At 36.3% G+C, this 72,089-nt stretch overlaps 2 protein-coding genes across 3 annotated transcripts in view; one reads left to right on the top strand and one right to left on the bottom strand.

The window, feature by feature from the left end:
• The window catches only part of LOC115212783 (EF-hand domain-containing protein D2), a 72,208-nt gene extending 71,558 nt beyond the window's left edge, over positions 1–650 (top strand). For both annotated transcript variants that reach the window (XM_029781472.2, XM_029781471.2), the window contains exon 4: positions 1–650. This exon is cut by the window's left edge and continues 676 nt beyond it. The gene's annotated coding sequence lies outside the window, so the exon portion shown is untranslated.
• A 22,637-nt stretch (positions 651–23,287) lies between these two features.
• Positions 23,288–69,357, bottom strand: LOC115213435 (AP-5 complex subunit mu-1). The gene is made up of 14 exons (XM_029782411.2): positions 68,996–69,357; positions 63,964–64,090; positions 60,832–60,927; positions 60,003–60,073; positions 58,859–58,934; positions 57,949–58,080; positions 53,701–53,781; positions 51,543–51,729; positions 42,126–42,262; positions 40,151–40,254; positions 32,153–32,235; positions 29,393–29,520; positions 25,378–25,474; positions 23,288–23,480 (listed from the first exon to the last, which is right to left on the bottom strand). The coding sequence occupies exons 1-14, from the start codon at positions 69,064–69,066 to the stop codon at positions 23,404–23,406; spliced, it is 1,467 nt and encodes a 488-aa protein (XP_029638271.1). The 5' UTR covers positions 69,067–69,357; the 3' UTR covers positions 23,288–23,403.
• Between the last annotated feature and the right edge of the window lie 2,732 nt (positions 69,358–72,089).

Here is a 72,089-nt window from a genome sequence, read left to right as displayed (position 1 = left end):
ATAGCATAGATATTTCAGTAATTTATGATGTTAAATATTTTAATTGTGTTTTTTCTTTTTTTTTTAACTCTGTAATGCAGTTCAACAAAGAAAGAAAAAAGAACAAAGCTATTAATGAAAGAAATACTCTTAATCTGTTTTTTTTTTTAATATTTAAAATGCAGATTAATTTAACAAGCCAATCATATTTTTAAAGGTGTTTTTTATTTTCTTTTAAATCTGTTCAATACATGTATCTATATGCTTATTCTCATAATGTTCCAGTTTAAGAATAACTCTTCAATTATTGTTCACCTTCACACTCTTTGTTGTGTATGGCAAATACTGTCAAATTGAAGTAAGACTCACTCACCATATGTCGAATCCGTGAAATTGTTTTGTATACTGGTTAGACTTCCTTTCTCTTCACTTAAGTTGCTAATGCCATCGAGCAAGGCATGAACATTGTGCAATCACATTTCCCCCATTCCTAATGAATGTAAGACCTCGTGCATCTGTGAGAAATCAGTAATATCTGTTATCAATAGTTCAGAGTATTTTAGTTTTTCATATACTTTCAACATCACTTTGGACCAATTAACTCTGAAAACCCAATAAGTATCATATCAATCCAGTATGGTGCTTTGTTGAGTAAATCCTTTTAACCACTATTTGTTCATAAGTGATTTGTATTTTATCTCCTAGATATTAAAGCCATTCCTTTTGAATGTTGTAAAAAGAAAAAATATTTAACACTATAAAGTGGTTTTTTTCCCTAAATTAATAGATTTTTACATTATGCTGAGCATCCAGCTAGAATTCTTTTCTGAAATCTTGTTACAAGCAAATATTTATTGATAAAAATTTAGAAAAAAATAACCTTGCTTGCATAAATTATTTTTTAAACCATTCACTACCAGCAGATAAAAAGAACTTTATTAATTCTAATTTAGTAGAAAATAATTGTAGTTTTGGGTAAAGTTTAAAAATTTGAATATAGAATAAATTACATTTTTAAAACATTCTTCTTTACATCTAGAAATGTTTTATCACCTTTCAAAAAAAAAAAAAGTTCCATTTGAAAATAGATTTTAAAAATATCTGCTTCTGGTATGTGTTTCTCTGATCTTTTTTTTTTTTATATAAAATGTCTTCAATTTCTCATTTTTAATTTATATAAATACTGATTGTTTGTTTGTCTTTGTTTTAGATATATTTATATATTTTCTACATCTTCATGTTAAAATATCATTTAGAAAACTCTTTGTTATGAAGATTTTCATGTACTGAAGTATAAGAAGCACAGGAAATGATAAAAACAATGTTTTAGTAAAAGATTTTAAGTTTGGAAAATGTCTAGTTCTATATTTAAAAAAAAAATCTGGCCATTTTATGTTTACATTCTCAAATGACATTGTTTCTAACTATTCTACACACTGTATTATGTTTGTTAAATATGCTCAATCTATATTAGTGGAAGTGACAGCATTAAAAGCTCAAGAAATGCTTAGATGGGAACAAATAAACGTGAGACATTTGTAGCAATCTTGTGATTAGTTATCCTGTAGCAATCCTGTAGTGATATCTATGTAAAGCATTTGATATAATAGCTAATAGAAGGAAAATCTCATGCAAAAAACAACAAAAATAAAATCCTGAAACTCTGTTTATGATTTGATGATGCATTACTCTAATTACTAATTATTGGCATGTAGCTATGAGTCATACTGATTGTGAAAATATTATAGATCAGCATTATTATAGCTAAATGCTAAACTAAAAGGTTTAAGCTTTTTATTGATTGGTAAGTAGATTAAGCTCAACTGTTAAAGGTAACATTTTCATATGATTGAATGAGAAGATATATTTCATAAGTAGCAGGTTAAAAATAAAATATTTAAAATAGTGTTCACAAGCAGAGTTTTAGTTCAAATTTATGATATGGTTTATCATCATCATCATCATTATTATTATTATTATTATAGACGTCGCACAGTATACAATATCATGAGGTTGTTGATTGAAGATATAGTATTTACCAGGGGTTTGTACTGTTTGTCAAGTCACAACAAGGACCTCAGACAGACTACTTTACGCAATATTATTATTATAAAGGGCAGTGAGCTGGTAGAATTGTTAGTATACTAGACAAAATGCTTAGCAACATTTCATTGATCTTTGTTTTAAGTTCAAATTCCGCTCAAGTAAATATCAGTTGATAAAATAAGCATCAGTCAATGTAATCAACTAGCTTCCTCTCCCTCACCTAAATTTCAGGCCTTGTGCCTATAGTAGAAAATTATTATTATTATTTTAAACTTTACTCTGAATATGTATAAGATTATATTTATAAGATGAACAGATGTGTTTTCTATTTAGAAACGACAAAAGATGTATTAAAGTTTTATTTCACATCACTGCAGCTAAATACAATTAAATATTGCCAAAATCTATATTCGATATTATAAGAATATTTTTTTTCTCTTTTTCTATAAATGTTAAAATATGAGCCCCAAAAGGTCATCATTGATCAATTTCTTGTGATATTTAGTGCTTTGATTAATAAGTGGTTGCCAAAATAAAGAAATGTTTTTATGCAGTATTCATAAACAAACAGGTGGAAATTGGTCAGACCAAAATAAGGAATAGGAAGGAAGAAAATAAGGGATCTTAGAACAATTCAATTTATTTTTATTTACATTTATAACAACTTATAATGATATGCACTATATTTTAACTAAATAGGGTTTAAAATTTGGTAAATGCTTTTTCATGTATCAGGCTCATAGGAGAATAAAATCTCAGCACTATAAGCTTAGAATAATTATATAAAGTTCCTGTTACAGTAGTAAGTTGTACCTGTTTGCAGGATATATTAACAGCTAGGTAGACTGAGCCAGAAATAGTTACATTTTAGCCATGGATTTGGTGCTGCATTAGGATCTGATCCATTGACTCATTTGTCAGCATTTTGACAGTCATGTTTACTCAGAAAGCTGTGGATGGGATATGTAACATGGATTATTAAAGAGACATAATTCTTTGCTGGAAGCAATACAAAATTGTAGCTGTTTTTATTATTTATAAGTGAAAATGTTGCCAAATGAAGCTTCAGATAATCAATGAGCTTTCACAGGAACAGTTGTAGTAGTTTATCATGAGGATTTTGATTTGATAGTTTAGGTACAAAAGCCAAAAAACAAAAACAAAACAAATATTTCATGACATTCAGAGTAAAAGCTGATTGGTTGGAGCACTGCCAGTTTTATGTTAATTTATCCCAGGCAGCACAAGGTACTCACCCCTTGACCCATAACAAACAGCTAGCGGGTTGACTGAAATCATCCTCTAAGACATGTCCCTCTATACCCCCACCCAAACCAAACAAGACTCACAGCTAGAGTACCCCAAGAGGTTCACTCAAACACGCACTGCAGTGGTTCAGGCAAAAAAAAAAAAAGATAGAAATCTCAGCCGTCACCATTTTGAGAAAGTCACTAACTCCATCAAACTGGACATTTTTTATCCAGTACTGCAACTCATACCAGGCCATCTTCCAAACTGTGAAGTACATTTCTGTATATCATAGTCTGCAAGCTCTCCTCTCTCAAACTGCGACTGATCCTTTTGGTCCCTTACCAGAAGGCTCCTTGCCATCTTTGTGGAATCCTCTTTTTGTCCATTTCTTGAACATCTGTAGCCCACTTTGCTTACAGTTCTATGCTACATACATCATTCAAATTTCCTACCAAACTATTCTCTTCCACTTCATCAGGTTTGCCACTATGCATTAAGTATTGAAACTACCTCTGGTCACTTCATATTAACAATGTCATCAACACCGACAGCGTCCAGTAACCTCTAACAATGATCCTCTGAGCTAACCCCTACCTTGACAAAATCATTCACACACCCCCTCTCTCTCTCCACACATCTCAGTCTTTGGCAATGCAGTGTGTTTCACTCCTAGCAAGGGCAACTCTACTGTCTCTGTCAACCTCTGTCCTATGGCATTCACTTCTAACATTTCAAAGGTGATGGAGACAGCCATTAACAATAACAACCTTCTCTAACATCTTGAATCTCTCTCTCTCTTTTTAATGACGTTTAACACTACATTCATTGAAGCCTCACCCACTTGGTACAAACCCTCCAATGTCTGTCAACGATGGTGCAAGAATCTCTTCTTTTGGATCAGTGGCTTCCTATCAGATTACAGCATTATGGTATATGCTGATGAAGCTCTCTCTCTCTCTCTCTCTAACCATCACTCTATTCAACTCTCTATGTCCCAGGACTTGTTTTCGCCCTCAATGCTCTTGCGGTACATCAACAGCTAACTTGTCATCACCTCCAACAATACCCACTTACACATTCAACCTAAGCATCTCATGTTAAACCAGCACAAACTTCAGGAACAGCAGCTTCAAAAAGATCTTCCAATAAAATCATATCAGTCTTGTTTCCTTCAACAAAAACATCAAAGAAAGATCTAGTCATTACACATATCAAGAAAATATCACACCTCACTCCTACTAAACATGAAAAGCATGCAGCTAGAACCTTCAAAATTGCTTCAATACTAGGCTTCACCATCACTGAGGATTTCTGTCCAGGCGTATGTGTATACTCAACAGAGCAAAACTGGTCTTCCTTTTCATCTCCTAACTACCACAAAGCTCTGGTGAAACCCACAGTGGTGTAGTAATGCTGCCACATGTGGGACATTGCTACTGCCATACACATGAAGATTCCACAATAAAGCCACTTGACTGATTGATGTAAAATCACTCGCAAACACACTCTAACCTCTGATCTATGGATGTCCTGCCTCTTCTGTCTTTTCTATCACTTCTACCCTAGTCTCTGTTCCTTTGGTCTCATACCACCTCCATTTAGACATTCCTAACCTACTTGTCTCTCATTTTCTCTGCACCCATTTTGTACCCATTCACCTGGGCCCTATGTTAATCACTACCCTGAATACTCCCCCCCTTACATCACCCACCCCTTGAATTCCATCGCTGCAGCAGTCAATTTGCAATCGTTCAAGAGGAACGTTAACAGTATCATTCTCACTAGTCTCTGAGGTGGACATGGGTAACAGTTCTTTCCGCCAGACCAAACCAGTATTAAAAAAAAATAAATAAATCATGAACAACGAAGAAAAACCAAAGACAATATTGTCAACCTTACTCTCATCTAATTTATCATTCTTCCAAACCTAATGATCCTTGCCATTCTTTCTTCTGCATCAAGAGATCCTACATAAATGGTCCTTCCACTTTAAAATAGCTAATGAAAAAATGTTTTGAATAATAACATTTCATGAAATAAAACAAATAGCTTTCTGAAGAATTTTCTACAGAAGTACACCATTGCTACTTACTAAAAAGATTATTGTTGATTAAAATAAAGAAACCAGTATAAATGAAAAAACAAAACAAAAAAAAACTAAAAACAAAAAATAAGAAAAATTTTTTAAATTACTATACTTGTTACAGTCATCTTGAAATAGGAATGTTTTAATGGAAAAAAAGAATGTATTTCAGCTAAAAAATTAATTTTAATTTTACAATCTTTCTTAATGTTGCTATCAAGACTTTTTATGTGTATAAATATATTAACTTTATCTTTGTGCCTGAACAAGTGAAACCATTTCAGTATCTTTCATTAATCGAACTCGACGAGATGACATCAATGTTCCTCTATGTTGTCTGCTTATGCATCCATGCATATGGTATGCAACATGCATCTAAAGAAAATTAAACTACATGTAAAAAAAAAAACAAAAAAAAAAACAAAATGAAAAAAAAAAAACCCCCCGTTTGTTTGGAACATTGCAGAATCCTCTAAAGGCCTCAAGATGATGATAAATGGCTAGTTAACCGAATTACATTGCTAAAATATTAATTCAGCAGTAAATTTATGATGCCATAAAAATATCCTAAAATCATCTTGATATTTTCTGGTTTACATCTAAAGAATCCTGCATACGGATGTATTTTTTCATTTTGTTCTGTTTGTTTTTTATTCTTTTTTCCACCCTCTTCTCTGTAGAACTTTTTCATGTCATAACATTTCAAACATTTTTTGCATACATAGACTATCAAAATTTAGACAGAATGTTGATGGAGATCTCGAAGAAAATAGTATGAAAGAAATTTAGAAAATTGTGTAAATTTTGTGCCAAACAAAAAATAAATAAGTAAAAATTCTAAATGTGACCATGGATATCTAAATGATTTGGAAAAATTGTTTATAAATAATATACTTCATAAAATAAAGCCTATCCTAACACTAAGGGTGACTTAAAAATGCCAAGCTTGTTTTCTTCTTGTTTGAGAACGTTAAAAAAGTAAAAAAAAAAAAGCTGTGATAAATAATAAACAACAAAATAAAGAAGGAAATTGCTTTCAAAATTTAGAGATATTACTTGGTTATGAAAGCAACCCTGACAACACCAGAAATCAAGAAAACATTACAGAGATGAGATCAATTTTGGTTATAAAAGAAAAAACGTCAACTTACTGCTGCTACAGAGAATACATGAAGCTCTAATACAACCATTGTCTTATCTTTATATTACTTCTATCTCAACAAAATTTTGGTATAAGAAAATGTCAGCATAGAATGTTGGCATAAAAATTCTACTTGCATTGAATAATAGCAGACTCATACACAAATATCTATATACCTATGCGTATCTGTGTATGCATGTGCAGATGATATATATATATGTACAAAGGTATCTGCATGTAAATGTATATATATGTATATATATATATATATATATATATATATATATATATATTATATATATATATATATATATATATATATATATATATATAGATAGATAGATAGATAGATAGATTAAGTTACAATATATGGATTCAATTAATCTGGTGGTACTCATTAAAAAAGTTCCTTAATGTGTCATTCTAGAAAAAATAGAATTTATAGAACAATACAAAAGAAAAACATGGGTGTATAAAATTATGAATAGAGAAAGAAATATATTATAAAATATATTTTACCATTGGATATTCATATTTAACATGAATATCCAATGCTAAAATAGATTTTATCATAGTATATTTATCTATTTATAATTTTATATATATACATCATCATCCAGTGCTTTAAATCCTGATTTTGTCCCCGTTAACAGAGTTGGCCAGATCTACCTCAATGTGATAGCAACTGAGGTAGGCAGGTGCAGCCCACCCCAACCTTTGGGCTGGCTGGTGCCCATTCTCCTTTGCTATCATGAGGCTTTTTGGAGCTGGATTTTCTACCCCCAACATCAGTTTCTAGACATGAGTGGTCCCAAAGCCTCTACCATGATTTTTAAGAAATTTGATAAAAAACTAGCTCAGGGACGCTACTCCCTGAGACCCCTTCTGGAGCCCCCCTATATATGTGTGTGCGTGTATATATATTTATAGGTTACGTTTGAAATTAAAGTTTAGATAGGAGACTTTAAAATGTAGTACATTCACCACATATGGCTACCTGGCATCATCCGTAGTACTGCACATTAGTTGCAGGATCTACGTAAGGAATTCCTCAGTGCATGTTTAGTATATTTTAATTATCCCTTCAGAGTGTATTGAGTGCTTTTATGTGACACCAGCATGGGTACTTTTTATGTGATACTGGTGTATATATTGTGTGTGTGTTTGTATGTATATCACTGTGTGGTTAAGAAGTTTGTTTTGCAACCACATGGTTCCAGCCTCAGTACCCAAGTGTTTTCTACTATAATCCCTGAGCCAACAAAACCCTTATGAGTAAATCCAGCAGAGAGAAACTTAAAGAAGCCTGTCTTAAATACAAATATTTGTTCATACATGCATCCATATATATACAATGTATGTGTGTATTTGTGTCTCCTTCTCTTTGACATTGCATGATAGTTGCGTGTCACCATGCATATAAGCAGTGAGAGTCATTGTCATTCTTTCAGCAAAATATGTCCATCCTTGTGGAATTATTACTTTGTTTGGAAAAAGCCGGGGAATGGCAACAGAAAGGGGATCTGGACACTGAAAATATGCATTTATGAATTCCATCTAATCCACATAAGCATGAACCAGCAGACATTAAAATGGTGTGACATACAAACATACATACATACATACATACATACATATATATATATATATATATATATATAGTTAATCCAAACAAGAAAACAAAAAAAACAACAACGCGAGGACGTGGAACAAATATAGTATTATTGGACGCTCAGGAAAGAAGGAAAGAAGTATATATATCTATATATGTATATGCGTATATATATATGTATATATATAAATCATGGTTTATAATCATTCAAAAAAAAAGTTAAAAAATGAGGATATAGCATTTAATGAAAATTTTAAAAAATTTAAAAAGGCTAATTTAACCTCTGATTGAATATATGTATATATATATATCACACACACACACATATATATATATAATATATATATCATATATATATATAACATCAGTGTCCCCCCATCACTGCTTGACAATTGGTGGTGGTATGCTTAGGTATCCATAACTTAGCTGTTCAGCAAAAGTGTCCAATAAAATTAGTACTGGGCTTAAAAGAAGAAAGAAAAGTACTGTAGTTGAAATTTTTGACTGAAAAATAGAATATTCAAGGAGGTGCCCCAGCATGGCTGCAGTCTGATGACTGAAATGAATAAAAGAAGATATATATATATATGTATATATATACAAACTCACACACATGCAAATATATATACATATACACACACACATATATGTATACACATATATATATATGTACATATATACATACACACATATATACATATACATACACACATTTATATATGTGCTTACATATATATATGTATATATATATACACACACACACACATATACATACACACACACACACACACACATATATATATATATATATATATATATATATATATATATTATATATATATATATATATATATATATATACTTATATATGTATGTATACATATATGTATATATATAATATATATACATATATAAATATGTATGTATACAAATGTATGTATGTATGTATGTATGTGAATATATGCACTTGTGACTGCACAAATGAAAATAATGTGGGATTGTACTTGCTGTAGGATTTAGTCAAATCTCACAGCAAGAGTTGTTCTACATTTGTGAGCACACACATGTGATATAAATAATGTACATGATGTTTTGTGTGTGTGTGTGTGTGTGTGTTAGTTTATTTTCTTATTTTATAAATGTCATTGTCATTTCAGGCAGTGTCATCCATTTCCAATATTCTGCAAAAACATTTCTGGCCATGGAGAAATATTACCTGGCTTGGAAACTGGTGAGGGTTGGTGACAGGAAGGGCATCCATCCAGCCATAGAAAATCTGTCTCAATAAACTCTGACCAACTGATGCAAGCATGGAAAAGTGGACGTTAAATGATGATGATGAAGATGATGGTGGTGGTGATGGTAGTGGTGGTGATGGTAGTGGTGGTGGTGGTGACGACGATGATGTCTATGACAATGCATAAAATGCACCCACACTAACACATACAGCACAGTTGATGCTGGGTTATATCATTATAACGTGCATGCGTAAACATTTGAGTGGGTTGCTGTGTATGGTGTATAATCTTTGTTTTCTGTGATCTTGTGATACAAATCCAAACAAAGCCATTCTTCTTTTTTTTTTTGCACTGTGTTATTTGTTTTACTTGAATCAACAGTTTGTTGCTATCATTAAATTTTTACTAGATATTTCATCTTTAAAAATAGTCATATAAATCTGATCATGTGAGTTACTCTTTACTCTTTTTACTTCTTTCAGTCATTTGACTGCAGCCATGCTGGAGCACCACCTTTAGTCAAGCAAATCGACCCCAGGACATATTCTTTGTAAGCCTAGTGCTTATTCTATCGGTCTCTTTTGCCGAATCGCTAGATTACGGGGACGTAAACACACCAGCATCTGTTGTCAAGCAATGTTGGTGGAGACAGACACACATACATACATATATATATATACGACGGGCTTCTTTTCAGTTTCCATCTACCAAATCCACTCACTAGGCTTTGGTCGACCTGAGGCTATAGTAGAAGACACTTGCCCGAGGTGTCACGCAGTGGGACTGAACCCAGAACCATGTGGTTCATAAGCAAGCTACTTACCACACAGCCACTTGCTAACTATTTCATTAGCTGCATAGGATATCTATGCTGAATTCGTTCTATCCAAGCTCAATCCTATTAATCTCAACCATCACAGGCTAATTTGAGTTTCCTTCCTTAATCTTCTGGATAATAACCAATGTGCTTGCTTTATGCAGCCTGCAAAGTTGGTAGAATGCCAGAGTAAGGAGAACAAGAATAGGGTGACCTCATTATATTTTACATTAGATTTACTTAGCATAGCGTATGCATTTGTAAAGACTAATTGAGCTCCACTTGTGCAAAGCGCTAGTTCTGACATTAATATATATTCCACTTGGGAATTATGGGTAATTTTCCAAGCCCAAAATAGTTGATGCTGGATTAATTTGTCATATATGTTTGCTTCGTGTTGGTTTTAAATATATAAGTCAACAAAAATATCAGTTGCTCTCTTAATAAATATAAACATAAGGAATAAATTCTTGTTTACAAGTATCAGCCTAGATCCATATTTCACTAGGAGTGTAAGATTTACTAAACTAGAATAAGAAATACCAAGAAAGATATTTTTCTTCTTGTATCCACAGAGCAGTTGCAAAAGGATTGGTGGCATTGTCGTGTGAATGTCATTTATTGAACTCTTTCATGTTACCAATATCCAAGGTACCATGCAGGGACTGCTCCTGAAACCATTTGATTGGGAAGCACATTTCCTAACCACATAACCAATGATGAACCTAATGGTTAAATACATAACATACATTGGAAAGCATCTTACAGGTGTACATACATTTTGGTTCATAAGTATTTCATTTACATACTTTTGAAAAAAAAATGCTGATGTATTGAAATATTTGTGCAACTGAAATATATTCATTGATAAATAAATATATACGCTGGCAGTGCCCCAGCATGGCCACAGCTCATGAGCTGAAACTAGATAAAATAAAATAAAATAAAATTAAAAAATAAAATAAATCATCATCATCATCACCACCACCACCACCACCACCATCATCATCATCATCATCATCATTATTATTGCCTTTGCACAGCTTCTAATGCTGGAGATGTACTATGGTGTCAGCTGTTCACTACTTGTGAACTAAGGTAACACCCATTATTTTTCGAGCACCTTCCAGAGTATTCGAGTGGTTCTAAGCAATGCTGTTTTCTGCAAGTGCTCCACCCTTATTGCAGCCCCTATTTGTTCCATGTACTTCTCAAGATTTTTACTCACTGTTCCCAGGGCTCCAACATTTATTGGTACTACTACCACCTTTTTCATCAACCACAACTACCTAACCTCCCAAGCTAACCTGTCATATCTATCAACTTTTCTTTCATCCTTATCACATACCTTGTTGTCAGCTGGGCATGCTATATCTATGATCCATCATAGTTTGTTTTCTTTCTCAATTAAGACTATATCTGGCTTCCTATTCTCTATTTCATGGTTGTACTGAATCATAAAATCACACAGGATCTTTGCATTATCATTTTTGATGATGCCTTCGAGTTTGTGGTTGTACCAATTTTTTGCTATGTCAAGTCCATCAATGGACAAACCTTGCTATATTGTCGTGACATCTCTTATATTCCTTCTAGGCTAGTCGTGTACATTGGCTGGTAATATGCCGTACGGTTTCACCATTTTGTCCACAAATTCTGCACTTATCACTTTCTGATGTGTTGTCTATTACTCTTAACTCTTTTACTCTTTTACTTGTTTCAGTCATTTGACTGCAGCCATGCTGGAGCACCACCTTTTTAGTCGAGCAAATTGACACCAGGACTTAATTTTTGTAAGCCTAGTACTTATTCTATTGGTCTCTTATGCTGAACTGCTAAGTTACAGGGATGTAAACACACCAGCATCAGTTGTCAAGCGATGTTGGGGGGACAAACACAGACACACAAACATATACACACACATACATATATATATATATATATATATATATATATACATATATACGACGGGCTTCTTTCAGTTTCCATCTACCAAATCCACTCACAAGGCTTTGGTTGGCCTGAGGCTATAGTAGAAGACACTTGCCCAACGTGCCATGCAGTGGGACTGAACCCGGAACTATGTGGTTGGTAAGCAAGCTACTTACTACACAGCCACTCCTGTGCATATTCTGTATTTATTATTATTATTATTATTATTATTAGTAGTAGTAGTAGTAGTAGTAGTAGTAGTAGTATTACTGAGTAAGAGAGCAATGCATGTCATCAAACTAACACTGGAGTACAAATATACGAAGCCCAATATACCAATCACAACAACCCATTTGATAAGGAAACGCCAGGCATATGCATCACAATCATATGTGCATGATATGGTGATCTAATATCAAGACAGACAACATGTGACCTTGCAGGTGGGACCCAGTTAGAATTTTCTTCAGGTTGAGTAGCCTATCATGCTCAAAAGGTCTCTGAATAAGGGTTGTTTAAGGATGATGAATGAAACACCATGTTTCCAGAGGTGAATTATTCAAATTCCAAAGAATTCCTCTCAAAACATCGTTATGACAGAATCATTAGCTCACTGGGCAAAATGCTAAGCAGCAGTTTGTCAATCCTTATGTTCTGAGTTCAAATTCTGCCATGGTTGACTTTGCCTTTCATCTTTTTGGAGTCAATAAAATAAGTACCAGTTGAGCATTGTGATGGATGTAATCAACTTAAATCCTTCCCCAAAACTGCTGGCTTTATGCCCAAATCTGAAATTATTATTATTATTATTATTATTATTATTATTATTATTGAGTGAGAAAGCAGCACATACCACCAAAGTGATGCTGGTGTACAAATATATGAAGCCCAATATACCCATCATGACTACCTGTCTGATAAGGGTACACCAGGCACATGCATCACAACCATATGTGCGCAACATGGTGACCTCTATTATTATCATTCGACATTTGATAGTTTCAGGCAAATTTCTACGGCATCACCTGCTACACCTCTGGGTTACTGAAATGCATGCATTATTATTATTACTATTATTATTATTATTATTATTATTATTATTATTGAGTCCTTCTGTTTAGTTGTAGTCTTCTCAAATGTCTTTCACGGACTATAAATATATTTTATATATATATGTGCGTATGTGTGTATGACACACCCCAAATGTCTATATATTCTGGCATACATAATTGAAACTTGCAAGCCCCAGTTTTAGTCATCTAGAAATTGAATATGTCAACAATGCACTAAGTAATTATTACCTCAAAGCATAAATTGCATCATATTTTTAGGATATTCTAAAAATAACTTTCCAAAGCAGATTTATTAGCAGGAATCTAAATATCAACCCAGGAACAAAAGAAAAAAAAGAAAGGAAAGAAAAAGAGTAAAGAAGAAAAAGCTATTTGTAAAGTATTAAGGGAGCTATTTTTAGAGAGTTACTTTACCAAATTCTTCAACCACCTGGAAGTTCTATGAGTGAGATTCCAAAACCATAACCATTTTGGTATGGGTGTCTTAATGCTACATAATATAAGTTGCTGTGTAGATAGGAATCAATGGTTAATATACTATCATTGGTACTGTGTTATGTTTGCAAGCAGAAGATTTGAGAACATTTATATCAAAGGTGTGAGCCCATTGCCTGCAGCTAAAATTTTACCTGTATTCAAATTTAAAGCTGCCTATTAATAGAACCTCATAAAAACTTATATGGAAAGAAGTATTGAAACCATTAGATACTCATACACACAATAAAAGTGAAGGCACATGGCCTAGTGGTTTGAGCAGCGGACTTGCGGTCAAGGGATCGTGGGTTCAAATCTCAGACAGGGTGATGTGTGTGTTTATGAGCGAAACACCTATGCTCCACGCGGCTCCAACAGAAGGTAATGGCGAACTTCTGCTGACTCTTTCGCCACAACTTTCTTTCACTCTTTCCTCCTGCATCTTGCAGCTCACCTGCGATGGACCGGTGTCCCATCCAGGTGGGGAACCTATACGCCAAGGAAACTGGGAAACCGGTCCTTATGAGCCAGGCATGGCTTGAGAAGGAACAATATATATAATAATAATACACACAATGAAGGGGTGTGTGGGTAAATTCATATCAGTTTTATATCTATGGATTTGTAAAACTAATTATCCTTATTATTGTTGTCATTATTGTCATCGTTATTATTACCATTGTCATCATTGTTGTTTAATGTCCACTCTTCCATGCGTGTATGAATCAGACAGAATTTGTTGAGGCAAAATTTCTAGTCAAGATGCTCTCCCTGTTGCTAACCTTCACTCGCTTCCACTGCTTGGAGAAGTTTGCATGGAAGAATGAAAACAAACAATAACACTTGTGTGACAGTGATACATGTTTAAACTTGTTTAACCCTTTAGTGTTCACATTATTCTGCCAAAATTAATACTTCTTTATCCACATTGTTTTGAATTAATCATGCATCATCTTGTAGCTAGGAGATTTTGATGAGGTAGCTGTTCATTTTTAAGATGATATTGTAAGGCTGGTGTGAGAGACCAGATCTGGCCAGTTTGAACATAAAACAGGCAGAATACTTTTGGCCGGATATGGCCGGTTTAAATGCTAAAGGGTTAAAGGGGAAATCTTCAAGGAATCCCCACTCATATGTTCTATGACTACCATGGAGAAAGTTATCTACAATCTACTGGTTTCCTATCTAAGGAAAGATTTTTTTGTAACTTGAAGATTTCAGTGATGTGATTGTTTGTTATTAGAATGACATTATACAGGGTAAGTGTCAGGAGCTGAAGTAAGTTACAAGATAATACATGACTAATTCAAAACAACAACAACAACAACCACCACCACCACCAACAACAACAACAACAACACCCCCACCATCATCATCCCCACCACCATCTTCACCATCAATTTAACATCTTTTTTTCTATGCTGGCATGGGTTAGATATTTGAAAAACCTATCAGCATTAGCTGCTGCAACCAGGATTCTAACCTGGATTACCATGGTCGTAATGTGAGGTCCTAACCACGAGACGATCACAGCCATCAGCCTCTATATTGTATAATACAATGTGATTAAATTAGCTTTATATTTGACAGAATAATCTGAATGCTAAAGGGTTAATTAATTGTTGATGTTGTTGTTATTGAGTAATCACATTTGATCAACACCCTGGCTACGGTTATTTTATACTCCATGTAAGGCACACTGCCCTAAATAACTTTTAAGTATAAAATAAAAACATGTGATTCCTACTTGAGCTGGTACAGAAACTCCTACACTCGTTTACATTTTTGTAGTTGTTGTTATTACAGATGTTAAAGAAAAGTTTCCTGTAACCTTTCTTTTGCATTAATATCCTGAAATCCTTAATATTTTGAATTATTTTCTCTAATTAATCCCTGAACTTAACTGACATTCTGTTTTCCAATATAAATTCCTTATTAAGCAAACTTTCAGAATAACTGCATCCTCCCTACCATTTTTCTCCTTCTGCTTTCTGTCACTACAACACAGAAATGGTATTTTGGCATTAGTACAAAGACATTTTTTCATTGATATCTTTGTTAGTATCTAAAATATCCTGTTTGTTTTCTGTTTTCTCTTTGGAATCTTCATATTCTATCACTGTTCCTGTTGACTGTAATTTATCCTTTAATTTCTTTTCTTATTCATCATTTGATTTCCTTTTTTTTTTTGCGATGTTTTTTATTGAAAAACCTGGAGAAAGGGGTCATGTCCTTTGCTTTTGCAGGCCCTCTAAGACCAGTGAAATCAATTCATGATTCTCTTGGATAATTGCAAGTTGATAGCTGCAGGAAAAACATGGGCAGATAGAATAGTTGTGTGTGAAGAGTGGTCAGTGCAAGTCCTGAGCACATAGTAGTATTTCTTATCTACTGACCAAACAGTAGTGCTTGTTAGGGGTTAACATTTTTGAGACCACCTTCGATCTAACAATACAAATTCCCTGTTATTAATTGATTTAAATTAAAACCTTTCCTCAAAATCTTATTTTATTTATGTTCTAAACACCAGCTTAATAATCTTTTCTACTATAGGCACAGGGCTTGGATTTGATGGAGAGAGGGCCAGTCGATTAGATCAACTCCAGTATGCAACAAGTACTTAATTTATTGACCCTTAAGGGCTGAAAGGCAAAGTTGACCTCGAAGGAATTTGAACTCAGAACATAGCAGCAGATGAAATACTGCTAAGCATTCACCCAGCATGCTTATGATTCTGCCAGCTTGCTACCTTACACCAGCTTAATAATGAAAAAGTTATCTTACTAATATTTTATTTTCAAAATTAATTGAAATAAAGGCAGTGTATTCCAAGAGAAATATAGTAAGGAAAGGATTAATGTTGTAGTAATAGATGTGGTTATAATAAATGCTTTGATGATTCAATGACTAATCATCATCATTTGGTGGGCTTCAACAACCAATCCCAACCCATGATTGACTTCCATACCGTTCAATCATTCATCGCAACTCCAAGTTTGTTGATGGCAATTCCTGAGTTGCATGCAATGACATCTAGAGAAGTGAGTTTTCTCACAGAGACTCTTTACGTCAGCCTCCACAAGAGGAGGGATGAAACAATCTTCTTGTCTGCTTGATAATAGTGACCAGAATGCGTTTTCATATTTTCATATTTTCAACATGGCTGTGTTATAAAGAAGTTCACATCACAATCTTCTGGTTTCAAAGACACAAGCATGGCTGGAAATATAAGCAGTCTACATCATGGTGTAGTGAAATTGACTCCAATATGATGCGATTGTATATCTTAACTTCATAGTCACCTTGTTTTGGATTCAATCCTGCTGCATGTCACTTTACATAAGTGTTTTCTACAATAGCCTTGAGTTGATCATAACCATACAACTGCAAAAACCATGAGGTTGAGAAGCAACCATCTAACCACACAACCATTTCTGTGCCTATTTATATTCATAGCTTATCTTTCTGTCTACTCTGAGTAGCTAATTAGCAAGTCATCATTTCTTTTTCTTTTGAAGGTAATATTACAAATTAGAAATGCATTTGTGCAAAAAGAAACAAAAAATCCTTCAAGATCTAACATCTCCCACTTTCATTGTTCCATAATCTGTTTATATATTAGCACTAAAAACAGAAAAAAACCCCAACCCATTTTGTTTCTTTGCTTTGATATGATAACTGGGTTATCTTTGAAGTGCTTCTCATCAACTGCCTCAGTAAACATGTCAGTCTGCTAACCTTAACTAATGTACAATAAAATATTCTTTTCTACTGTAGGCACAAGGCCTGAATTTTGGGGGAGGGGGGCAGTCGATTAGATCAACCCCAGTATGCAACTGGTACTTAATTTATTGACCCTGAAAGGATGAAAGGCAAATTTGAACTCAGAATGTAAAGGCAGACGAAATACCTATTTCTTTACTACCCACAAGCGGCTAAACACAGAGGAGACAAACAAAGACAGACAGACGGATGAAGTTGATTATATCGACCCCAGTGCATAACTGGTACTTATTTAATCGACCCCAAAAAGATGAAAGGCAAAGTCGACCATGGCGGAATATGAACTCAGAACATAGCGGCAGACGAAATACCGCTAAGCATTTTGCCAAGTGTGCTAACGTTTCTTATTTCTTTATTGCCCACAAGGTGCTAAACATAGAGGAGACAAACAACGTTTCTGCCAACATCACCACAACCATCACAACCACCACCACCACCACCACCTTCATGATGGTAATGTTCATGTCTGCTTTTCCCCCATGCTGTCATGGGTTGGACAAGATTTCTTGAGGCAGTACTCTATGGATGGACACCCACTCTGGTGTACTGATGCTAGCATGTTGAAAATGCTGAGAAATGAGATGTACTGTACAGTATTGTTTTGCATCTATTTTCTGTGCTGGTATGTGTTATATGGGTCAATATGATTTGAGTCAGTTCCTTTTTGGAGCTACTATTTTCTTTAGTATGGCAATAAGACCAAGCCTCAAGTGTCTGTTTTCCATTTTGACATGATTTTTACTGCTACTTATGTGGGATGTAAACAAACATCACTGCTGGTGTCTCAGTGAAGGGATGCAAAGTCAACATACACACACACACACACACACATACATACATACATACATACATACATACATATAAACACACACGCAGGCTTCTATAGGCTTTCTGTTATCCATATTTCACTCACAAGGTATTGTCCAATGTGCCACATAGTGAAATTGAATCCAGCCGTTTAGAATGGTGTCAGAATGTGATTTGAGGAATATTTGGTTGCTATTTCTAGCAGGCAGGATGACCACATAGAGAGTCCATTTGTTGCCTCATCAGGATAATGAGGGCTAAAGGCTAATTTAGGGCACACTATTAGTGGCATATCAATACAGTGATGGGGACAGAACAGTGGGAACAAAACTAATCCAAGAAGTATTATTGCTTCATATCTTCATATTCTATCTGGTAAGGAACCAAATTCAAAAGAACTTATAATTCCCGCTTCCTCTTGGTAAACCATTTTGGCAGTGTAGCTTTCCATTTCATATCCTGTAAACAATATAAGGCATTAAATTGCCATTGGTGTAATATTTCTGGTACTTCCTCTGTTCTAAAAAAGAAATAAAAATCCTCTGGGAAGCAATTACAATTATTGCACAAGAACTGGTTCCATGTGCGATAGAAATTTCATGAGCTGATCATTGCAGAAATATTGTGGAGTCAGGTTCTTGCATCACAACTAGATTCCTTATGGTGCAGCAAGTCTTCATTGAATGTATAGAAGATTGGTACTGACTAGGAAGGTGGGGGAGGGGTTGAATATATGAAAGAAGAAGAAGAAGAAGAAGAAGAAGAAGAAGAAGAAGAAATGGAATGTGAAGGGTAAAGAAAAAATATATAAAGAAGGGGAAAGACCAGAAGGGAAGGAGAAATAGGGATAAAACAACAAGAAGATGAACGAAGAAAGAAGAGATAGGAATAAAAGGAAGAAGAAGAGAAATGAGACAAGAAGAAGAAATAGAAAAGAGTGAGAAGATGAGAAATAATAAGAAAGAAGAGATAGTAAAACAGAAAGAAAATGAAAAAGAAAAAAGTAAAGAAGAAAAAGAGCTGGTCTCCAACACTTTTTTCTGCAAAATAGGGGTAGCTTATCCTGTTCAGGCTATATTATTAGCATTGTCCTGCGTTTGAGGATTTAAAATCACTTCTTTAACTTTCTAAGACATCTCAACGCTTCTAAAGCAAACTTTGTTTGTTTACGTTCATCATAATTTGAATATAAAAAAAATTAAAACTGAAGTGAACTACAGCCAGTGTATATGTTTTTTTGGCAATATGACCCTACCAAAATACACCAAAAGTAATAATAGAGAAACAGAAAGAGAATGAACAAGGCAGACAAAGAAAGAAATTTGTATAAATTATATGAAATTACAGTAATATGTCTGTAGTCTGGCTATGAAGTTAGGTTCTGTGGTTATACTACATGGCTTTTTGACACCTCAGAATGTGGAATGAACAAACTGGCTTCATTATCTTTATAGCTCATCAAGATTTACTTAGTGTTTCCTCCTGAGTTGTGAAACATTAGTAGCAGAGAGTTCTTATCAGAAATTCTCTGCAACAAACACACAGAATGCACACGAGACAAAATATTCATTTATATATATTTGTAGAAGGCTAATGACTCAACATTAATAACTACTAAAGCAGTGCTCTGCAACAAGTATGCCATGAGACAATGCTAGGTGTGCCGCAGTGTAAACTGAATATGATTTTTTTCCCTATACTTTTGGTTATGTTTTTTGGTTCAGGTGTGGTGCTGAATTTTGAAAAAAATATGTGTTGCAAGTGAAAAAGGTTGCAGTGTACTGTAATAAAGCACTGAATTTAAAAGAATGGCTCATGAATGAATGAATGAATGAATGACTGACTGACTGACTGGATGGACGGATGGATGGACGGACGGATGGACACACAGACAGATAGATAGATAGAAAGACAGAAAGACAGACAGATAGATAGAAATAGATAGAGAGGGAGAGAGATAGAGATAGAGAGATATAGATAGACAGAGATAGATAGAGATAAAGATATATATATATATAGATATATATATATCATCATCATCATCATCATCATCATTTAGCGTCCGTTCTCCATGCTAGCATGGGTTGGACGGTTCAACTGGGGTCTGTGAAGCTGGAAGGCTTCATCAGGCCCAGTCAGATCTGGCAGTGTTTCTACGGCTGGATGCCCTTCCTAACGCCAACCACTCCGTGAGTGTAGTGGGTGCTTTTTACGTGCCACCTGCACAGGTGCCAGACAGAGCTGGCAAACGGCCACGAACGGATGGTGCTTTTACGTGTCACCGGCACGGGGCCAGGCAAGGCTGGCAACGGACACGAACAGATGGTGCCTTTACGTGCCACCAACACGGGGGCCAGACATATATATATGAATGAATGAATGAATGAATGAATGAATGAATGACTGACTGACTGACTGGATGGATGGATGGATGGACGGATGGACGGACGGACGGATGGACAGACAGACAGACAGATAGATAGAAAGACAGAAAGACAGACAGATAGATAGAAATAGATAGAGAGAGAGAGGGAGAGAGATAGAGATAGAGAGATAGAGATAGACAGAGATGGATAGAGATAAAGATATATATATATATATATATATATATATATATATATAATAGATAGAGATAGAAATAGATAGATAATTAGATAGCTCTAGATAGGAATAGAAATAGATAGATAGATAGAGAGAGAGGGAGATAAATATAGATAGATAGATAGATAGATAGATAGATAGGCACAAGTGTAATTTATTTGTTGAGAAGTCTGCTTCCTAACCATGTGGTGCCAGGTTTATTCCCAGAGTGGAAGCTTGAACATCAATCTTCTACTATAGTTCTTGGAAAATCAAAGCCTTGTGAGTATATTTGGTAGGCAGTAACTAAAAGAAGCCTGTCGTATAAGTATGTATATGTATATGCAAGTGTGTGCTTATATGTTTGTGTGTACCTTTGTCTAGGCATCACATGGTGGTTGTAGAGAAGCATCATTGTCATATGATTAATGTTGTTTGTTTCAGTCTCCTGTGAGTATGTCTGGCCACGGGAGATACTACCTAGCATGGAAACAGTTATGAGTTAGTGACAGGAACGGCATCAGTTGTAGAAAAAAAATCTGTCCATCATAAGCGTAGGAGTGGCTGTATGGTAAGTAGCTTGCTTACAAACCACATGGTTCCAGGTTCAGTCTCACAAATGAGGCTAGTATAGAATTAAGGGAATTTATGCAAGTCGATGGAGAGTTTAAATCAGCGTTTCTCAACCTCTTTACTCTTGCATAACCCTTAAAATAAATTACATGTCTCAAGGAACCCCTGCATAAAAAATTAAAAAAATTATATACCATATCTTTCTCATATTTTTTTCATCGTAGTAAATATCAAATATATATGGTTGTTATATTTTTTTGATAACATAATAGGTTAGATAGGATGATGTCTATATTACAGTATTACAATAACCAATATATATTGTGCATGTATAGTAATATTATGATCATGAAATTAGCATTAGCTTATCTCACTCTTTCTTGCAGAACCCCCAGGAACCTTTTGCAAAATCCTAAGGTTCCAGGGAACCCTGGTTGAGAAACACTGATTTAAAGTATCATAGACAGACAGGAACAGGTGTCTTACTGTACATGGTTACCCCAGTTGGTAAAGATAGAAGGTGGTGAGATCAAGTGAAGAATCTCTGAATTTTATCTAAAATCAGAAAAGAGATCTATATTTATTTGAGCTCAATGCAATCTTGATTACCTATTTAAAAATCAGCAATATATTTTACCCTCATATGTTTTTGTTTTTGGGCCTTATGGGGGAAAAGTGGCTGAGCTCCTTTCGAGTGTTGGGCCTCATGGAGGCAATGACCAAGACCTTTGGCATGATGTTGTGCTTGAGAAGATCCATCAAAAGCCAAGCAAAATCGCAGTCATGGCAGACACCAGTGTCATGCAAATGGCACCCATTACGCTCCTGGGATGGTTGGCATTAAGAAAGGCATCCAGCCATAGAAAACCATACCAAATCAGACTGGAGCCTAGGGCAGCCTTTCAGCATGCCAGCCCAGTCAAACTGTCTAACCCATGCCTGCTTGGACAATGGATGTTAAATGATGATGGTGATGCTACCTGTCCCACTTTGTATTAAATTTCTTACATTATACATCTTCCCTGTTTATTTAATAAATATCCTTGTGATATATAACTTCCATGTTTTTAACTTCCTATTTGGACATTCTTTTCTCTAATGGATTGCATTTTAGACACTTTGCCTATTTTAAGTAAGCATTCAATTATACGTGTTCTTAAAGACAGAACACTATTCTTAGTCCTTAGTATATTCTATGTTGTATGACACATTAGTCCATCCATGCCTACCATGTCTACCTCTGGGCTGCAAAGGTGGTTTTTCTTTTACAGATACTTTTTGTAGCAAGGTTGTTTAGTGCAAACTGTCCTCTTTTATTTGGGAATTCGGTGGAATTTGAACTTAGAATGTAAAGACAGACGAAATATTGCGAAGCATTTCGCCTGGCGTGCTAACATTTATTTCTTTATTGCCCACAGGGGGCCAAACATAGAGGGGACAAACAAGGACAGACACAGGGATTAAGTTGATTACATCGACCCCAGTACATGACTGGTACTTAATTTATCGATCCCGAAAGGATGAAAGACAAAGTCGATCTTGGTGGAATTTGAACTCAGAACGTAACGGCAGATGAAATACCACTAAGCATTTCGCCTGACATGCTAACGTTTCTGCCAGCATGCTGCCTTGCTTTTGAAATAAATATTTTTTTCTACTCTAGGCATAAGGCCCAAAATTTTTGGGGAGGGGAGGGCAGTCGATTAGATCGACCTTAATATGCAACTGGTACTCAATTTATCTACCCCCGAAAGGAAGAAAGGCAAAGCTAATCTCAGCGGAATTTGAACTCCGAATGTAAAGACAGACAAAATACTGCTAAGCATTTCCACCCGGTGTGCTAATGTTTCTGCCAGCTTGCTGCCTTGCTTTTGAAATAAATTTTAAGAAAACAAACAGTTCTTACTATATATTTTATTATAAGATTTGAACAAGTAAAAGAATTTACAAAAAGGAAAAAAAAACCAACAACAACAATAATAATAACCAATAAATTACACTTTCTTCTGTGTTATCAGCTTTGTGGTGTTATTGTAAGAGAATTACCATGTATATTCCAGAATTTATAATGAGATGATACATATTCATGAACTGGAATAAAATTGTAAATGATTGATTAATTAAAAAATAAATGAATAAAAACAGAAAATTAAAAGAAACAATAAATATATGATATACTCTTTTACCCACTCTCTTCTACTTGTTTCAGTCATTTGACTGTGGCCATGCTGGAGCACCACATTTAGTCGAGCAAATTGACCCCAGGACTTATTCTTTGTAAGCCTAGTACTTATTCTATCGGTCTCTTTTGCAGAACCGCAAAATTATGGGGATGTAACACACCAGTATCAGTTGTCAAGCGATGTTGGGGGAACAAACACAGACACACAAACGTATACACACATACATTTATATATATATATATACATATATACGATGGGCTTCTTTCAGTTTCTGTCTACCAAATCCACTCACACGGCTTTGGTTAGCCCAAGGCTATAGAAGACACTTGCCCAAGGTGCCACGTAGTGAAATAGATGACAGTGGAGGATATGTTATCAAATTTTATTCTAAATATTATTGCAACAATGAAACAATATCACTGTGTATTTAAAAACCGCATGGCACTTGGGCAAGTATCTTCTACTATAACCTTGAGTTGACCAAAGCCTTGTGAGTGGATATGGTAGACAGAAACTGAAAGAAGCCCATCATATGTATATGTGTGTGTGTGTGCCCCACCATCGCTTGACAACCGATGTTGGTGTGTTTACGTCCCTGTAACTTATTGGTTCAGCAAAAGGTACTGATAGGAATAAGGTCTAGGGTTGATTTGTTCAACTAAAGGCAGTGCTCCGAAACAAGTAAAAGAAGAAGAAACGCCGCCGACGGCACCGCCGCCGCCGAATATGTTTTTATACAAAATTAACATATTAGAATTATAGTAAACAGATTTTTCTTAAATTTTAGGCTCTTCAACAGATTATCTATTCAATCACAAACTAAGAGTGATTACTAATCCCTGTTCTTGTGAGTATGCCCAGCATTTTGCCACTCTCTCTCTCTCTCTCTCCTTCTCCTGCACTTTCTTCAGGTTGGGTAACCATGTATTTCCTTTGCAGTAGCGAACCTATTTCTGTCTTCAGTCCTGATCTCTCTCTCTGGCCGGGCAACCTTGTACCCCCTCTAAAGCAAGACACCTGTTTCTATCTCACAATAACCTTTCATCATCTGACACAAGAGCACCTCCTCCAATGCCCCCTCCCCTCTCAAAAGAAATTTTTTTTGTCTTGCAAGTACTTTGTGACCCTGTCAGTGCAGGTGCCACTTAAAAGCACCCAGTCCACACTGTAAAGTGGTTGGTGTTCAGAAGGGCATCCAGCTGCAAAAACCTTGCCAAAACTGACCTTGCCTGCGCTTGAGCCACGCAAAAAGCACTAAGTCTATTCTGCTGAGTGGTTGATTTTAGGAGTGGCATCCAGCTGTAAAAATCGTACCAAAACGATCACAGAAGTCTGGTGCAGCCTTCCGCCTGACTGGCTCTTGTGAAACCGTCCCACCCATACCAGCATGGAAGGCGGATGTTAAACGATGGCAATGATGATGAAACTAAAGCCTGGAGTACACCTAGTAACAGATGATCTTGAAGTGATACAACCTGATCCCTCAACCACTGTTTCCTATCACTAATGGAATTAATTCTTTAGTACTTAAACCAGTTTAGCCCTATACATTCTCCTCGTTTTATGTTCAAACTAGCCAGATCAAGCTTCTCACTCTTACCCTACAATGTCATTCTAAAAATAAACAATCACATCATTGACGATGATGATGATGAAATCTCAAAGCTATGAGATAAGGCATGATTAATTCAAAACAATGTGAATAAATAAACATAATATTTGCCAGAATAAGGTAAATGCTAAAGGATTAAATAAACAGAAATTCAATAAATTTCAGAGGTAAACAGAAATAAATGATAAATTACCTGTATTTAGTTTACATTTCAATTTTCCTTTCACTTGTACAGATTTTGAATCCACATGACATCCTGACTGTGTAAAATCATTAATCCGAAATGTGAGCTGACAAAGAGATTAATGGAAATTTGCTTTAATTTTGCAAAATAAATGTGAAAATATAAATTTATAGAATAGAATAAATGAATGGATGGAGAGAAAGATAAACATGAGATGAATGTCTTAGTAGCAGTGTGAAGATATAAAAGGATGGTGACTTGAATTCAATACCTTGACCACCCATGGACATTGATATCATTTTAATGTTCACTTTTCCATATTTGCAGGGGTCAGGTGGAGTTTATTGAGGCAGATTTTCTATGGCCAGATGCTCTTCCTGCCACCAACCCTCACCTCTTTCCAAGGAAAATAATATTTCCCCATGGTTAGACATGTTTCTGCAGGATATTGGAAATTAATGGTACTGCTTGTGTGACAGTGACACTCATTTACAACTATCATATCGTTGTCATTTTGCAAAAGTGTTGTAAGTTCAAAACATTGCTTTTTCAGAAAATGAAAAAAATAGTTTTACCATTCCATTTCTTTGTCCATTAGCAACAGTTTCAGCTTAACAGTAATACTTTGGTGGGTTGTGTAAAATTGTAAACTCCATGAATGTACGAAATTTTCAGTCAGAAATATTTTGCAAAACTGTCATATGTGGGACTTACTACACTTTTGAAAAATGCTAACCTGTTGTACTACATTTTGACAATTTTCATATCTTGGCATCTGAAGCAGCTGGAGATATGATAGGTTGACTAAAAGGACTGGCTATTGCAAACAAAATTGAATATTGAAAAAAAGAATGCATTTGGCCAAACTTGGACATATGATCCTTTAACATGATAGCAACAATATGATGCCAAGACAAGGAGACACAAATATATAAAAACATACAGACACACATATATACATACACAAAAAGTTTCTCTCAGTTTCCATCTATCAAATCCACTCAAAAGGCTTTAATCGGCTTGGGACAATAATAGAAGACACTTGCCCAAGGAGCTATGCAGTGAGACTGAACCTGAGACCCTGTGGCTGAGAAGCAAACTTCTTAACCATACAGCCATATCTGTGTCAGGAACCACGACTTTCAGAAATATTTGTTCAAGCTCAGAGTTGTTGAAGTATGTAATAAATTACATGCATCAGTTGTTAGCTGTCAGGACAGTGTAGTCTCCAAAAATTCCTCATTTCCTGAAATTCACCAATTCTATTCCTGATGTGTCTGAATATCCATTCCTCTTTATGGTTCTTTTCTGTTCACTTTTGTGTCATTTCGTGTTTTATTTTTTCTCCTGTGCATGTACTTCTAGCCTTTGTTGCCGTCTTTCATTACTTGACTTACATGTTTGCTCTCTGTCCCTTCTTTTAACTTTTTCCAACGAAGTAGGTACTTTTTCCAATAGGTAGGGGTCTCTGAAAGGGGTCTCAGGGAGTAGCATCCCTGCCTTCCTGAGCTAGTTTTCCACCACATTTCTTAAAAATCATGGTGGAGGCTTTGGTCTCAGGACCACTCATGTCTAGAAACTGAGGCTGGGGGTAATCAAGGGCATGCTCCCTGTAGAAAATCCAGCTCCAAAAAAGCTTCATGATAGCAAGGGAGAATGGGCGCCAGCCAGCCCAAAGGTTGGGGTGGGCTGCACCTGCCTACTTCACTTGCTATGGCATTGAGGTGGATCCGGCTACCCCCGTTAATGGGGACAAAACCCAAATTTAAAACACTGGATGATGATGATGATTGTAGTGCACTTGAGCACTGTATGCAACAAACTAGTTATTGGCAGAATTATTAGCACACTGGATGAAATGCTTAGCAGTATTTTGCCCATTGCTATGTTCTGAGTTCAAATTCTGCTGAGGTTGCCTTTGCCATTCATCCTTTCAGGGTCAATAAATTAAGTACCAATGAAACATTTGGGTCGATGTAATCAACTTCTTCCTGCCCCACAAATTTCAGGCCTTGTGCCTTTAGAAGAAAGGATTATTATTATTATTATTATTATATTATTATTATTATATTATTATTATTATCACTACTACTACTGCTACTAACACTACTACTTCTTAAGGCAATGAGTTGGCAGAACTGTTAACATGCTGGATAAAATGCTTAGTGGCATTTAAGTTCTCAGTTCAAATTCTGCTATAGTCAACTTTGCCTTTCATCCTTTCGGAGTTGATAAAATAAGTACCAGTCGAGCATTGAAATCGAAAAAATTGACTTGCTCCCACCCCAAAACTTGCTAGTCCTGAGTCAAAATTTGAGATCATCATCATTATTATTATTATTATTATTATTATTATTATTGTTGTTGTTGTTATTATTATTATTATTAATATTATTATTGAGGTGGCAGAGCCATTAGCACACTGGACAAAAAAACTTAGCAGCATTTCACCTGTCTAAGTTCTAAGGTCAAATTCCACTGAGGTTGACTTAACTTTTCATCCTTTCAGAGTCAATCAAATAAATACCAGTCACATACTGGGGTCGGTTTAATCAACTTCCCCTCCCCTCAAAAACTGCTGGCCCTGTGCCAAAATCAGAAATCATATTATTATTATTATCACTACTTCCTGATGTATCACCCTTCCTGTCGATTTCAAGTGCCTATTTTTCTGAATATTTGTAAGAACTACACCAGTGACCATCCTTTAAAACCTGTTGAACTCAAAACACTCATCAAACCACAAATGAGCAGCATGTTAAGTAGCCACCTGGGTCATAGGTGTGGCTACTTAACATTTTTATTGTGGCCCACTTGGAAGTGTTGTACACAGTTAGAGTGCTCCATTCAGAACATATTCATATTGCATTTTGACAAATGTTGAAGCTTCCCTGGTTCAGTATTGATGTGAGAATAAGGCGGCAAGCTGGCAGAATTGCAAGCACGCCAAGCAAAATGCTTTATGGCATTTCGTCCATCTTTACATTCTGAGTTCAAATTCCGTCACAGTTGACTTTGCCTTTCATCCTTTGGAGGTCAATAAAAAAAAAAAAACAGTTGAACACTGAGGCTGATGCAACTGACTTATGCCTTTGCCAAAAATTGCAGGCCTTGTGCCAAAATTTGAAACCAATATTGATAAGAGAAAATCATTAAGAATGTTATTAATGATATAGCTGTGTGTTTACTCTTGTACTGGTTTCAGTCATTTGACTGAGGCCATGCTAGAGCACTGCCTTTAGTCGAGCAAATCGACTCCAGGAGTTATTCTTTGTAAGCCTAGTACTTATTTTATTGGTCTCTTTTGCTGAACCACTAAGTTACAGGGACATAGACACACCAGCATCAGTTGTCAAGCGATTTCAGGGAGGTGGGGGGAGAGGCACATATATACACAAATAAATAAATACATACATAAACATATATATATATATATATATATATATTATATATATATATATACACACACACACACATATACAACACGCTTCTCTCAGTTTCCATCTACCAAATCTACTCACAAGCAAGCCTTGGTTGGCATGAGGCTATAGTAGGAGACATTGGCCTAAGGTGCCACACAGTGGGACTGATCCCGCAACTATGTGGTTGGGAAGTCAGCTTCTTACCACACAGCCAAAAGAGCCACCCACCTTAGTGACTGCTACTTATTAGAATGCCCATCCTGTTGGTCTCAAATATCTGTTTTTCTAAAAGTATACACCCTAATTCTTTTGATACCAATCCATCATAGGCTAACCCTGATTCTATGATACAAGCTCCATTTTAAATTAAAATCTCAAAAAAAATTTCCCATCTTCATCTATGCTCTAAACACAAGCTTAACAATGACAAAGTTATTTTACTAAATATGTCATTATTTCCAAAATGAATTGAAACAAAATTTAGGGTCTCAACTTAAATACGGTAAGAAAATGGTTAAATATTCAGTAAAATGCAAAGAAAATCAATAACAAAAAACACAACCTTATTCTGTAAAAGAAAATGAATAAATAAAAAGACTCACCAAAACGTAAGAATTCAGGTCAATGCAAAAAGGATCTTCATACATGTCAGGATTTGTAGGCAACTGTTTATTGAGTAATAAGGTTGACGTCAGGAAAACTTCAAGGTTTTTACTAGGGAACTTCTGCCCTATTGAAAGTAATAAGCAGAAAGATTTAGAATAAAGATACATTAATACAATGTAGTATTTTAAGGTAGTGGATCCGTAGAAACATTAATGTCTTAGATGGACTATTGTGCAGTATTTAGTTCTGATTATTTGTGTTCTGGGTTCAAATACCACCAAAATTAGCTTTGCATCATTTCATCCTTTTTGGATCAATAAATAAAATATTAGTCAATTAGTGGGGTTGGTTTAATTGGATCAGCATGTCTGATACAGGTGGACAAAAGATAGAAAAAAAAGAGGACTTTTAAAATTAAACCTTTTAGGGTTCTTCAAATTGTTTCCACTATTTTATTTACTCAACATGGCTGCTTGGTTAAGAAGCCTGCTTTGCAACCATGTGGTTTTGGCTCCAGTCCCACTGTACAATACCTTGGGTAAGCATCTACTAAAGAGCTGGGTTGACTAATGCCTTGAGTGAATTTGGTACAGGGAAACTGTGTGGAAGCCCACTGTATTTGCCAAATGAATATTAGATTTATTGTTATTCAAAGTAATATGCCGCTGCTAATACCAGCTTTATCATTCTCGATCTATTTTTCCATACTTGCAATAGTTAAAGGAACCTTCCCCAGCAGAGCCTCCTACCACCTTTGTCATGTCCTTCATCAGTTTCTGTATCCTGATATCAACCCCACCACTACTTCTCATAACCTTTCCTGCAGGTTCCATCCAGTTGGAACATCTGACACTTCTTTAATCCCACTGTCATCTTCACATGCCTCCACCAACACTGCCAGTCATGTAGCTAAAGGTAAGCAATGGGAGAAGTCCATCCCAGGTGGTGTTTTAAGGGTAGCACTTTTGGGTCTGTTCTATAAGCCTGTATAGGCAGTACTGGCCAAGTGAGGGTGGCAAACTCAATTACTGCCCCAAGCAGCACAAACTGTAGATCAGTGGTTCTCAACCAGGGTCGATATAAGATTTCTTTCCAACATTTTGTACATCCTCCGCATTCAATGCTCGTTTTTTTTTTTTAACTCTCATGCAACTTCAAACTTTGTTAACAAGCACCATACAACCAGTCCTTCACTTGGAGAGGGAGAGAATTCATCAGTTGTCAGCAGAGGCAATAGATCTCTGAACTTTGATCTTTTCCCCTCATTCTTATTCTGGCTACTCTACTTTTAGAATATGAGTGTGTGTGTGAGAGAGAGTGAGAGAGAGAGAGAGAGAGAGAGATAGAGAGAGAGAGAGGGGAAGCGAGAGAGAGAGAGAGGGAAAGAGAGTGTGTGTGTGTGTTAGGTGATTAGCCTTTTATCTTTTACCTGTTTCAATCACTGGACTGTGCCCATGCTGGGGCACAGACTTGAAGGGCTTAACTGAACAAACTGACCATAGTGCTTATCTTTTTCTTAGTTTGGTACCTATTATATTGGTGTCTTTTGTCAAACCACTAAGTTACAGAGACATAAACACACCATCACTGGCATGTGTGAGGGGACAAAACACATATAGACACACACACATACACATCGTCATTTCATGTCCACTTTTCCATCTTGCATGGGTTGGACGGAGTTTATTTGAGATAGATTTTCTACAGTCAGATGCCTTTCCTGTCATCAACCTTTCCCTGTTTCTAAGTAATGTAATATTTCCCCATGGCTAAACATCATCTTGCACAATACTGAAAATGAAGGATACTACTTCTATGACAAAAAACACTTATTTACAATTATCACATGATATTAAGATTAACACACACACGTATATGTACATGACAAGTTTATTTTGGTTTCTGTCTACCAAATCCATTTACAAGGCTTTGTGGTCAGCTTGAGACTAAAGTAGACGGTCCAAGGTACTGCACAGCAAGACTGAACCCAAGACCACATGGTTGAGAAGTAAACTTCTTACCCACACAGCTACATTTGCACCTTTGTATACCTTTGCTACTGAGATTCATACATTTTGTGCCAATTCTGTCCAATTTCCATTAAGCACTGATTTTTTTTTTTACTCTAGTTTTGTTTAATTATTGATTTTTTTTCTCCTATGAAGTTATTTCTGGAGAGAGAAGAAAACATGTTAAAATATAATAATGATATTTGATATTTTTTTGGGGACTAGACCTAGGCACAAGGCAATTTTCACAGGCAAGAAGTATTGTTAATTAACGGGTGAAAAATAAAATCAGAATCCAGGGAGAGAGGAAACAAGTGGTTATTAATTAAGTTGATTTCAGTATATTTTTTTTGTTATACAATCTGATGAAAAAAAAAAAAATAAAAACAACATATTTGGTGGATTTGAATACAGAAATTTAGTGGGTTGAAACTAATGACTGTAAAGTATTTAAACAATTTCTCAACTGTTCCTGCCAACATGCTGATGCAATAATAATAATAATAATAATAATAATAATAATAATAATAATAATAATAATAATGATGATGATGATGATGATGATAATAAAGATAGGAAAAGGAAATACACACAAAAAGGAAATGAGGAATGAAGTAGAAAAATAAAATAAATGCATATACGTTGAGAATTAAAAAGGAAATATAGTAAGAAAAAAATGGTAAAGATAATGTGTGTGTGTGTAAGAAAGAAAGAAAACTGAAAAATATATATATTTATTAAAAGTACCTATATTCCAAACCAATTTACGCTTATCAACCAGTTGAACACTTCCTTGGCTGGCATTCACTTCATAAGACTGGACAAGGCCACTGAAGAAAAAAATATTAAAAATATGAATATACATTTTTTTAGAAGTTTCCAATATAATTACTGTATATTATTATTATTATCATCATCATCATCGTTGTTGTTATTACCTCCGCCTTAGTCAAGGAAGAAGTATTGTTTGTAGCCACGTTTGTTTGTCCGTGGATAATATATCTCAAGAACTGCTGGATGGATTCGGATGAAAATTTCTTCGTGACTGGCACAAACTGATTAGATTTTGGGATCGATCTGGAACTGAACAAGGATTCTGGATTATTTTCCTGGTTTTTTTTTTACTTAAGTTTTGAGAGCAGTTGGGTTCATTTTTAGTATTCTCATTTGTGAGAGCAGTCGAGTTTATTTCAGATATTCTTATTTTAAAAATCATCCCTGGCTAATCACTGAGAGGACATTGGTGTTGCCTTGGGGGATGTTTGAGCTCTCTGAGTGCTCTTGTTATTATTGTTATCATTATATTTATTATCATTACTATTAAGATGGTAAGCTGGCAGAATCGTTAGTACACCGGGTAAATGCTTAAAGGCATTTTATCCATCTCTACATTCTGAGTTCTATTTCCATTGAGGCTGACATTGCCTTCCACTGTTTTGGAATTGATAAACTAAATACTTGTTGAACACAGAGTTTGATGTAATCGACTTACCTCACCCCTGAACATGGTGGCATTGACCCAAAATTTGAAACCATTATTATTATTATTGAGTGAGAGAGCAGTGAATGCCATCAAAGTGACACTGGGGTAAAATATGCAAAGCCCAGTACACCCATCATGACTGTCTGATAAGGGTACATCAGGCACATGCATCACAACCATATGTGCATGACATGATGAACTCATGTCAAAATAAATAGCACAAGACCTTGCAGGTGAGTCCCAGTTAGAATTTTCGCCAGGTTGAGTAGTCCATCCCATTCAAAAGGTCCCTGAATAAGGTTTATTTAAGGACGTTGAACAAAACACCATATTTCCAGAGTGAATTATTCAAACCTCAAAGAATTCCTCTCAACACATGGCTATAATGCACCCCCACTACTTCTGCTCATAATCAGAGATGCACATATCATCAGCCACTAAAGGACATGCTCAACTGGCTCAGGTCAAACAACTGACAAACAAATCTGTGCTATTGAGCAGAATATTTGCTGCAGCCCATCTTTTTATACCAAGACATAACAATGTACATGATAACACTTCCAAGGAGTTGAGATCAGAAGCCATGAGAGCCACTGCCTGGTGGCTTAGTTTGGTACCTATTATATTGGTTGTTTTTGTCAAACCACTAAGTTACAGAGACATAAACACACCATCACCGGCATGGAATTTATTTTTATTATTATTATTATTATATTTGCTGGGTGAAATGCTTAGTGACAATTTGGCCATCTTTACATTCTAAGCTCAAATTTCGCTGAGGTCGACCTTGCTTTCATCCTTTTGGAGTTGCTAAATTAAGTACCAGTGACACACTGGAGTCAATGTAATCAACTAGTCCCCTCCCCAAAAATTTCAAGTCTTGTGCCTTTAGTAGAAATGATTATTATTACTATTATAGTTGGTGAGCTGACAGAATTGTTAGCATGTCAGGAAAAATGCTTAGCAGAATTTTGCCCATCTTTACATTCTGGTTTCAAATTCTGCCGAGGTCAACTTTGCCTTTCATCCTTTCAGGGTTGATAAATTAAGTACCAGATGAGTACTGGGGTTGAAAGAATTATTATTATTGTTGTTGTTATATTAGAAGAATAAATATACAAGAGATGAGATCAATAATGATAGAGAAATGGAGGGATTAAAACAGATGAAGTATTTTTTTCTTAAAAGAAATGTTATAAAAATGATAAAAAAAACATCAATAATAGAAAAATTGCCAGTTTATCTGTTATTGATTTCTTATTACTCAATAACAAGTGAATCGTTTCCTGGTCTTCTACACCTCCCAATTAAAATCACATGCTACAACACCACAATATCTTGTCCAAATCACAATTTAAACCTTTTGATACTAACCTGCTTAATGGTATCATTGGTCCTATAATAAAAAAAACTTCCTGTTTTAAAGTGATCTAAACTAAAACCTTCCATCTATATTTTATGTTAATTTATGTTCTAAACACTAGCTTAATAATGACAAAGTAATTTTACTAAATTTTTCTAAAAAATTATTTAAAACAAAAGCAGTGTATTTCAACAAGAATACAGTAACAAAAGGGTTAACTTACAACATATATAATATATATATAGTCATCATCATTTAACGTCTGTTGTCCATACTGGCATGGGTTGGACAGTTTGACTGGGCTGGCATGCTGGAAGGCTGCACCTGACTCCAGTCTGATTTGGCATGGTCTTCTACGGGTGGATGCCCTTCCTAGTGCCAACCACTCTGAGAGTGTAATGGGTGCCATTTGCATGACACTGGTATCTGACACAACTGCAATTTTGCTTGGCTTTATGGGTCTTCTCAAGCACGACATAATGCCAAAGGTCTTGGTCATTGCCTCTGTGAGGCCCAATACTTTAAAGGAATTCGGCCACTTTGCCCATGTGAGGCCCAACATTTGAAAGGAACTCAGCCACTTTGCCTCTGTGAGGCCCAACATTTGAAAGGGACTCAGTCACCTAGCCTCTATGAGGCCCAGCACTCGAAATGAACTCATAGATACACACACACTTTATGTACAACATATTGACATGTTATCTAACTTTCAACGGAGTCACAGCTAGACTTGTTGTTATGGTGTTAGGCATCTTAGTAAAGGGCTGTAGAGTTTGTATTATGTTACTTGTACTGTAATGTATTGATGGCCTACACACTTGACTCTTCTTAGCTACATGTAGGCCACCTCACCTTTATATAATGCAAAGCACTTTGTAGTTAATGCCATATTTGATGGCGTGTAAGATACACTTTTTTTTCCAAAAATCTAAAAAAAAAAAAATCACCTCAGGTTCTAGATGTGAAGTTGAGTCTTCCTTGAACTAACTTTGTCTCTGATGTTCTTTTGACTCAATAAACACTGTTAAAAAATTAGGGTGTGTCTAATATGTCCAACAGTCTTTTATGCCATCAAAATGTACATAATATACATGTGTGTGTATGGGTGTATGATGATGATGATGATGATATACATATATTAGAGGGAACTGGGTTATTTTTCTTGTGTTCATTTTATTTTGGGGAGAAACTTCGGATAGTCTCCTGATTCAAAGTATTAGTAGAGTTTAAATTTTCTCTGGGGGGATATTGAATTTCATTCGTTGTGAAGAGTTTTCAGCCCAAATCACTGAGTTGACTTCGCACACTTGCTGATCATGTACTGCAGGGACTAAGCTTAACACAAGTATCAAATAATACATACTATATATATATATACGTAATTACATTATATTTGCTGATGTTAGCAAAAATACTAAAAAAAAGACAAGCTAACAAAAATACTTTCAATATAGAAAGAAAATAGTTACATAAATAATTGTTTCAGTTAAAAGTACTTCATGAAAAATTCATGCATTTTTTATTTCATTAATAGACACTGACATGGAAAGAGCATTATGAATAAGCAAAAAAAAAATCTTAGTTGCTTGTTTTGTAATGAAATTTGCATTCAAATGCTATAGTTACCATCATTGTCATATCAAAAATACTGTCTTTTATAAAACTTGGTATTTTAGAGGCATCACAATTTCAACAGCGCATATTCAGGAAAAAACGTTTTTAATACATTAAAGCATGGCTCAACTTCCCATATAGGACCCAGGGTGGTTTTTCTTTGAAACAATTCTTTATGGAAAACAAGAGAGTCTAATTATGCTGTAAGATATGGTAATCAACATCATTTTAATGACTACTTTTCCGTGCTTGCATGAGTCAGATTTTCTAGGTCTTCTTGTTGCTAGTCCTCACCTAATTCCAAACAAGCTACTATTTCCTTTTGGCTGAACATGTTTGCATAGAAAATTAAAAATGAACAGTACTGCTTGTATAATGATGACACTTGTTTACAACTATCATGTGATGTCAAGACAAGGAGACACAAACATACCCATGCATGCACACGCACACACACATACACACCCATATCATCATCATTTAACGTCCGCTTTCCATGTTGGTATGGGTTGGACAGTTTGACTGAGGACTGGCAAGCACCAGGCTCCAATCTGATTTGGCAAGGCTTCTACAGCTTGATGCCCTTCCTAATGCCAACCACTCCAAGAGTGTAGTGGGTACCTTTTACATGCCACCAGCATGGGGGCCTGTCCGGCAGCAGTGGTATTGACCATGCTTGTATGGTGCTTTTTATGATCCACTGGCATGGGAGCCAGTCTGGCGGCACTGGCACCAACTACACTTGAATGGTGCATTTTACGTGTCACTGGCATGGGTGCCAGTCAGGCAGTGCTGACATCGTCCATGACAATGATTTTACTTGACTCAACAGGTCTTCTCATGCACAGCATATTGCCTGACAGTTGAAGGGTTCTCTTAAATGGCCGGTTATGTGACAGTGACATTAGCATAGGCCAAGGCTACAATCTCACTTGGCTTACCAGGTCTTATATATATATAACGGGAAGCTTTATGAAAATAAACAAAAGACGAAGGCAGGTGGAAAACAAACGAACAATTGTATTAGTATGGCGCTCAGGAAATATAAATAAAACAAGTCTTTAACGTTTCGAGCCTACGCTCTTCAACAGAAAGATACACAGAGAGAGAAAAACACAGAAAGAAGGAGAGAAAAAAAATGCGTGCAGTAGCTAACGAATCAACATGGCGATCTGATTTTGGCCAGAGGTCAAAGATCAAACATGAGACGCGAGAGCGAAATAAGGGGAGATAATAGGGTTGATAAAAGGGTTGAGGGACCAGCTAATAGTGCGTGGGAGGGGTCTGGATGTGTGTATGTATAGGGTTGGTGTATGTATTAGTATGTATAAGGGTGTGTGTGTGTGTGTGTGTGTGTGTATGAGAGAGTATTAGTGCGTAGGATTGGTCTGGACGTGCGTATGTATGGGGTTGGTGTATGTATTAGTATGTATTAGTACGTATTGGTATGTATAGGTGTGTGTGTGCGTGTATGAGAGAGTATAAGTGCGCATGCGGGGTCTGGACGTGTGTATGTATAGGGTTGGTGTAAGTATTAGTATGTACTAGTATGTATTAGTATGTATTAGTTGGTGTGTGTATTAGTATGGCACATCATATGTGATGTGATGTGTAAAGTCATGTGGTGTAGTGAGGAGAAGAGGGGGAGGGGAGAAATATATATATATATATATGTTCATCATGTTGAACCGTTAAGCCCTACACATTTTTTTCCCTCTCAATCCTTTCTGCTGAAGAACATAGGCTTGAAATGTCAAAGACTTTTCCATTCTTCCTGAATGTCAAACTAATACCCCTGCTTGTTGTTCCCTCACCTGTCTTCATCTTTTGCATTCTGTAAATGTGAACTATATATATATATATATATATATACACACACACCCACATGCACACATTTATACACACACACACACCCATTCCACTTCTGTCTACCAAATTCACACACACAAAGCTTTGGTTTTCCTGGGGCTATATCAGAAAATACTTGCCCAAGTGCCATGTAAGGACTGATCCAAAACGACATAGTTGGGAAGCAGACTTCTTAACCACACAGCCACACCTGTGCCAATTATATAATACTTCAAACAAAATAGCAGAGAAAGCATCTTTAATTGCTTCAGATAACTCTGGCAACATAACCGAAAATTAATGAATAATTAAGCTGCTCTCATTAGACTCACTTCATGTAGCTTTTCTAATTTTACTCTTTGGATGGTTTTAATGTTATCTGAGTATATTCTGATATCTTTGGCTCTTTTGATGATACTAACCTACCTGAGACCATCCCATGTTCCATTTTATAACTTTCCTGTTTTTAAAGTGATCTAAATAAAAACCTTCCATTAAAATTCCATGTTAACTTTATGTTCTAAACATTGGTTTAATAACTATGTTAAATAGCCAACAGTGTATCATACTTAATGTAAACACTTAGGTGAAAGGCAAATTTACTGCAGTATTCATCCAGAGATAGCATCTCCTATGCTAAAGATACGATAGAAAGTGTCCATAAATTATTTTTACAACTTACACATACTGATTGTGGAAGTTGTAAAGATAATTTATGAACACTGGATACAGTTGTGGGTGGCGAAAATCATCCCAGTAGCAGCTAATGAGAATGTTGGATGTATTTCATCCTTTTTGGGCCTCGTCAATAGTATGCACTCACAGTCAGTCACATACATAGAAGAGATTCATAACCTCTGATATATAGGGAAACAACAAAATGCATTCACTGGTTGAATAAAATCACTGGACTAATACTGCAGTATATTTGCCAGTCAATGATGTATTTACATTGAGTATAATACACAGGTGGCTATTTTAATTCAATATTGCTTCTGCTGCATATAATGGACTACAGAGTTATTTTACTAAATTCTTAATTTTTTTCAAAACTAATTGAAACAAAGGCAGGGCATTTCAATAGAGATATGGTAACAAAAGGGTTACCATATAATGAGACATGCATTATTGCCTCCATATTGTTTAACAGCACAATAATGCATGTGACAAAACGATTAGAGAATAGCATTGTCACCAAATACTGTAAGGACAAGAACTCAGCCATCAGGCTCTGAGTACAACAAAACAACATTGTTGTCTTCGTCAACATCATCATCATCATCATTATTGTCACCCTCATGATTGCATGAGTCAGACAGACTTTGTCCAAGCAGACTTTCTATGGCTGGATGACTTTCCTGTCACCATTTGCCACCTGTTTTTAAGTAAGGTGATATTTCCCCAAGGCAAGGCATGTTTTTCATGGAAGAATAGAAACAAACATCTATATGATACTCATTTACAATCATCACATTTAGATAGATAGATAGACAGACAGATACAAAGACACCATATCTAAATATAAATAAATAAATAAATAAATATAGATAGATATAGTAGGCGCAGGAGTGGCTGTGTGGTAAGTAGCTTGTTTATCAACCACATGGCTCCGGGTTCAGTCCCACTGTGTGGCACCTTGGGCAAGTGTCTTCTACTATAGCATCGGGCCGACCAAAGCCTTGTGAGTGGATTTGGTAGACGGAAACTGAAAGAAGCCCGTCGTATATATGTATATATATGTATGTGCGTGTATATTTGTGTGTCTGTGTTGGTCTCCCTAGCATTGCTTGACAACCAATGCTGGTGTGTTTATGTCCCCGTCACTTAGCAGTTCGGCAAAAGAGACCGATAGAATAAGTAATGGGCTTACAAAGAATAAGTCCCAGGGTTGAGTTGCTCGATTAAAGGCAGTGCTCCAGTATGGCCGCAGTCAAAATGACTGAAACAAGTAAGAAAAAAAAAGAGAAAAGAGAGATAGATACAGGGATACATCAAATATATATATATATATATATATATATATATGGCAAATGAAAGACCGAAGATAGAATATATGCTATCCAGGGATAGCATCTCCTATGCTAAATATACGATACAAGGTGTCTATAAATTATTTTTACAACTTTTACAATTAGTATGTGAAAGTTGTAAAGATAATTTACAGACACTATATATATTGGTGGTGGGGAGATGGATTTCTTTTAATTTTTGTGTATTAAATCCACACATAAGACTTTGGTTGGCCCAGGGTTATAGTAGAAGACACTTGCCCAAGATGTTGTGCAGTGGGATTGATCTCAAGACCACATGGTTGGGAAGCAAACTTCTTAACCACACACTCACACATGTTAATGTAAATCATTAGCACAGAAACAATACAATCATGAAAATATACAATCCATGAATGTAGATGGAAAATTGACAAATTTCATTTTACCGATTATATATTGGTATTTGTAGTTCACAGATATCAAAAGAATTTTTAATTTTAGGATTCAGCGTTAAGCGAACTTCAATGATGACTTTTCCTCCTGGTTCAACCTACAAAAGAAAGACAGCCATTTTCTAGATTTACTATGGTAGACTATTAAGAAAATATTTGTTAGTTTAAAAGTTAATTACCAGAAGGGAACAGGTAAGAAAAAATCAAAATCTAGTTCAGAAGTTCCCAACCATTTTTTTTTGCTATGGACTCCTTTGATTGCTGTTTTTCTTGGGTGGAGCTGCATAACTATTTGATGTTTAAAAAATCCTTTTATCTTCATCATCGTTTAACATCCACTTTCAATGCTAGCATGGGTTGGACGATTTGACTGAGGACTGGTGAACCAGATGGCTGCACCAGGCTCCACTCTGATCTGGCAGAGGTAAACACACCAGCATCGGTTGTCAAGCGATGTTGGGGGGACAAACACAGACACACAAACATATACACACACATATATATATATATATACATACATATATATGACAGGCTTCTTTCAGTTTCCATCTACCAAATCCACTCACAAAGCTTTGGTCAGCCCGAGGCTATAGTAGAAGATACTTGCCCAAGGTGCCACGCAGTGGATGGGACTGAACCCGGAACCATGTGGTTCATAAGCAAGCTACAAATCTCATATGGACCCCCAAGGGTCATATGAGCCCTTGTTGAGAACCACTGTTAGTTAGTAGATTAGCTGGAAGTAAAAGCCAAGTTATATGCTGGGTTCTTTAATACAACAGAAATGAAGAATGGTATACTTTGTTTCTGTAATTTTTTTTATAACATCGACTTTTACATGCCAGCATGGATTGGAGGGGGTTTATTAAGGCAGATCTTTTTATGATGCCCTTTCTGTTGCTAGTTTTGAGCAAGGTAGAAATAGCCCATAGCTAGACATGTTTTTGCAGAATATTGAAAAAAAATGACTATTTGGATGACAGTTGAATTAATTTCAATAAATTTATTTCATTAATTTTCTTTACATGATTTATTTCCACTGTAAGACCTGGCAAACATACCACGGAACTAACAAAATATTACAGTCAAAACTTCAATAACAAAAGAAAGAAAGAAAGAAGGAAAGGTAAGCAGATAGATAGACAGGGATGGATAGATAGATAGATAGATATAGACAGATAAAGGTAGACAGACTTATAAGATAGACAGACAGGGATAGATAGATAGAATGATAGATAGATAGATGGATGGAGTTTATTGAGACAGATTTTCTATGGCTGGATGCCCTTCCTGTCATCAACTCTCACCTGTTTCCAAGTAAGGTGATACTTCTCCATGGCCAAACATGTTTTTGCAGAATATTAGAAATGAATAGCAGTTATTTACAACAATCACACAATGTCAGGACAAGGAGACACAAACACCCACATGATGGGCTTCTTACAGTTTCCATTTACCAAATCCACTCAGAAGGTTTTAATCAGCAAGACTGTAGAAGACACTTGTCCAAGGTGTCATACAGTGGGACTGAACCCAAGACCATTTGGTTTCGAAGGAAACTTCTCAATCACACTGCCACACCTGCACCTAAAACTCTAAGCATCTCTATCAAGGAATCACAGTCTGTTCTCCTACAAGACAGGCATGGGACTGGGAACAGGGGGTGCAAGAGCACCCACTAACATTTTTTTGGAGAGGAAAATCAAAATTTGCACCCTTGCCTACTTTTCTCGGGTTTAGATAACAGTGAGTAAAAAGTACCTTGAATTCAGTTTCTTCTCAGAGAACATAAATAAATAAAAAAAAAAAAACATGAATTTATTTGTAAAAATTTTGGAGCCTGGGTTTGCACCCACTAATTAATCTTCATTCCTGAGCCAGAGAAGACAAGTAGATTTTCATATCTAATCGATAGTTCAGTTTTAGCTAAAATCTATGTTTAAGCACTGAAGCAGAAGAGTGTACTTACCTGCATATCATAGTAGCCAGTTATCGGCATATCTTTGGGGGCACTGACCGAATAATTGCAGAGAGTGAACTGTTCTTGTGGTGGAATGAATCGAATTCTTCGAGAAGTGCTGCGAGCATCTAACTCTTGATTATCACCTGTAGTATTACAGAAATATAATATGTTATATTCTACAATGAACAATAAACATTCATTCATTATATAGGCATAAGGCATGTTACACAGGCACACAGGTATTTCATAGGTACATGTTTTATTAGGGTAGGGTTTAGCTGCTCAAACAGACATCAATTTTTTATCTTCTATTTTTTACTTGTTTCAGCCATTAGACTGTGGCCATGCTAGGGCACTGCTTTGAAGAATTTTAGTTGAACGAATCGACCGCAGTATTTATCTTTTTTAAAACTGGGTACTTATTTTATTGGTCTCCTTTGTCAAATTGCTAAGTGACAAGAATGCAGATACATCAACACCTGTTGTCAAGTGGTGGTAGAGGACAAACACATAAAAGGCACACACACACACACATGTATATGTATGTATGACAGGCTTCTTTCAGTTTCCATCTTTCATATTCACTCACAAGGCTTTGGTTGGCTCAAGGCTATAGTAGAAGGCACTCACCTAAAGGGCCACACAATGGGACTGAACCCAGAAGCATGTGGTTGGGAAGCAAGGTTCTTACCACATAGCCACACCTGCACATATATATATATATATATATATATATATACACTACCGTCAGAAATTAATTAGCACCCTTGATTTGCTCTTCACTCAAGGTATTTGCTGTCACCTAGTGGCCATATCTCGAACTATTGCTTTGTTGCGAGTTCACTGTTGCGCAGAACGATGACGTAACTTTGTTTGCAGAGCGGTTTGAGAGTCTACAGCCTAATGATGTTGACATAGCAGTGCAACAACAACTTGGAGTGCGGACGCAGACAAATCTTCCTTTGTTTAATAGATATAGGTAGCACCTCGCAAGGACCGAAATCACACCGTACTAAGTTTTCTCATCGCGTAAGATGTTTTGAACAGCTCGTAGGTTAATTGATTTGTGTATTTGCAAGATTTTTTTTCCTCACAAATTCTCCTACACTCTGCTTGGTGACATCACTTCCAGTTCACAAAACTTTCTGTTATACATCAAATAGGTGAGAAATTCTGCTTTCTTTCTTTTTTGTTTCATGAATAATAACTCATAGCAGTTTTGTTATAGCATAACATTATTCAAATGAATAGTTTTAATGAAAATAACTGGTTTTTATCGTTCATTCCTAGATGGGCCCAAGACCTTGCATGACCTTGGAGAGATGGTACGAGGCTCTCTCGTGGCGTGGGAAGCTGTCGGAGGCTGCAATAGCCAGAAAACTTGGTGTAGCCAGGCGCACAATTCAGTGCTTATTTAAGAAATACGAGGAAACTGGATCAGCAGCTGACAAAAAGGGTTGGGGACGGAAGAGGCCGACGAGCCAGCGGGAGGACCGGATGCTGATCCAAAAGTCACTGTACAACTGAAGGGCAACGAGCCGGCAACTGGCGGAGGAGATGCAAAAGATGACAGGGAAGCAGTTGTCTACAACCACCGTCAAGACCAGATTACTGGAAGCTGGTCTAAAATCCTGTAGGGCCGCCCGTAAGCCGCTCCTTACAGCCCAAAACCGGAAGAGGCGCTTGCTCTGGGCCTGTGCCCACAAGATATGGACCGTGCAGCAGTGGCGGACAGTGATGTTCACTGACGAGTCGCGATTCAGTCTCGTCAGTGACAAGCCTGTCCATGTGTGATGCCGCAGGGGTGAGCGCTTCAACAAAGACCGCATTGCTCCCACCATGAAGCATGGTGGGGGTGGTCTGATGGTCTACAGTGGTGTTGGGCGGCTCTATGCCGTCGAAGGCAACATCAACGCAGCAAAGTACGTTGAGATAGTACGGGATACCTCTTTGGTGGCGAGGAGTACATGCTCCAGCAGGACAACGCGCCTTCCCACACAGCCAAGCTCACAACCGGTTTCTTCAAGGACCATGGGGTGACGGTCATGGACTGGCCTGGCCAGTCACCTGACCTGAACCCTATTGAGAACCTCTGGAGTCGATTGGGTAGGGATTTGAATGTGCAGCAATACAGGAACCGACACGAGCTGTTTGGGGCACTTCTTGCTGCATGGAGGGCCATCCCTGCACAGTACCTGCAGACACTCATAGACAGCATGCCGACCAGCGTAGCAGCTGTCATTGCTGCCAAAGGAGGAGCAACAAGATATTGACTAAATTTCACGATTAATAACAATTATGTGGTGTGCTGGGATATGTTTTAATAAATTTTTGATTAAAAACGAGTTTGTTTCTGATAATAAGTTAATTAAATTAAGAAAATGTAAGAAAATGTAGAAATTTGAGAAGTGCTAATTAATTTCCGACGCAAGTGTATATATATATATATATATATACATAGATATAAGTAAACATTTAGTTCTACAGAAAGATAAATGGTAATGTTAACCTCTACCTAGAACTGAATCAGAAAATGAGTCACTAAAGCATCAGACACATCATTCAAATGTCTCCATTATGATTTCTTCTTTTTGGTTTATATTGGTGCACTCACCTAAAGGGCCACATGATGGGACTGAACTCAGAAGCATGTGGTTGGGAAGCAAGGTTCTTACCACATAGCCACACCTGCACCTATATATATATATATATATATATATATATATAGTGTGATAAATAAAATATATGCATACATACAAACATATATGTACGTACCTACATCTACATGTACATATACATGCATATATAAATATATATACGTGAGTACAGGACACCACAACTAGACGTAGAACTCAACGAGAAACGAAAATGGAAAAGCCATTTTTTTACAACAGAAAAACAGAGACGTGGAACTGGACGAGAAACGAAAACGGGAAAAACATTTTTTTACAACAGAAAAACAGAGTACAGGACATACTACACAAGGAAAAATCCCCAATCATCAGCTGTCGCTAGTTAGACGCAAGCGTGTTTCGAAGGCAAGACAGGACACGACTCGTCAAAACTAGGCCTTCCTGCGAGAGAATTAAAATAAAATTACCTCGCAGAGGGGTAAAAACAAGCAAGAAAAAAATGTAACACAAACAGGACGTAACAATAAAACTGCACAATAAAAAACAAGATAAAAATACATGTACAAGAAAATACAAAACGAGAAATAAAAAGAAAATACAATACGAGAAATCAAAATAAACAAGAAAACAAACGAAAAGGCCTTTTTTCTGGCATAGACGGAGGATGTTCTAGCAGCGCATGGAAACATGATTTTACAGTTTGAAAGCAGCGTGCAAAAGGAAGTGGTTTTGGCTAGCAGTGACAAAGATGAGGAGGAGTGAGAGAGAGAGAGAGATAGCAGAAGACACATGGCTGAGAGAGAGATGAGGAAGAGTGAGAGGGAGAGAGAGAGTGGGGAAGGTAAAGCAAAGGGAGAGAATTTCGCGTCATAATTATATATAAGACAGTACTGGGAGGATAAGAAACGGAACGAAGCGACGAATCGAATCGAACCCGACACGAAGGCGCTGTCAGACAATAGTGTAATAAATAAAATATATGCATACATACAAACATATATGTACGTACCTACATCTACATGTATATATACATGTATATATAAATATATATACACACACACATAGACATAAGTAAACATTTAGTTCTACAGAAAGATAAATGGTAATGTTAACCTCTACCTAGAACTGAATCAGAAAATGAGTCACTAAAGCATCAGACACATCATTCAAATGTCTCCATTATGATTTCTTCTTTTTGGTTTATATTGGTGCAGGTGTAGGTGTGTGATTAAGAAGTCTGCTCCATGGCACCTGGGGGCTGACCAAAGCTTTGTGAGTGGATTTGGTAGACGGAAGTAGAAAGCTCACCATTTATGGATGTGTGTGTGTGTGCATGTGTGTGTGTGTGTGTGATTGTCCTGACATTGTGTGGTAGTTGTAAAACAGGTATCATTATCATTACAAATGATGTCATTTGTTTTGAATCTTTCATGATAACACATCCACTCATGGGGAAATAGCACCTTGCTTGGGAATCTGTCTGTTTGTCTGTCTGATCATCATCATCATCATCGTTTAATGTCCACTTTCCATGCTGGCATGGGTTGGATGGTTTGATTGAGGACTGGCAGGCCAGGAGGTTGCACCAGGCTCTAATCTGATCTGGCAAGGTTTCTACAGCTGGATGCCCTTCCTAACACCAACCACTCTGAGAGTGTAGTGGGTTCTTTCTACATGCCACCAGCACAGGAGCCAGTCAGGGGGCACTGGCACCAACCATGTTCGGATGGTGCTTTTTATGTGCCACTGGCACAGGAGCTAGTCATGGGGCACTGGCATTGACCACATTCAGATGATATATACATATATACACACATACACACACTGTATTGGCACTAGGAAGTACATCCAGCTGTAAAATTCATGCCAAAACAGATAGTGGAGCCTGATGCAGACTTCTGTCAAATCGTTCAACCCATGCCAGCATGGAAGACAGAAGTTACATGATGATGATGATGACCTAAGCACCCAACCACACCCACACACATATACAAATTAGCAAACAGGACATAGTTTTTGGTCAGCATGGAGGGCGAGTATTAAATGATGATAATGATGATGAATACACATGCCCACTGAATATATTTCATTTTGTCTTTCTTTAGCATTGCCTCACCTCACCTAGGTGTAAGAAATATCTATCAGAGATCAAAGAATTAATTAGTGTGAGAGATGAGTACTTTTTTAAAAGAAATCTTTCTCTTACACAATACTTCAAATAAAAAAAAAGTTAAGCACCAGTTCAACGATTTCCTGAAAGGGTCAGGAATTCTCAACCATTTTTTGCCTACAGATCCCTTTGATTACTATTTTATTCTGATGGAGCCCCATAGCCATTTGGCGTTTAAAAACTAGTTTTATAGATACTTACTTCAAAATTCCTATTTTGTTTTAAGGCCAGTGTCCCTGGGGAAAAGGATTGGCCTGCAAAAGTCCTGAGCCAGTGCCGCATTACGGTACTCGTGTGGAGCCGTGATATAATGCTTGTGCATTGCCACATTATAGGGCTCATGCAGTACCACATTATAGCACTCATGTGGTACCACATAAAAAATCTCAGCACACTCTGTAAAGTGGTTGGTGTTAGGAAGGGCATGTTGCTTGTTCCTTCTTGAGCCATGCCTGGCTAATAAGAGCAGGTTTCCCGGTTTCATTGGCGTATGGGTTCCCCACGTGGACGGGACGCCATTTCATCGCAGGCGAGCTGCTAGATGCAGGAGGAAAGAGTGAGAGAAAGTTGTGGTGAAAGAGTCAACAGAAGTTTGCCATTACCTTCTGTCAGAGTCACGTATAGCTCAGGTGTTTCACTCATAAACACATGCATCACCTGGTCTGAGATCTGAACCAGTGATCCCTCGACCGCAGGTCTGCTGATCTAACCACTATGCCATGTGCATCCACTAGGAAGGGCATCCAGTCATAGAAACTACACAAAATCAAACTGGAGCATGGTGGAGCTCCCCAGCTTGCAAGTTCTGGTCAAACCATCCAACATGGACAACGGACATTAAATGATGCTGCTGACGAGGATGTGAGTGGGATAGCACACATAGAGAAACCAAAAGGTTAACTTAAACTATTATTTGAGATTTTAGTACACATGAACATCATGTTGTTATGGTGCCAAAGAAAACTATAATTCTGTTTACAGAAGTTTTGTTTATAAAGAAATCTATTTGCAAAGTCACTATAACCCACAGAGATAAATTTAGCAGTCACATGCGTATATAATGGGTGGGTTGGGAAGGGAGATAGTGAGTTTTTGGGGCATGCATGTACACACACTCACACACACACAAAAATACTATGTTATAACATTGCATACACATACACACACACACACACACATACACACGCACAGAAACACTATATTATATCATTTGACTATGTGATTTTTTTTAGCAACACGTAAGAAAACACCATAAAGTTATATGTATACACACACACATATTTATGCATTCATAAATGCACAAACACACAGAAGCACCATGTCATAACAGCATGTGACAATGTGACACATGACCAAACACCCCCATCCCCACCACCACACACAGCATAAAGTCATATCACACAAGTGCACACACACATACACACACAGATGTGACATGTGACTTATTACCAACATACATCTATAAGCATATATAAACACAAACATATTAGCACACAAGCAGAAACATAATACCATCACATCATGTGACCATGTGACTTATCACCAACACATAAGAAAACAACATGAAGACAGACATCTTTCACATAATAAAAACAAAAGACAATATATAATATTTCTTCTTATTACTCTTTTTACTCTTTTACTTGTTTCAGTCATTTGACTGTGGCCATGCTAGAGCACTGCCTTTAGTCGAGCAAATCGACCCCCAGGACATATTCTTCGTAAGCCTAGTACTTATTCTATCGATCTCTTTTGCTGAACCACTAAGTTATCAAGCGATGCTGGGGGGACAAACACAGACACATAAGCACACACACACACACATATATATGCATATACATATATACGATGGGCTTCTTTCAGTTTCCGTCTACCAAATCCACTCACAAGGCTATAGAAGACACTTTCCCAAGGTGCCACACAGTGGAACTGAACGCAGAACCACATGGTTGGTAAGCAAGCTACTTACCACCCAGCCACTCCTACACCATATTATTCAACATTTTTTTTTTTTTTAATTTTTTACTAGTTTAGCATTTTTGAATTTCTGGTACAGAAACCAAGAATTTGCCTTTGATATATAATCAGCACCATCATCTTGGATTGGTGCAGGTGTGGCTGTGTGGTAAGAAGCTTGCTTCCCAACCACATGGTTCTGGGTTCAGTCCCTCTGCGTGACATCTTAAAAAATAATAATAATAATAATAATAATAATAATAATAATAATTGTGTACAGTGCTCAGGTGCACTACAACTCATCTAAAGTGTATATATAATCAGGTGTAGTTTCGGCGGATTTCGGAAAGCATGAGGGCCTTAAAGGATGCAGTGTCATGGCAGTCAACAACTGACGCAGGCAGTTTATTCCATGCTTCAGCAACTCTGAGCGTGAAAAAATGTTTCCGAAAGTCATGGGAGCTGTGTTGTTTTCTGACATTGTAGGCATGTCCACGTGTGTTAGACACATGGAGATCAAAAAGGTGTTCAGTGTTGTTGTTGGTGAGGTGGTTGATAACTTTGTGGGTGTTTACCAAGTCCGTCGCCAGACGCCGGAGCCTCAGTGAATCCATGCCCAGGGAAACAAGGCGCTCAGAATATGGTAGGTGTCTGATGGAGGGTATGCGTTTGGTTGCATGCCTCTGGACAGATTCCAGGAGGTCAATGCTCTGAGCAAGATAGGGGTTCCAAACTGATGATGCGAATTCCAAGTGTGGTCGTACCATAGCTGTATACAGTTTTAAATAGATGGCTGGAGAGCGGCTAACAAAAGTCTTGCTGAGTGATGCCAAGACACCCTCGGCCTTCTTGACAATTTTAGAGATATGCTTTGTCCAACGCAAATCACTGCTGACAGTGATGCCTAGGTCACGCTCGCAGGAGGATTTCTTGATATCAGTGTTGTGGAGGGAGTATGTGGACGCAGGGTTTTTTCTCCCAAAATGCATGGTGGTACACTTGTCCACAGCCAGTTTCAGTTGCCAGTCTGTGATCCATTGCTGCATAGTGTCTAGGTCTGATTGCAGGAAAGAGTTGTAGACATCAGGATCTGTCCTCTTGATTTCAAGGTACAGCTTGATGTCGTCTGCATATTTCAATACTGTGGCATTCTTTAAATTGGCATCTATGTCATTAATGTATGCCACAAACAAGAGGGGACCAAGGACAGATCCCTGCGGTACACCAGATGACATCTCATATGGTGTAGAATGCTGTCCTAGAACTGTGACTACCTCCTTTCGGCTGAGAATGAAGGATTTCAACCAGTTAAAAAGGTCATCCCTCACACCCATTGCAGAGAGTTTCACCATAAGCCTTTTGTGTGGCACAGAGTTGAAAGCCTTAGCAAAGTCAAGGTAGACAACATCCACCCATGAGCCACTGTCAGTGATCTGAGTAATGTCCTCAAGGAACTCGACAAGCTGATCACTGCAGCTGGAGTTAGGGACAAATCCATATTGTGAGGGTCGGATGAGACTGTGAGAGCTCCAGAAGTTCCAGAGTGTTTCTCTGACACACGATTCCATCTTGGGCAAGTATCTTCTACTATAGCCTCAGGTCAACCAAAGCTTTGTGAGTGGATTGGTAGACGGAAACTGAAAGAAGCCTGTCATATATATATGTGTGCATATGTGTGTGTGTGTGTTTGTGTCTGTGTCTGTGCTTGTCCCCCATCACCACTTGACAACTAATGCTGGTGTGTTTACATCCCTGTAACTTAGCAGTTCAGCAAAAGGGACCAATTCAATAATTCTACAAAGAATACGTCCTGGGGTTGATCTGCTTGACTAAAATCCTTCAAAGCAGTGCTCCAGCATGGTCACAGTCAAATGACAGAAAGAAGAGTCATCATCATCATCACCACTGTTTTCACGTCCACTTTTTGATGCTTGCATGGGTCAGATGGAATTTGTTGAAGGAGATTTTCTAAGGACAGATGCCCTTCCTGTCAACAACCCTCAACTGTCTCCCAGTAAGGCAATATTCCCCCATGGCCAAATGTATTTTCATGGAAGATTGGAAATGAAAGACACAACATGTGTGACAGTGATACTTGTATCTATCATAGATCAAAACAAAGCAACATAAGACAAACACACCCACACTAATATATATATATGCGTTTGTGTGTATAATATATATATATATATATATATATATATATACAAATATATACACCATAGGTTTCTTTCAATTTCTGTCTATCAAATACACTTACAGATGTCTTCTACTCTGGCTCAGGACTATAGCAGAAAACACTTGCCCAAGGTACCATTTAGTGGGACTGAACCCAAAATAACGTGGTTGGAAGCAGACTTCTTAACCATCTGGGTCTCAGATCATATCTAATATAATCTGACTGAAAGACAGTGAACTGGCAGAAGGGTTAGCATGCCGGGCGAAATGCTTAACGGTATTTCATCTGCCTTTATGTTCTGAGTTCAAATTCCGCAGTGGTCGACTTTGCCTTTCATCCTTTCAGGGTTGATAAATTAAGTACCAGTTGCATACTGGGATCGATCTAATTGACTGGCCCCAACTCCCCCAAAACTTTAGGCCTTGTGCCTAAAGTAGAAAAATAATAATCTGACAGAATTTAAATAGAAATTAATGTATTCTTACCTAATGCGTCATCAACATCAGCACTTTGAACACAGGGGTGAACTGTAAAATTATCCAAACAGAATCTTTCATTTGTAGGCATTTGGATAATGTTGAGTGTGACCTCAGGAACAATACCATCCAGATCACACTTACATGTCACCCTGCCATACACTTCCCAGTCATTTCCCTTCTGATTGGTTCCACACTGAAAGAAAATAAACCAATGAGATTACAGTAAAAAAAATATGATGCAGTAATTTCTGTGAATTTTTCACAAAGTCTTGTGTAATGAATGACATTATATTCAGTTATCAGATAAATTTTTTTTTTCTTTTTTACTTGACAACCCATGTTATCATCATCATCATCAGCCAGTGTTTTAAATCTGGGTGGGATTCTTTAATACTTTTAGATTGTAGAAAGTACTTTCTTCTCGAATGTGTTTGAAAATCCTTTGTGTGTTTACAAAAAATACAATTCTCTCTTTTGAGGATTGATACTTTAATTGAGTGAGATATTGGTTTCATAATTTCTCTTTAGCCCTTTTGATACCAGCCTTCTGGAGATCATCCTTGATTCTATGATACAAATTTCCTTATTATCGTATTTGTGCCAGTGACATGCAAAAAGCATCCACTACATTCTGTAAAGTGGTTGGCATTATGAAGGGCATCCAGCTATGGAATCTACACCAAAGATACATTGGAACTTGATGTAGCCCTGTAGCTTGTCAATTCCTCGTGAAATTGTCCTACCCATGCTTGCAAGGAAAGCAGATGTTAAATGATGATGATAATGTATTTGATGGTGTATAAAACACATTTTTCTAAAAAAAAAAAAGAAAAAAGAAAAAAAAGAAAAAAGAAAGTTTCCAAAAATCACCCTGGGTCCTATATACAAAGTTGAGCCTACATTACATGTTTTAATGCATTAAGAACTTTTTTTCTTGAATATGTGCTGCTGAAATTGGAGGCATCTAATATGCCCAGGCATTTTTTATACCATCAAATACGTAATTTTATTTCAAAATTATAAAGGGAGCTTACTCTGTCTCTACGTACCGAAATAAAACGTTAAATGAATGGAAGGTGATAAATTCTGTAAGTTTTTCTTTCCGTAGAAAAAGAAAATAATAAATGATTTCCTCTATCATTTTTTTATTTTAGAAAAGAAAGAAAAAAAAACACAAACAAACAAACAAACAAGATTTCACAACTCAATTAACACAATATCATCAATTGATAACAACATGCTTATGTAAATGTCACTGTATAATAGATCCTCTGGTTTAGAGAGTGTGAAGGTCATCTAAGCTACTTTTAATATCCGCCACAAAATTTGGAAGGAAAGATAAATAGACAGAATAAGCATACTATGTACAACACTAAAATCTCTATTACTGCAATTTTGTCGGTCATGAGTCTCTCTTTTGTCTTTAACATTTATTTCAATTCATTCAGTGCAAAAAGCTAAGCTAAAAAAAAAAATTAAAGTAAAAGCCAGGAATGTAGTATGAAGGTACTTTCTAACAAACATTCTTAAGTTTTTATGTCCGTAATTTTAAAATACTAGTATTTTAATTTTAATTAGTTATTCTAAGAAATACTCTTACCACTGCCATTAGTTTGTCATTAATGCTCTGTGGGATTTGAACTCAGTGTGCGAAGAGTTGTAACACATACTATGAGGCATTCCAGCCAATGCTCTAATGACTCTGCCAATTTGCTATGTGTGCATGAGTGTGTGTGTATGCGTATATGTGTGTGTGTGTGTGTGTCTATATATATGTGTGGGTGCGTGTATATCTATATATATATGTATATGATATATAATAAATATAATAATAATAATGAAATTATTATGCATAGCGTTCAGGTGCCCTACAACTCATCAAAGGTGTATGTACAGTACATAGAATTATGTACAAAAGTCAAGAAAGTGAACAGTGTAAGAGTCATAAAATATATGTGTGTATGTGCATGGAGGTGGGGATATCAGGTGCAGAGTTGGCGAATTTCAGGAAGCATGGAGGTTTTAAAGGATGCAGTGCATATATATAATTAAAAAATATATATAATTAAAAAGAGAAGAAAAGAAGCTGAACAATTCTAAAATGCTTATAACTCAACAACAACAATAATAATGGTACTGAAAACTTTGAATAGATTTTACTTACAATAGCAGCTCTAACATTTTCAGAGACACAAATATAGATTTGATTTCTCCCCTTGTGTGTATTAGGTCTCCAAGCAGGTTGCTGCGAAATACAAAGATATGAACAAACGATGAACAAAAATTCAATCATTTATTATCATTGCTTCAAAAATTAATAAGAATCTGAACAGATCTGAAACCTATGGCCAATAAATCTTAAGTGTAAAAGCTCTAGTTTACTGCTCACATGGATCAGATGGAATTTATAAAGGTGGATACTCTGCAGCTCAATGCCATGTCACCAACCCTCACCTGTTTCCAAGTAATGTTATGTTTCCCCAAGACCAGACATGTTTTTGCGAAAGTCTGGAAATCACAGACATTGCTTGTATGATGGTGACACTAGATGTCAACAATCATGTGATGTAAAGGCAAAGAGACAGCAACTCCCACCACAAGCATATTATGAGCTTCTTTCAGGTTCATCATCATCGTCATCAATTAATGTCTGTTTTTCATGCTGGCATGGGTTGGATGGTTTGACAGGAGCAGACAAGCCGGAGTGCTGCACCAGATTACCAAATTCACTCACAAGGCTTTGGTCAACTCAAAGCTATTGTAGAAGACACTTGCCTGAAGTGACACACAATAGGACTGAAACCAAAACATGGTTGGGAAGCAAAATTCTTAATGTTTAAATTTCTTACATGGTATAATACAGGGTGCTGACCATTGTGAACTAATCTAGAATAAAGACAATAAAAGTGAAGTGATGTCACTTTATTCTTTTTTTCTTTTACTTGTTGACTGTGGTCATGCTGGAGCACTGCCTTTAGTCGAACAAATCGATCCCAGGACTTGTTCTTTGTAAGCCTAGTACTTATTCTATTGGTCTCTTTGCCGAACAGCTAAGTCACGAGGATGTAAACACACCAGCATCAATTGTCAAGCGATGGTGGTGGGGACAAGCATAGACACACACAAACATATACATATATATTATATATATATATTATACATATATATATACATATATATATATATATTATATATATATATATATATATATATTATATATATACATATATATGTATATATATATATGTATATATATATATATTATATATATACATATATATGTATATATATATATATACATATATATGTATATATATATATATATATACATATATCTTGTTTTGGCTACACGCGGGTGGGAAGGGGCTGGTGACACAATCGTTTCATTCACAAATTGAATTCGGTGATACTAGTTGCGGATTCTAGCTCGCTCTGATACTGAGTTGAGTTGATGCCTTCTAGTATCTCAAAATTCAATATATAATCATTTATGATTATAGTATTCTACGCTGAAGAGAAAAGAAGTTTCGGTAAGATAGAATTATTTAATATTTAATATTTAATTCTTATGCTTTCCTAAAAACTTGATTTCGAAACGTACGTCCGTAGATAACTTAAAAATGTATGATAGATTGCCGTCAATTCATTCTCTCTTACCTGTTTGTGTCTGCCTTCAAATTGCTGTTTTTACTGAGATCTCCTTTTTAGTAGAAAAATAGCTAAAACCCTTTGACTGCTATTTCTAAATTCGGTATGTGGTAAGGCAATTCGTTGCTAAACCCTTTATTGCTTAGTATTACTTAAATTTTCCTCGAATGAGGCTTTTACATGCCGAAGACTACTTGGTGTAATTGATAATTATTCCAAATTAATTAATTTCACCTTCATTATTACGGATAACCATATTTTATCTCAGTAGATGACCAGCATCTTGTTTTGGCTACACGCGGTGGGAAGGGGCTGGTGACACAATCGTTTCATTCACAAATTGAATTCGGTGATACTAGTTGCGGATTCTAGCTCGCTCTGATACTGAGTTGAGTTGATGCCTTCTAGTATCTCAAAATTCAATATAAATCATTTATGATTATAGTATTCTACGCTGAAGAGAAAAGAAGTTTCGGTAAGATAGAATTATTTAATATTTAATATTTAATTCTTATGCTTTCCTAAAAACTTGATTTCGAAACGTACGTCCGTAGATAACTTAAAAATGTATGATAGATTGCCGTCAATTCATTCTCTCTTACCTGTTTGTGTCTGCCTTCAAATTGCTGTTTTTACTGAGATCTCCTTTTTAGTAGAAGAAATAGCTAAAACCCTTTGACTGCTATTTCTAAATTCGGTTGTGGTAAGGCAATTCGTTGCTAAACCCTTTATTGCTTAGTATTACTTAAATTTTCCTCGAATGAGGCTTTTACATGCCGAAGACTACTTGGTGTAATTGATAATTATTCCAAATTAATTAATTTCACCCTTCATTATTACGGATAACCATATTTTATCTCAGTAGATGACCACAGCATCTTGTTTTGGCTACACGCGGGTGGGAAGGGGCTGGTGACACAATCGTTTCATTCACAAATTGAATTCGGTGATACTAGTTGCGGATTCTAGCTCGCTCTGATACTGAGTTGAGTTGATGCCTTCTAGTATCTCAAAATTCAATATATAATCATTTATGATTATAGTATTCTACGCTGAAGAGAAAAGAAGTTTCGGTAAGATAGAATTATTTAATATTTAATATTTAATTCTTATGCTTTCCTAAAAACTTGATTTCGAAACGTACGTCCGTAGATAACTTAAAAATGTATGATAGATTGCCGTCAATTCATTCTCTCTTACCTGTTTGTGTCTGCCTTCAAATTGCTGTTTTTACTGAGATCTCCTTTTTAGTAGAAGAAATAGCTAAAACCCTTTGACTGCTATTTCTAAATTCGGTATGTGGTAAGGCAATTCGTTGCTAAACCCTTTATTGCTTAGTATATATATATATATATATATATATATATATATATATATATAAAATATTATTAGAGACAAAACCACTATTTTGCAAAACAAACAAGGAAAGACTTAATCAATACATAAAATTTTAATAAATAGTCAAAAAAAACCGCCACTACAATCGTTTCTTGTCTTGATCGACAATCTTCAGGTGGACTTCCAATAAGTCAGTTTCAAATTATGACTTCATAATTTGAAACTGACTTATTGGAAGTCCACCTGAAGATTGTCGATCAAGACAAGAAACGATTGTAGTGGCGGTTTTTTTGACTATTTATTAAAATTTTATGTATTGATTAAGTCTTTCCTTGTTTGTTTTGCAAAATAGTGGTTTTGTCTCTAATAATATTTTATAATATTTTACTATAAAATTGGATTTAATCCTAAATCTGATTTTTTCCCTGTAAATTTGGATTTATTCCCTAATATTTATTATTATATATATATATATATATATATATATACAATGGGCTTCTTTCAGTTTCCGTCTACCAAATCCATTCACAAGGCTTTGGTTGGCCCGAGGCTAGAGTAGAAGTCACTTGCTCAAGGTGCCATGCAGTGGGACTGAACCCAGAACCATGTGGTTGGGAAGCAAGCTTCTTACCACACAGCTACCAAGGATATCAGCATTTGGTGGGAATGACAGTAAAATTTTCTCAGTTCAGAAATTGCTATTAGCTTCTTATCAATTACAACTGCTTGTTTCACAGATGAAGGTTTTGTTGCTAACAAGATAATTTATAACCCATACTATACAGGGGAATTCTGAAACCCTTTGGCATTTAAATAAAATATAAAAGTTATTCTTGATATAATTTCAATTTTGCTTTTATATAATTTCTAATACTATCTTTATTAATTTTTGTGAATATCTTTTGATACATACATATCAAAACATTACTTCTGTATTCTCTTCACTGAGGATTCAGTTGGGTTGAGGGCTTGTGTTGGTTAACCCCAAGTCACATGGTCACAGCAGATGAGATATCTCATGGAGATGGTGACTGACTGGGGTGGAAATGACAGTAAAATTTTCTTAGTTCAAAAATGGCTATTAGCTTCTTATCAATTACAACTGCTTGTTTCACAGATGAAGGTTTTGTTGCTTACAAGATAATTTATAAGCCATACTATACAGGGGAATTCTGAAGCCCAATGGGTTACCCAGAAGGACCCAGGAATATACTGACAAATGGTGAATGCAGCAACATGCTGCAATGGCACATCCTTCCCCACCTCACTGGGACACTTTGTGTGTGTGTGTGTGTGTGTGTGTGTGTGTGTGTAAATATATATAAATTTGTCTTCACCCTTAGTCCGAAGAAATCTACATCTTAATTCCTAACAGATAATATACTTAGAATAAATTTTTTGTCAATATACAAAGATTTCCACTTACTTTTTGATTTCCGGCAGCAAAGATTGATTTATTGGCAATTTTAGCATTGATTGACGTCAAATTAACATCGCGTATTTTCCCTAAAGGTACAGTTTCAATCAGAAATGTGGATATATCATTGAATAAAGAATTCTGAAAATACCAGAGGAACATTTCTGAGAAGTTACATATATACAGAGGATATTCAAACAATTACTACTCAGATTACAATCTGAATTATGTTTTCTTTCATCTTGTAGATTCCAAACAGATAATTGTAGGAAAATAAACACAATGAGATCCAAATGCTTTATGGATATCACATATTGTTAAGAATAATAATTATAATAATAATGGTTTTAAATTTTGGCACAAGGCCAGAAAGTTGGGGGGGGGGAGCAGGGTAAGTTGATTACATTGACTCCAGTGCTCAACTGGTACTCTTTACATCAATCCTGAAAGGATGAAAGGCAAAGTTGACCTCTGCGTAACTTGAACTCAGAACCTAAAGACAATCAACCTGATTTAGGTATAAGGCTAGCAAATTTGAGGGGAAGTGTAATGGTTGATGTCACCAACTCCCAGTACTTGACAAGTACCTTATGTTATCGAGTCTGCAAGGATGAAAGTCAAAGCCATTCTGGGCAGAATTTGAACTCAGAATGTAAAGAGTTCGAAAGAAATGTTGCTAAGCATTTTGCCCAATGTCATCATCATCATTTAATGTCCGTTGTCCTTGCTGGCATGGGTTGGATAGATTGACCAGGGCTGGCACCAGCATCGCCCACATGATAACAATTCTGCCACCTCACTGCCTTATAAAAATCTATAGTGCCTATATCTGCCTATAAAAATCTATAGTGATAAAAATAAATCTATAATAGTAAAAAGAAAAAAAAAAGAAAAAACAAACTCAAACCCCTTGACTTACCTCATTATTTAAGTGTGAAGTATGTACAATATCAGATAAGGCACTCAGCAAACCGTGACACAATGTTACACCAGGACTAAATTAAAGAAAGATACAGAATTATGTGAAAGATCTATTACTTCTCTTTTTGGAAGGGCTTTCATTTAAAGCAGTGGTTCTCAACTGAGGTCCATGGGACCCTTGTGGGGGGAGGGGCTTGTATGATTTTGTTAAGATTTATCTGCAATAAATTGGTTGTACTCCCACGATGCACAAAATGTTTTAACAATTTTTTTTTATACAGTTCTTTATAATATTTAATTATAAAAATGTAATGGGATTTTTGAAACATCGAATGACTAGGAATCAAAGGGATTTGTAGGTAAAAACAAATGGTTGAGAACAACAGATTTAAAGAAACACAATCCTTAAGTCTTTTAAGTTGCTTCAAATTTCAGTGAGTTATCTCTTTGTTGACATTAATCAGGATATTAAAATAGGTGCAGAAGATTGTAACAAGACGCTATGATGGAAAGGATTTATATAACCCTTGGAAAAGTGGTAGAAGCATATCCCGGGGTCATGGCCTGGATATAGCCCAATATTCTTAGAATGTAAGGAGTTAAGGGCCAAAACATTTTCATAAGAAGGGTGCATTTTCTTTACTGAAAGTCTTCTGCTATTCAGCTTGTTCTAGAGAGTTTCTTACCAAACGCTCTGTAGCTTGGCTTTTGTGATTCTTAAACATAGCCACTACTCTATTTGGTTGATTCAAAGTATCACCATCATTATTTAATGTCCATGTTCCATGCTGGCATCGGGTGGACAGTTTGATCAGATCTGATGGACACAAGGACTGCATTGTGCTTTGGCATGGTTGCTATGACTGGATACCCTTCCTAACACCAACTTTACAACATGTGCTAGGTGCTTGTTTTCATGCTGCCAGCATCAGTGAGTCTACAAACATCAAGAGGTAACTTTATGCTAGGAGATGGGAAAGTGATATGAATAAAGTCCAAGAGAAAAGGGCCAAAGCAGAACAGGTTTTGTGTCCAACCAAAATTAATTTTTATGAATAAAAAAATACTATCTAAACACTAATCACCATTAAGCAATTTATTTCAAAGAATCAAAGTAAAGGATTTTTTAAAGCTTAACTTACATTTCAATAAGGAAAGGTTTGGAATGAGATGCTGAATCCACAAATGGTAAACAGCAGAAAAGGAACTGGTCCTAAACAAAAAGAAAATTGGAAAAAAGACATTGAAATAAAAATATGAATAGTTCAGAGATTGTGTCAAAATTGATCTTGGTGGCATTTGAATTCAGAACATAAAGAGCTGGAAAAAATGCTACTAATTGTCTGATGTGCTAACGATTCTGCTAGGTTGCAACCCATTCTTTATTTTTTTTTTTTTTGGCACAAATAATGACAATGTTTTCAACCAAGAAAGAATTCTTAGCTACTTCATTACAACCTACCATAGATAATGGATTACAAGATGAATGACTGACACATAAAATTAATGGGATCCTTGATCCATCAAATTTCCATTGGACATTTGCCACACATTACTTACAGACATCAACAAATAAGAAATTCAGTTGTAAGCCCTATGGACACAAGAGAAAAAGCTAGAAAACTTCTGAGGTAGGAGGAAACAGGTGATGAGAGAAGGGGAGTAAAAAAAAAATGAGCCTGATTTAACTCTTTCGTTACGAACCCAGCTGAAGTACAAATGGCTCTAAGTACAAATGTCTTGTTTTCATAAGTTTTGAATTAAAATCTTCCACCAAACCTTAGTCACAATTTATGTTCCTAACACTAGCTGAATGATAACTAAGTTATTTTACTAAATTCTTTGTTATATTTAAAGTAATTGAAAGAAACACAGAACATCTCAAAATAAATACAGTAACGACAGGGTTAAAGAAAATAACATAGAAATATGAAAGTTCAAAAAAATATTTTGGAATATGGCACAATTTACCTTATTTAAAACAATAACAGGAAAGAGTTTTCCACCAGCAGTGTTTACAGAATAGAATGGACTTTTATCTTGGTTAGAACATTTCTGTTCAGAGTTCTGAAACAAAATAACACATAACACTTTAGAAATATTATAAATGTAATACACCTGGTAGTGAGCAACATTCTTACATTCATATTAAAAATTATATTTACAGTAGAAGTTAGATGAATCAAATTTCAGAAATGGAAGTGACCTTTGCTATATGAATGGCAACTTAAACACTTTTGTTACTATATTTCTGCTGAAAATATACAGCATTTGTTTCAATTAATTTGGAAAATAATGAAGAATTTCATAAAATAACTTCATCATTATTATGATGGTTTTTGAAATATAAAGTAGTCTGAAATTTTGAGGATAAAGTTTTGATTTAGATCACTTTGAAAGAGGAAGTTTGTATCATAGAATGAGTGGGCTTGGTTTCAGGTAGGGTGGTATCAAAAGGATTAAAAAAAGAGAGATAAATATTGAATTAGATGCAACTGAGCGTGATTGTTGCCAGAGCAGCTGACTGGCTTCCGTGCCGGTAGCATGTAAAAAGCACCATTCGAGCGTGATCGTTACCAGCATCGCCTTACTGAAAAAACATTCAAGTGAGGTCGTTGCCAGTGGTGCTGGACTGGCTCCTGTGCAGGTGGCATGTAAAAAACCCCATTTGAGCATGGCCATTACCAGTACCGCCTGACTGGCCCTTGTGCCGGTGGCACGTAAAAGCACCCACTACACTCTCAGAGTGGTTGGCATTAGGAAGTGCATCTAGCTGTAGAAACTCTGCCAGATCAGATTGGAGCCTGGTACAGCCATCTGGTTCGCCAGTCCTCAGTCAAATCGTCCAACCCATGCTAGCATGGAAAGCGGACGTTAAACGCTGATGATGATGATGATGACTGTGTACTAATGAGAAAGAGAGAGAGAAAGAGAAAATAAAGAATTATTAACCAGTTATGAAAGAAATGAGTTAAGTATGGCAATCAAGGTAACTTACAAGAGTTTGGACAAGGCAGATATAAACTATTCATTCTACACATAAAAGACAGGTATAATATTTAACCATTTTGATATCAACCTATCTGAGATTGCCACTGATTCTATGATACAAAATCTTCTGTTAATAAGTTTCTAAATTTAGATAAAAACCTTCCATGATGGTTTTATGTCAGAACATTATGTTCCAAACCAAAAGTTGGAACAATAATGACAAAAGTTAGTTATTTTATTAAATCCCGACAATTTGTTTTTCTTTTTTTCAAAATTAATTGAAAAATATAAGCAAGCCTGGGCTGTTTGATTAAGAAGTTTGCTTCTCAACCACATAGTTTTAGGGCAGACCCCCTTGGGCTTCTACTATAGCCCCAAAACCAACCAAAGCCTTGTGAGTGAATTTGGTAGGTAGACAGAAACTGAAAGAAGCCCATTGTGTGTGTGTGCTTCCTTGTCTTGATATTGTGATAATTGTAAACAAGTATCACCATCATACAACCAGTATCATGGCTTTCTAATTTCTGTGAGAACATTGTTAATTATTTGAGCGTGGTCATTGCCAGTACCGCCTGACTGGCCCTCATACCGATGGTACGTAAAAGCACCCACTACACTTTCAGAGTGGTTGGCATTAGGAAGGGCATCAAGCTGTAGAAACTTTGCCAGATCAGATTGGAGCCTGGTGCAGCCTTCTGGCTCACCAGTCCTCAGTCAAACTGTCCAACCCATGCCAGCATGGAAAGCAGACATTAAACAATGACGAGTTTAAAAAATAATCAAGCTAATTCAAGAAAGTATCAGGACTGTTTCTGTATATCTTCATAAACATCCTCATCATCATTTTAACAATTTCAACATCCACTTTACCATGCTTGAATGGGTCAGATGGAATTTGTTGAGGGCAGATTTTCTACAGCTGTTTGCCCTTTCTGTTATCAATGTTTACTTATTTCCAAGCAAGGTAATAAACTTCTGGTCTACTGAACAATGAAGAGCCTGGATATGCAGTGAACTGGAAGCAAATGACACTGTTTGAATGAGCCTTTTGTTTACGAATGTCATGCAATATGTTAAGATATGTCAAGAAGCCTGGACATGGTTTTGCAGTTGAATGTAAGCAAATGACACTGTCTATATTGAAAGTGAAACTGTAGTTTACAGTCAGCAAACACATGTGAAGAGAACACATGCACACACACTCATATCATCATCACCATTTAATGTCTGCTTTCCATGCTGGCAAGGGTTGGATGGTTTGACAGGAGCTAGCAAGCTGGAGAGCTGCACTAGGCTCCAGTCATCTATTTTGCTAAGGTTTCTATAGCTGAATGCCCTTTCTAATGCCAACCACTTTACAGAGTGTACTGGGTGTGTTTTATGTGGTGCCAGCAGCACAGCTGCTTTATTACATGGCACTGGCATGATTGCTGTTTTATATAGTGCCAGCACAGGCACTTTTTTATGTGATGCTAGCACAGAGGCTTTCTTATGTGACACTAGCATGAGTGCTATTTTATGTGGCACCATACACAAATATAAGAATATGATTGTGAATACAAGTAGCCAAAATAGGGTTCTTCTGAAGGGTTTTTTTTTTAGTAACATTATTCACCAATGTGCATAGCACAGAAATCAGAGAGGCACTCTAGGCAGAGCCACTATTTGTCTGAATTGAAAGATCAAAACTCTGACACTATGGATATGCAGTAAGAATGTCTCAGGAAAGAACTGATGGACAGATAACATCCATGTGCTCGGTTGGTCTCACTTGGAATCTAACTGGATCAACTGGAGATGATTGCTTTTGACAGGATCCAATGGAAGGCATGCTTGAGGACTCTGTTTCCATAACCCTCCCACAAATAAGTGGGCAAAGAAGATCAGATAAGATGAGGCTTCTTCAGTTTCCCAATTTCACTCACAAAGTATTGGTTGACCAGTAGCTATAGTGAAGAACTTCAGCTGACAACATTCATACAGTGGGTCTGAACTTGTAATCAAATGGTTCCAAAGCAAAACTCTTAACCACACACCCATGCTGTACCTGTAAGTTCTTAACCACACAGTTAGATTAGAAGATAATTTTAAGATTTAGAACAAAAAAAATACCTTGTTCAATTTAGAGTTTGTTCTGATGCAATTAAAAAGGTTTTTTGTAAATTCAGTATTCTGTGGAATTGGAACATATTGGTCTTTTTCAGTCAGGACTGTCCATTTCTCAACTGTAGGAAATCGTCTGCAAAATAATTAAATAAGTATGAAGTATAGAGCCCGTAATAAGTGCAGAGGATCAGCAACTGTTGTGCTCTGATATAATCAACCTTACCTGCACCTACCACAGCCACAATATCAGGTATTAAGAGTGCCTCTAAACAGTCACACAACTTGCTAGAAATAGCAGGAAAATCGCTCTCAAATCAAACCTATTGAGGTCAGATAGTTGGGGCATGAACTGTTGCAGTGCATCACTGCAAATACCATTCGTTAGCATTTACTCAGGTTGACCTGGGCAACCCTCTGTGCAGTGTCCTAGTCACTCCCTATTTCTGCAAGATACTCCCTTATCCACTGAGACCATGTGGCATGTGGCAGACCAACACGAGCTGTCCACCCAAACTGGATCCTCAGTGAAGGGAACACAATCACAATATGCAGGATCTAACTTGGAAAATCAAGCAACATGACCAAACAGCCTGAGCTGATACTCCTATATTGTACAAGTAACCTACAGTCATAATATAAAAAATGAAGAACACACTTGATAATATAGCCCAGAGTATACTATGTTGAGATATAAATAAAAGATGGATGGTCATGACTTGGAATGCCTTTGATCATAGGTTTGCTCGATCAGAATCAATTTGGGTTCAAGTAACAACAAGCATAGAAAAATAGATTAGATGGTGGAGAAAATATATATCCAAATTGCAACATAGCATCCCACACAATTAAGCACTGTATGTCAGCTAGACAGAGATATAATATATTTAGAATGATAAATCTAGGTTTTACATAGTTACGTAGTTCAGTAACTACATGCTATAAGTTTGCTTCAATAGAGCTAACTGGGAGTTTAACAACAAGAAAGTATGTGTTAAGCATAAACTGAAGCAACCTTTATATCTAAATCATGTGATATCATCATCAGCATTTAATGTCCTTTTTCTTCCACGCTAGTGTAGGTGAGATGGAATTTGTTGAGGTAGATATTCTACAGCCAGGTATCTTTCCTGTTGACAACCCTCGTGTGTTCTCAAGGAAGGTAATATTTCCCATGGCCAGATATGTTTTCCATGAAACACTAGAAACGACACCACTTGTATGATGGTGATGCTCGTTTACAACCAACATATAATATCAAAACAAGGTTACATACAAGGCTGTGATTGGCCTGGGGCTATAGTAGAAGACACTTGCCTAAGGTACCACTCAGTGGGACTGAACCCAAGACTACATGGTTGGGAAGCAAGCTTCTTAACTACACAGCTATGCTCGCCCATTTATATATATATATGTGTGTGTGTGTGTGTGTATATATATATATATACTCACACACACAAGTTGCAAAAAGGAATGGTTCTGTGGTTAAGAAGTCTGCTTCCCAACCATGTGGTTTCAGGTTCAGTCCCATTGTAAAGTACTTTGGCTAAGTATCTTCTACTGTAGCCACAGTATTGTGAGTGGATTTGGGAGATGGAAATTGAAAGGAGAAACATTTTATGACATTTTAGAATTCAGAAGGTTAGCAAAATGAAAAAAAACATGATCCAGATCTTCCAGAACATAGTTTGGAAAATCCTACCATTAGACACAGTTTGTTGGCCCTTCATCTTTTAACTACCATACAGACAGTGAGAGAGAGGTGGTATTTTTCTGGGGGGGTTTTCTGGTGGTTTAAAAGTATATATGTATTATGTACATCTGTCTTTAAAGTTATGCTGTTAAATCAAAATAAGTTTGTCCACTTCAATCAGCTAACTTCACTTTAGCACAGTGTATCAACTCTACTGAGACATCTGTGATAAAGTATGCAAAAGTTGATGTTGGAACAATTACATAGATATTGATTACATGATGGAAGGTTATTGCATTTCCTTTTAATGCTGGAAATCAAAAATTCTTCATGTCCTTGATACAGCTGTTCCTATCTTTCAGGTTGTACTAATTATGAAATATTTTGTGATATTTTGGGCATGACATCAGGGCCCAGAACCTTAGCACTCACTACAGAGAAGGTCAATGGAAAAAGGGGAAGGGTGAAACCCCAAAAACGTTGGCTGGATGACATCAAAGAATGGATCAGAAGATCTCTGGCTGAATATTGCACAACCAAAGGAATCAATGGAGAGAGCTGATGCATGTGCCCATGGTTCCTGGCCCTCAGCAATGAGAAAGGGAATAGACAAGACTATATATCACCATCATCTTCATCATTTAACGCCTGCTTTCCATGCTGGCATCGGTTGGACGGTTTCACTGAGGACTGGCAAACCAGGAGGTCACACCAGGCCCTAATCTGATCTGGCAAAGTTTCTACAGCTGGATGCCCTTCCTAATGCCTACCACTCTGAGGGTGTAGTGGGTGCTTTTACATGCCACCGGCATGAGGGCCAGTCAAACGGTACTGGCAATGGCCACGCTCAAATGGTGTTTTTTACATGCCACCTGCACAGGAGCCAGTCCAGTGCCACTGGCAACGACCATGCTCGAATGTTGTTTTTCACGTGCCAGCAAGGCGACGCTGGTAATGATCATGCTCGAATGGTGCTTTTTATGTGCCACTTGCATGGGACCCAGTCAGCGGCCTTGGCAGGGATCACACTCGGATGGTGCTCTTAACGTCCCACTAGCGCAGATGCCAGTCAGGCGGTGCTGTTATCGGCCACGTCAATGAATTTGATTTTGATAAAGTGTATATATATATACATATATATATATATATACACATACACACATTTTATTTGTGTATTAAAGTTACCATTGGTTTCATGTTAAATATCTCAGCAATTCTTTAAGCTGATCACATAGAAAGATGCCAATGAACACCAATTTTTCTGTGATTTGCTTGAAGAATTGTTGAGATATTTCCGTAACATGAAACGAATGGTAACCTTAATAAACAAATAAAGAATCTTTATCAACCAATGCGGTATGGAGCACCCATTCTCATTGTTCGATGTTTACATGTGTATACACACACACATGCCTATGTTTCAGTATATATGCATTGCACAGATTTATGGCCAAAGGTGCTTTCGTCATGTACATCTTTTTATATGTTTACATCGTCCAGTGTGTCTATTTCTTTTATTTGAAGATGGTACGGTGTGATTTGAAATAATTTGGCTGCTATTTTTAGCCCTCTCTTTATATTTTAGAATGCAAAGGCGTGCGCTGGGACAGTGCATACAAACAGAAAGGAGTCAAACAAGACATCTCAGAGGAACTTATGTACGTTACAGCCCCTAGCTCAAGTCATCCCGTTTCATCTCTAGAGGTTAATAAATTACTCGTAGTAATAAGCTTTGCACTAGGAACACACACACGTAGTTACTCTCCCCAGACACAATAGGTAAACTAAGTCTTTTGACAAATATACGATCTCCATCGTGGAAAACAATGTTGGAATACTAGTCACCTTGCCGGAATCGTTCCTTTTTGAGAGATAATATTGTAACCAGTTGAGAGAAGAAATGATAGATAGAGCTGCTTGTAGTTGTAAAGTTCCAGATATTATGAAAGATACTATGTTTTCAATATTTTAATCAAGCTCTGAACGGTTAAATAAAATTATTGCTCGACAAGCATAGCATTTTCGATATGCAAATCCGACAACCGGTACTTGGTGTCTGTACAATGGAGAATGACAATTGCTGTATGATTATGAGTTTTGTGATGAAATTTATGACATCAAATATAAGATTCTTAATAAAGTTAACAGTTTTATGCACTATTAAATGGCTAATATGTTTTCCACGCAGTGATTGTTTTAGTTGCAACATTGTCTCAGATCAAATCACTTGGTCAGACAAGTACATCTCCGAAGTATTAATTTTGAAGTAGTCTCCAGTTCATAAACGAAAACTGGAAAGTATGTATATACCATGCATTTACTGAAGCTATCAATATAAAAGATAAAATTACTCACTTGGGGGTTTAAAGGGATCTAACGTACTGTTCTGTCGTGAAGTGGAAGACAGACAGTCAAACCAATAAAGTGAAGATAGTAAATTATGAAAGATGTTACGCGTAAAATTGTTTGTCATATCAAGAAATACTTTAAGCAAAGCAGTTTATTTGGTTAATGTTAACACTTTACTTCATTAGCTTGAAAAATAAAAAGCTTGTTACAGAAATCATTAAACAAACTATTATTCTTCTAATAAAAAAGGAATTACAGTCATATACATTATTTTCACCCCTGTCCGCATACCGGAGATGTCCGTACATCGATTTCTGCTATTAGTCTATGGAGTACACCTACACCTAAAACAGAAACCACGTCACCTTACCGAATAGATTGAACTTCCAGTTCAACTATAAAGATAACACAATTTATGATTGCTATATTCATTTGAGTGTAACTACACATATGCTACAGTAGTTGGCAAATTCAAAGTATTCATCTGAATGTAGTAATCGTTATTTATCCTCCCTAAAGCATATTACAGGATACACAGAAATTATATAAACATTTATAAACGGACAGGGTCGATTATTTTATGACGATTGAAGAGCACAACGTTTCTTTGTGTTTATATTTTCTGCCTAATTAACCATATGCCTGTGTGGACATAAATAATACAATAGGTTACATATACATATGTACGTTAGTAAACATATACATATATATCAATACATCGAACATTTATAGATACATTGAGAAATCAAAGCTTAGTCATAAGCAGACGTGAACAGTCGAATAGTTTTATCCAGGATTTCTTTATAAAAATTGTTATTTTAGAAATACATTTTATTAAGTACTAATCTAGTAAAACGAATACAAATTACATACGAACATTATAACAAAACACATCAACACAAAAATAAGGGCCACCCTCAAGTTTGTTTATATTAAAAGACGACGTACACTTCAACTATGTAACGGTAATAATGGGAAAATTAAAATGTAAAAAAAGACCTTGAAAATATTAGGTTCTGAGATGTTCCCGACGATCCCATGTAATACACCCACAGTGACCGGATCTTCATCTTGTATTTTGTTTGTAAACTATCCCATAGACGTATGAGGCGAACGTAAACTCGCCATTTTCATTATAACAATCACATGACTATACAGACAGTAACGTGATCAACATGTTAATTAATAAGGTGCCCCCTTTAGAGATTTCATTAAAAACTTATCTTGACTCAATTTTATGAAAATACTTTTGTCTATAAAGTAATAATAGGTATAACTACAGAACTGTGCCCCATCATCGACTTTGTTTCCTCATAACTTCCTTAAAAACGCGAAATTTTCAGATCCGTTTTCGAGAATAGAGGTTACGATTATCTTAAAACTTTTGAAAAAAAAAAAGAAGTTTTTTTTAGGTGTTTCGGGTGATATTTACTCCAATTTTCCAGAAAAATCTGCCAGCATAATAACCCTTTCTACTATAGGTACAAAGGTGAAAATTTGTTGGGGGTGGCTAATCGGTTACATCGATTCCAGTGCGTAGAGATACTTTGCTAGTTTCAATTGCCGTGCCTATTTCCTTGATTTTTTTCGGTTGTCTGGGTTCCAAACCTATCTTCTGCTGGAAATAGCGCATTGACCTAGATGGAAAGATGCAGCAGCCGGCCCCAATGAAGAATGAGGCCGCATGCCAACCCATAACAAGGTTCTCTTCGACTACGTGCTGATATTTCGATTTCTTTACTTGGTGGGAAATATTGAGTCTGTCCTTCCAGTGCACTGTAGGTTCGATCACAGTTATTCTTTATGTATTTCTGGAGAGCTGGAACTTGTCTGATCGGCGTAATATTACCCTTATCTCCTCTGGGAAGACTACTCTGCCCCTCAGGTCCACTTGCGTTTCCTAGCCTGAGACTGAACGCAAAATAGGAAATATGTCCCCTTCCATTGCTTTCGGCTTGGGAGCTTAGTCACCTTAATCGTAATCTATACTCTCGATAATGTATTTCTGGAAAATTTAAAGTATGCTTTTCTAAGACGTACTTCTGTAGTCATTCTTTAATGAATAGATCTAGTATTTACTAATCAACGTGTCCTTTATGTTCCTGAAAAGTGCCTCTTGAAGATAATATATCTGCTTAGATATTGTGCGTCTTCTTTTGCGTTTCATTGCTTTTATGGTTGATAGTTGGCCACAGGTCATCTGTGATCGAGCATACTTATGATTAAAGGCATCCATCTATGAACAGCCCATCCTTTCCTATGCAAAGTCAACCAAGAGACATATACAATGGATCCTTCTATTATAGACTGTAGGAGGGAATATAGAAGAGATGTGGTTTCACACGTTAGTTACACCAACTATTGTTATCTACATCTGCTATTTCCACGGTTGGAATCTTACAAAAGGATTGGTCGTGTTTTGTCTCGTTTCTCTTCGACTTATCACCATACATGTTCATAACGGGACTATCAGACTTTTGTTAGCACAGTCCTCAGTGTTACTGGAAGATCATACAAACTCTATACTATGACAAAGAGCAACCACCAGATGAATACACACACACATTAAGATATACAATGTGTATGTGTGTGTGTATTCGTCACTGTTCATACTGAAGCTGCCGATTAGTTTTTTTTATTTCAAGTTAGTTAAGGGTGAATCAGTTTGTAAAACCTAGCGAGAGAGAAAACAAACCAAAACAAAATTCACACTTATTTGTAATATCAGCATCCTCAAGATTATTTCCCTTAGCTCTATTTTGATACCAATTATACTTGCAAGAATTCTTTCCTCATTTGTAAAATCCTGTCCACTTATTATAGTAAGGTTGAGAAGACAATGCTTCGCTGATGACGTCTAACTAGAACGAAACATGTGCTAGTGGCTGGCTAGATTAGATTTGCCATTGAGTATAAAATTAAGAATTTTATGACATCAAATTATTTTCTTGAAATTATCTCCCTATATTTTAGTGTTACTAGCATTGCTGCTAGTTTTTCGTTTTTTGTCTGCAACTAAACGGAAAATTTTAGTTCGTTGTAATTTTCGACATGTCATTTAGTTGATTACAATTTATCCAAATTACCTAAATCCATACCATTGGCTTTCCATCAGCTTTTTGTGTATTATATTGATTTCAGATTTTCGCACAAGGCCAGCAATTTCAGGACAGGGGTAATCTCGATTACATCGACGCCAGTACTCAACTGGTCTTTATTTTATTTACCCCATAAAAGATGAAAAGCAAAGTCAACCTCGTCGGAATTTGAACTCAGAACATAAAGACGGACGAAATGCCGCTAAGCATTTTGTTCAACATGCTAACGATTCTGCTAGCTTGCCGCCTTCTATTAATCACATCTGGAAGGTGGCAAGTTACATAATTGTTGGCGTATCGGACAAAATGCTTAGCGGCAACTTTGTCTTTCATCCTTTTGAGATCGATAAAATAAGGTCGATGTAATTAAAATTGCTGGCTTTGTACCAAAATTTGAAACCATACTAAAACTAATCTGGTCTTTGCCTTTTGTCATTCACATTATTCTTTATATTGCGGCCCACTTGCTGGTTTTGAAATTAAATAATGATTTAAATCTGTGACAGAATGGGGAAATGGATATTGAATAGACATTAAAACGACTCTAGTGCATGACAAATATTAATTTTGACTCGGGCGGGATTTGGACAAATAAAGTAAAGGGACATGACTCATGGCTTTATTCTAGCACGCTATCCCACTCTTAAAATAATACACGAATTCTTTATATATTTTTTCTGACCCCCGCCCTCCCCCAAAACATGAATTATTTTTTTTTAGGGTGGGAAACTATGTTGCTTATACTTTCAAGGACTAACGCGGAAATTTTAGTGAAAAGTTTTCATTCGGGAATCAAAATGAAATGACAAGAAATAAAATTATCAGTTTATAGGTTTTCTCTCTGAATATTCTAACGTCAAACGAATTAAACGTTCATGTATCATTCATTTAGTTAGGGACAGCGTGAAATAAACTTGTTAAATGCTGTCTTCAATTAAACAATCCTTTCGCAATGTGACAGGTGTCAATACTTGTGGGTTTTCTCTTTAATACGT

Source organism: Octopus sinensis, linkage group LG6, assembly GCF_006345805.1.
Source record: "Octopus sinensis linkage group LG6, ASM634580v1, whole genome shotgun sequence".
Lineage (NCBI taxonomy): Eukaryota > Metazoa > Mollusca > Cephalopoda > Octopoda > Octopodidae > Octopus > Octopus sinensis.
The sequence above is the reverse complement of the archived record's forward strand: the minus strand, read 5'-3'. Positions and strand labels throughout refer to the sequence as shown.

Coding starts and splice junctions, on each gene's coding strand:
- LOC115213435 (XM_029782411.2), bottom strand. CDS start 69,066: ATGAAGATCCGGTCACTGTGGGTGTATTACATGGGATCGTCGGGAACA. Junction 29,521..32,152: donor TAAATTGGTTTGGAATATAG/GTACTTTTAATA, acceptor TACTTTCAATAG/GGCAGAAGTTCCCTAGTAAA. Junction 25,475..29,392: donor ACCTGAATTCTTACGTTTTG/GTGAGTCTTTTT, acceptor TCTCTTTGTCAG/CTCACATTTCGGATTAATGA.